At 42.8% G+C, this 72,089-nt stretch overlaps 1 long non-coding RNA gene across 1 annotated transcript; it reads left to right on the forward strand.

Moving 5' to 3' along the window:
• The first annotated feature begins 9,400 nt into the window (after window positions 1-9,400).
• On the forward strand, window positions 9,401-36,823 carry LOC149121718 (uncharacterized). The gene is made up of 2 exons (XR_016223088.1): window positions 9,401-9,739; window positions 36,417-36,823. It is a non-coding gene; the product is annotated as an uncharacterized LOC149121718 (long non-coding RNA).
• Window positions 36,824-72,089: the final 35,266 nt, after the last annotated feature.

The raw sequence follows: 72,089 nt of genomic DNA on the forward strand, positions 1-72,089 counted from the left end.
TCAAGTCGACCTCTACATCAGCACTGTGGGATGGCTGCCATTGAACATGGCACCTTGCCATTTACTCACTCATAATTCTAAGCAGATAAGCTGGCCGCGAGCAAGTGTGCAAGGACATCCACAGTGGATAGAATCTTAAGCAATAGGCAACTTTTAAGATGGGCTGGTGCATTTTTTAAAGATATTTATTTACTTATTTGAAAGGTAATGTTACAGAGAGGCAGAGGCAGAGAGAGAGATAGAGAGGTCTTCTATTTGCTGGTTCACTCCCCAGATAGCCATAATGGCCAGAGTTGCACCAATCCGAAGCCAGGAGCTTCCTCTAGGTCTCAAACGTGGGTGCAGGGGCCCAAGGATTTGGGCCATCCTCTACTGCTTTCCTAGGCCATAGCAGGGAGCTGGATTGAAAGTGGAGCAGCATGGGCCGGCGCCGTGGCTCACTTGGCTAATCCTACGCCTGCGGTGCCAGCATCCCATATGGGCACCGGGTTCTAGTCCTGGCTGCTCCTCTTCCAGTCCAGCTCTCTGCTGTGGCCCGGGAAAGCAGTGGAGGATGGCCCAGGTGACTGGGCACCTGCACCCGCGTGGGAGACCAGGAGGAAGCACCTGGCTCTTTCCTGGCTTCCAATCGGCGCAGCACCGGCTGTAGCGGCCATTTGGGGGGTGAACCAACAGAAGGAAGACCTTTCTCTCTGTCTCTCTCACTGTCTAATTCTACCTGTCAAATAAGTAAAATAAATAAATAAAAAATTTAAAAAACGAAAGAAAGTGGAGCAGCCAGGACTTGAACTGGCACCCATATGGGATGCCGGCACCTCTTGACCACAGCACCAATCAGGGCTAGTGCATTTTAAAAATAGATTAATGGCAGAATAGACTTGAGAGACTAAAGATTCTTGAAATAAGAAAGAGACATTGAGATGTATGTTCACTTTCTCATGGAACAGAGACAGGATGAGGAAAAATGCAGTGGTTTAATATTTCTGGGGCTAGCATTGTGGCATAGCAGGTTAAGCCACGGCCTGCAACACTGGTACCCTATATGGGGGTTTGTTTGAGTCCCAGCTGCTCTGCTTCTAATTGGCTCCCTGCTAATGGCCTGAGAAAGGAGTGGAAGATGGCCCAAGTGTTTGTGCCCCTGCCACCCACATGGGAGACCTGGAAGAAGCTCCTGGCTCCTGGCTTTGGTCTAGCCAAGCCCAGCCATTGTGGCCATCTAGAAAGTGAACCAGAGGATAGAAGATATCTCTCTCCTTTCTCTCTGCCCCCTTCTTTATCTGTCCCTATCTCTCTGGAACTCTGATTTTCAAATAAGTAAATCAATCTTTAAACAAGTAATATTTCTCATAGACATTTTTTAGGTGAAAGGACAGTGTGACAATAGAATCCTAGCAGTTGATAATGGCCAATCCCTGGTGCATGCGCTTCTTGTGCCTGCAGAATCTTACGAGATAAGGTTAGGGAAAAGAGTGGCTCAGGGCGAGAGTGGACAGTGGTTTTTCAAAAGCTGCAGACTGAGAAAGCTCTTGATGGGTTCTTGTTCAGGGATCACACGGTCACTGGTGACCTTAGCCAGAGTGGATCCTGTGAGATGATGGGGGCAAAATTTGGCTACAGGAAGGGGAAGAGTGGACAGGGACTTCCTTTTCCAACAATACTGGCAGAGTGAATATCCTGAAAATCTGTCCTACAGCAAAACACCTAAAAGTAGTTGATACAAAAAAGAAAGAAAAAACACATTTTAATGCCATCCCGCATTGGAAAACATCAGAGAAATCATGAGAGTCATCAGAGGCCAAGCATTCTGTGAAGAATCAATTGGAGGGTTGTGAGCATGGAAATCTTCTTAATTCCTGTGACTCAGAGCTTTAGTTTTGTTGCAGATAAACTCAGGTCTACACTGGGAGGAGACCTGGGTGCAAGATCTGTTGGGAATGACATCATCATTGAGATTGTGTTAGAAAAAGGTCACAATTTTAAAAAAAAAGATTTACTTATTTATTTATTTGAAAGTCAAGAGTTATATAGAGTCAGAAGGAGAGGCAGAGAGAGAGGTCTTCCATCTGCTGGTTCATTCCCCAGATGGCCTCAATGGCCAGAGCTGTGCCAATTCGAAGCCAGGAGCCAGGGGCTTCCTCTGGGTCTCCCATATGGGTGTAGGGGCCCAAGAACTTGGACCATCTTCTACTGCTTTCCCAGGCCATAGCAGAGAGCTGGATTGGAAGTGGAGCAGCTGGGACTTTAACCAGCACCCATATGGGATGTCAGCACTGCAGGCGACAGCTTGACCTACAGCACTGGCCCCAAAAGTTCACATTTTTAACAAAAGGATCTACTTTGAAGAAACGAAGTGTTGGCTTAGAAGACATAAAAGTCAGGACTCTTCCTCAAACAGCAATAATTTCAGGTCTGTGATAGTTAATTTTAGGTGTGAACTTGACTAAGGGATCCTCTTGTATGATTTGACTTTTTTTAAAAAAAGATTTATTTATTTATTTGAAAGGCCGAGTTGAGAGAGAGAGAGAGAGAGAGAGAGAGATCTTCCATCTGCTGGCTCACTTCCCAAATGGCTGTGACAGCCTTTGCTAGGCCAATCTGAAACGAGGAGCCAGGAGCTTCTTCTGCGTCTCCCACACAGGTGCAGGGGCCTAAGGACTTGGGCCATCTTCCACTGCTTTCCCAGGCCATAGCAGAGAGCTGGATTGGAAGTACAGCAACCAGGACTTGAACCAACGCCCATATGGGATGCCGGCACTGTAGGTGGCAGCTTTACCTGCTATGCCACAGCACCAGCCCCCTCATGTATATTTTCAAAGGTGATTCCAGAAGAGACATGCTGAGTAAGGAAGGTTTATCCTCAGCACAGGCAGAGACCATGGTGTGGGCTGAAGGATCCCATAGAACAAAACCACAGAAACAGAAAACGTCTCTTCTGAAGCCGCCACTCTCTTGCTCTGCCCTCGGACATCAGAACACCACAATCTCCAGCCTTGGACTTGGGATCATGCACCATACACTTGTGGGTTCTCTGAGTGTGAGTCACACCAAGTCTGTCTCCCAGAGTGTGGGTTAGCAGGAAGCTGGAATCCAGTTCTGAGACAGGACTCAACCCAGGCACTCCAACATGGGAGGCAGGTATCCAAAGACTGCCTCCTGCTAATGCATACCCTGGGAGGCAGCAGATGATGGCTCAAGTAGTTGGGTTCCTGCCACCCTCATGGGAGACCTGGATTGAGTTCTTGGCTCTTGGGGATTTCAGAGTGAACCAACAGATGGGAATTCCTCTCTCTCTCTCTCTCTCTCTCTCTCGCCCGCCCTCCCTCCCTCCCTCTCTCTCACCCTCCCTCTCCCTGCTCTATCTCCTTGCCTCTCAAAACAATCCAGAGAGATAAAAGACTACCTCCAAAGAAACATTCAGAGTGATTGCTGACTTCCAATGACAGCACTGGAAACCAGAAAACTACAAGATAATATTACACTGAGGACAAAAGCATTTATAGCCACGTACCTAAAACTGTAAAGAAGTGTAATGTCAACTTCCACATAAAAATCAAAGTTCCAATGAATACCTCCTTCCTATAGGAGCTTCTAAGATATGTACTTTAGGAGTATGGAGAATGATTTGAGAAAATGTATTGAGTTCAAGAAGAAAAGTGAGCAAATAAAGTATTTAATGTGAGCAACTCTGAACAAATGTTAATTCTGAGAAGCAATAATAACACAGTTGAACTTGAGAGTGTACTCGCTTTCAGTTACCATGTTACAGGTGTCTGCAAATGAGTGGCTTCATACAAGACATATTATCTCTTAGTTGATCCTACAGGATCCAAGTGTAGCTCACTGGGTTTTCTGATGTGAGGTGACTGTGCCATAAGCATGGTTTAAGCAGGTGCCACTGCGGAGGAATCCTCTGCCATGCTCCTTCAGGTTGCTAGCAGAACTCATTTCCTTGAATGTCTACAACTGGCCCAGACCGGCTTAGCTTCGAGGCTGCCTTTGCTTCCCACAGGCCACTCTATCCCATGGATCCTCTCCCAGTGTGGCACTGTCTCCTGCAAATCAGCAAGGACAGTCTCTACACTTGCTGTGTAATTCTCACCAGTCTCATAACCTAAATAATTCCCAGAATGACATTCCCTCACCTTCCCCCACCCCATAGGTTGAGCTAATCAAGGGAGGAACACCCCATTACCTTGCTATACTCCATCAGTTAGAAGCAAGGCCCAGATTCCACCCTCACTCACGTGGACAGAATTATGCAAGGGTGCTATGTGTGGGTCACTGGAGGGTGTGTTCATGACAGAGAGGTTGGAAAAACAAAAAACAAGATAGAATTAAAACAATAAGTCAGGAAGGATGCTGAAATTTAAAGTGTGCTGAAGTCCCATGGGAAGTGCAGATAGATACAGAGTAATTATTAACTGTGTTAAGCATGAAGGAAAAATACAAAAGATAGTAGACATAAATCAAAATATATCTGGGATCTCAAATGAAAAGGCACAAACATCTTGAAATAAAACACTTATCAAATAAAATAGACAGTAAGGTAAAAAGCATAACTTGGGGAGAGGACCATTATATAATGACAAAGTAACCAAAAGTATGCACTGAATTTAACAATTCAAAATTGTATTGAGTAAAAGTTAGCATGAGAGGTTGATAATTTATAGTGGGTAATGCTGAGACTTATTGCTTGGCAATTAACTGGTAAAATAGAAAAAAACAGGGGCTGGCGCTGTGGCGCACTAGGTTAATCCTTTGCTTGCAGTGCCAGCATCCCATAAGGGTGCCGGTTCTAATCCCGGTTGCTATTCTTCCAATCCAGCTCTCTGCTGTGGCCTGGGAATGCAGTAGAAGATAGCCCAAGTGCTTGGGCCCCTGCACCTGCATAGGAGACCAGGAAGAAGCATCTGGCTTCTGGCTTTGGATCAGCATAGCTTCAGTCAATGAGGCCATTCGGGGAATGAACCAACGGAAGGAAGACCTTTCTCCTTGTCTCTCTCTCTGTCTGTAACTCTACCTGCCAAATTAAAAAAAAAAAAAGAAAAAAGAAAAAAACAGGATAGAAAAGACTAAGAACTGAAGTGACATACATGAAGAAATTGTGGTATGGAGAATAGAGCAGGAAATAATTAGAGACAGCATGCTATTTTCAAACACACATGGCACATCAACTATATAACCATATACAAATAGCATAATAAGCTATAAAATTAGATTTAACAAACATGAAAAATTGATAAAATATGGGTCACATTTTCTGATCACATAAAGTTTGAAATCAGCACTAAAAAGATTACAAAAAGCTCAAATGTATATAAATTTGAAAACACACTTCTAAATAACACATTAAAGATTAAAATAGATGTTAGAAATCTTCTGACATAAAATATATAAAAGCTCTGAGTATCAAAACATGTAGAGGGGCCAGCGCTGTGGCGTAGTGGGTAAAGGCCCAGCCTGCAATGCCGGTATCCCATATGGGTGCCAGTTTGAGTGCTGGCTGTTCCATTTCTGATCCAGCTCTCTGCTATGGTCTGGGAAAGCAGTAGAAGATGGGCCAAGTCCTTGGGCCCCTGTACCCATGTGGGAGACCCAGAGAAGCTCCTGGCTCCTGGCTTTGGATCTGTGCAGCTCTGGCAGTTGCGGCCAGTTGGGGAGTGAACCAGCGGATGGAAGACCTCTCTCTCTGCCTCTCCTTCTCTCACTGTGTAACTCTTTCAAATAAATAAATAAATCTTAAAAAAAAAGTTAAAAAAAAAGTAGAATATAGATAAAATAGTTCACAAAAGTAGAAAAGCTGAAAATCCATAAATCAAGCATAATACCTCAATTTAGAAAAATATTGAAAAAACCCAGGAAGTATAAAAAGATTTAAAAAACAGAAATTAATAAAATAGACTATACAAATATAGTAAGGCGAACCAACAAAACCACGTCTCTTTGAAACAACAAATTGTATCCAGATATCTAGGATGAATTTGGTCAAGAAAAAAGGGGAAAGAGTCACAGTGTTGCCAAAGCAAAAGGGGATCGCTTCAAAAAAAAGCAAAGACTAGGGAGATAGCAGAATGTTATAGACTTTTCTTTAAGTTTTACTTGAGAAGACAAGAGACAGAAAGGAAGTGAGCTCTCCTACCCGCTGATTCATTCTCCCAATGCCTGCAACAGTCTTGGCTGGGCAGGGCTAACCCGAGCGCCAGGAACCCTATCTAGGCCTTCCCTGTAGGTGGCAGGAACTCAATTACTTGTGCCAACCCATAATCTGCATTGGTGGGAAGTGAGTCCAGATCCAGAGCCAGGAATCAAAACCTGAATGAGACACAGGTGTCTTCACCAGTAGTCTAAAATTCCACTCCCAAAATATTTATTTAAGAAAAAAAAACTTACTATTCAGGAAGCCTAGTTCTTGAAAGTGTGAGAAATAATTGTAAAATCTCGTAAAATTATCTCTTAGTTTTGCAGATGAAAGTCAATATTCATTCACATTCGACATAGCAAACTGAATAGAATGAAGAGAGGTGGTGAAAATAATTCACTTTAAAGAGAGGAGCGAAAGAAGGATGCTCACTACCATCACACAAAATCAACATAGAACTGTGGGTCACAGATAGCAGACGACAATGAGACAGAAAAACAGGCAAGGAAAACAATAGCATTCTTACTGTTTTAGAAGGTGTGGTTGTATTTATAGAAAACCCCAAAAAGCTACAAATTATTTCAAATGAATGAAAGAGCCTAGCGGGGCCGGCACTGTGGCGCAGTGGGTTAAAGCTCTGGCCTGGAGCACCAGCATCCCATATGGGTGCCGGTTCTAGTCCCAGCTGCTCCACTTCTGATCCAGCTCTCTGCTATGGCCTGGGAAAGCAGTAGAAGATGGGCCAAGTCCTTGGGCCCCTGCACCCACGTGAGAGACCCGGAAGAAGCTCCTGGCTCTTGGTTTCGGATGAGCACAGCTCTGGCCCCTGCGGTCATCTGGGGAGTGAACCAGTGGATAAAAGAGCTTGCTTTCTCTCTCTCTCTCTCTCTCTCTCTCTCTGTAACTCTGTCTTTCAACTAAATAAAATAAATCTTTAAAAAAAAAAAAAAGAGCCTGGCTAAGTGACTATACAAAATATACACAAAAATTAACAAACAGAAAATATAATTTGTAGAAACAAAATTAGATGCTTAGGAATCAATTTAACAAGAGATGATCAATTGTTTTACGGAGAAATTTATAGGTCTTGAAACCTTTTAAAAGATCTAAGTTTATATATATATATAATTCAGAAATAATAAGATGAACATTACAAATATCTTGGTTATCCTCAAATTGATAAAAGTCAATTAAATGTCTCACAATATCTGATCTGGGTTTTCTTTGAAATTTGAAAGACTGAAGATTTCAGTGGAAGAGGTAAAGAACAAGGAAATAAAAAATGAAATGTTGTAACCTACCTTATCAAATACCATGCTCTCTTTGGGAGCAGTAAAGGACTAACAGTGGAAGTGAACAGTTAGCCTAGAATCAGAACATTTCTTACACAGAAACTTGTCATTTAATAAACGCAGCATTGCAGATCTATGAGCATAGCATGGATTATCAAATAGGTGATGCTATGGGAATTTCATTTTTAAAAAATGAAAATGTCTACTTCTCATCATGCACAAAAATCAGTTCTAGATGAATTAAAGAATGAAATGCAAAAATTAAAATGTAAAACATTTTAGACAGCAAAATAGGAAAATATACCTACAACCAGAGTGAAGGAAAGAGTTCTTTAATGAGAAAAAGGAAAAGAAAATCCTAAATACAACCAATTGGTGAACCTCTTTGAACATCAACACTTCTTTTTCACCAAAGACAACATCAAGATTGAGGGAGGAAATGGAGGCCCAGGTGGAAAGATGCATTTGCAACCCACCTCACTGTAAAACAGTTGATGTTCAGAAATTTGTAAATGACTGTTACTGAAAAATTTTTAATAGGAAAAAAAAAGGCACAGTAGAAGAGAAACCACAAAAGAACAGTTAAAACCTGAAAAAAAGATACTTAACCTCAGCGCTACTCGGGAAAACAGAAACACATAATGAAATAAAATTTTCCATCTTCATCCAAGATTTGTAATCTCTTTTCAGAGGACTAAGCATACCTTATGTGTGGTTGACAATGTCTACCATAAGAGCATATGCTGAGGCGCCTTGGCTTACTTGGTTAATCCTCCGCCTGCAGTGCCACCATCCCATATGGGCACCTGGTTCTAGTCCTGGTTGCCCCTCTTCCAGTCCAGCTCTCTGCTGTGGCCCAAGTGCTTGGGGCCCTGCACCCGCATGGGAGACTGGCCCAAGTGCTTGGGGCCCTGCACCCGCATGGGAGACTGGGAGGAAGCACCTGGCTCCTAACTTCGGATCGGCTCAACTCCACTCCAACCGTAGTGGCCATTTGGGGAGTGAAACAGTGGATGGAAGACTTCTCTGTCTCTCTCACTGTCTGTAACTCTACCTGTCAAATAAATAAATAAATAAATAATAAAAGAGCATGTCTGCTTTGATGGGTGGGGGTAGCTATAGACCGAAACAATAACTTTGGAGATCAATCTGTGAACTACGAATTCCACTTCCAGCCTAAAGAAGTTTTCACATGTGGCACAAGGGGACATGTTCAAGGTTGTTGACAGCAGCATTGCTAAACTATAAGAAATTGCTGCCAAATATTTTTAACCTACAAACATTGTCATTTATGTTGTTCATTGTAATAATGGCAACGGATGGAAACAACAGCCCATTTAGAATAATGCTAATACATGATAAACCACAGCTACTCTGTTCATCAGTATTGCATAGCGAAAACTCACAAAGTTAATGTGAAGCAAAAACAGTAAACCAAACAAGCCTTAGAAAAAAACTGACAGTATGATAGGAATTATATAAAATCAAACTTGGGAAAGTAGACGCTACATTGTGTGGGTTTAAGTAAATTAAGAAACTGAAAGCAAGCAAAGATTGATGATAGCCTTTGTGGAGAGGGCAAGAGGCACACAAATTCATTCTGAAGGCGGAGCAGCGGGCATGTTTTGATCACCGTTTATATCTTACAGATATACTGTTTCACAATCAGCAGCTGATCAAGTGCAGGTGGAAGGTGACGCTGAGACAAAGGGCGCCCACTGCTCCCTCTGCAGATGCTAGGGTGCGAGAGGAAGAGAGAGGAGAGCAGTGACTGGAATAGAAGAGCACTGGAAAGGGAGCTTAGAGAGACTCTGGAGAGAGCTCATTCCGATTGCCGGATTGCCGGTGGAGCCCAGAGGCCTTCGACAAATCCCGAGACTCAAGAGGAAGTAGTGTGCCGGCGCACTTCCGGTGTGAGCTGCGCCTGGGTAAGGGCCGCCCTGGGAGCCGGCCAACTTCCCTTCCGGGTGTGTTCCCACCCAGGACTAGCAAGCCAATCAGCTGCGGGCATCAAGAAGCTCCGCCCCCCCTGTGGGCGGCATCCAATCCGGAGGCGGCCCCAGTAGACTCGGAAGGTGGGGGCGGGGCAAATTCCCTCCCTCCTCTTAAGAGAGGACTCTCCGTCCGCTTGCTCCTGCTGAAGTTCCTGGTTCCTGGGGCTCCAGGCCGCAGGGCTCGCCCTACCGCCTGGTTCCCTGGGGCTCAGGCAGGGGCCTAAGGGACTGGGACAGAATTTGCACTGCTGGTTTTCCGCATTCTCCAGCCTCGCTGGTGGCAGAGCAGGGGAGCTCCTGGCATCCACGACACTGTGAGTCAATTCCTATAATCTCCTTTTGGATACCTATATGATGCTCGTACTCAGAAATCCTATGAGATCATCCCACGTATTGCACCTGTGCATGCCGACCACGCGTTTCAGGGATAAGAGCCAGGGTCCAGGCTGAGCGGAGGTTTGCATTGTCCTCAGCCGGGGCTCCGACAGGCACACCTGGGTGCTAGTGGGTGATTTCGGGAGCCGTGTGCTTTAGGCATCCTCCGGTCAAGCAGAGAACACGGGAAAAGTGGATGGATTGAGAGGAACCTGTAGGCCTGCTGGTGGTCTCTATGTGGTCGCAGAACCTAGTGCTAAGAATAATAGGGAAGGCCCCGCTGGGAGCTTAAGAATCCCCAGCAGAAAACCCACGGGGGCCTGATGAAGCCCACGTGTGGCCCTGGTGTATGTGACGCAGGGAGGCCTGATGATGCCCGTGGCCCTGCACTAAGAGACGAGATCAGGGAACTGAGAAGCACCTGTGTCGGATGTTGGCCCCGGTCTGGAAATTGCGCAGGTGGATGGTATTGAAAAAGAGAATGTGGGTGCAGAGGTCCTGCGTGAGTGCAGAGGAGCGACCAGAGTGCAGGTTAACCCCACAGTCAGGACGGTGGAAGGGGGTAAGCCGACGGCAGGAGCCCCCAAGGATAGAGTTTGTATCTGAGGTTTTATGACTTGGGAGCTAAGTGAGGAGGCTGCAACAGTCTTCCATGGAGTGGGGCACACACGGGGCAGGAGAAGTTTGTGGAGAGATAGAATGCTAGGCTTAGGGTGTTTTCAAATATGATTAATGCAAGCCTCTACCTTCACTCTTATTTGCAACTTCAAACTTTTTTTTTTCTACCTATCCTTCCTACTCTCATTTCTCTTTAACCTTGCATGAGGCTCTCCTTGCAGCATCTAATGACAATGCATTCTGATCCTGGGAGGTATGGCTGTCATAGCACTAGAGTCCACTCTGCTTAGGGGCCAACGACACCCAGTATTGGCATTTCTGGCCCCAGCACCTGGCATAGTGACAAGAATAAGCAAGGCATCCATGTTTATTGAATAAATGGATGAAAGCAGTAGAGTGGATAGCTACAAGGGGAGAGGACTGTGAAAGCAATGGACTGTTAGGCGATCAGACTCTGTCACTGTTTTGAGGATCTGAGAAGGTGTTGGGCGAGGAATAGCATTTTAATCTGAAGTGCCAGGAAAAGTCATCAGAAAGAGCACTATGGAAGGGGGAAGAAGACAAATCACAATTACTTGGGGAGGGGGGAGACGCTGAAGGGAAGAATGTTAATATTCTTCCCCGCTGGTATATTCTGAAACAGAACTGTCTGTATACCTGCCGTGATGTTTTTCATTGAAAACGTTAACTTCCCACACTCCAAGAATTGCAGGTGACTGAGTCAACAAGGAAGTCTTGTTTCATAGTATTGGGAATTAGAGTTCTATGAAATCGAGCTTACCACTGAAAGTAGGCTTTAAGAAATTTGGAAGCATGGGTGCTACTAAAGGAAATTTGGAGCCGATGTTACCTCAAGTGGGGTCTTGGATAAAGTTTTATATGAAGCTGGTGAAAAAGGGTGATATCGTTGATATGTATATTTGACAAAATCTATATACCATCTAATCTGTGGTATTCAACTTTTTCTGGATCTCAAACAGCTAAACAATATTAAGTGGTGTTTGAATTTAAGTTTAATAGGTCCTTTGTTTAGAGAAACTATGACATGAGGTTTTGGAGGTAAAAATCTTGCTCTTCATTCAATGGAAGTATTTCTCATTCAACAGTTGGTTCCAGACCTTGTAAGTAGGTCTGCCTAGAAGGTGTTCCTAAGGAGATGATAGATGGCAGTCTAACAGTGTATGTGACGTGTGTGTGTAAACTGTAGGATGTCCTGAGAAAAATTAAAGACACATTAACAGTGAACAGAATACACCCTGTTCTCTTATCAAGGAAATTCATGACATTTTAGAAACAAATAGAACCTGGTATTTTGTCTCAATGTTCTCACGTTTTTCTATGAAAAAAAAAGGAATTTAAGGGAGATGACTGATCACTGACAGAGCTGGGACAGATCTGCCCTTCAGGCTTGTAGTTCCTGCCCTTCCTTGTCCTTTGCCTGATTCCAAAACCCTATCACTGATAGTAATATTTGATAGCTCCAGCAAATGATCTTTAAAAGTTCAGTCTAAGCTTTATGATAGAGGTATGGCGCTCAAGAGAACTCACATGTGAAAGATCGAGTGTCACCTGGAAAAAATGTAGAGTAACAGGACCCAGAGCCAGGAATCATACTAGCCTATAAAGCTAGGCAGACACTTGGTGTTCATGAAGTAAAATACACACTGATCCGCCCTTTCCCAAAAACAACTGCGAAGTTTGCATAGCAGAAGGTTGCATTGCAGTCCTATTCCAGTATTATAATCTGTTTAAGGGGTTGGACACCAAAACACTGGGCTCACGGTTGCACAGAATCAGAACAGTAGCTAGAGGGGCTGGGTTGAGTGGCTGGCTGTTTAAATGGTGCAAGCAGCTGTCTTGGTCTGACTTCCCCTCATAGCCACAGAAACCCCAAGATTGCTTTCTTTCTCTCCTCCCGACCCAAATGAAAGATTGGGAAGTAAAGTTGAAAGCAAAAGTTCAGAATGTCAGACCCACTGATTTTTGGGGTTTAGGAGTATTTCATCTTGGTAGGCAATCAAAAAGCTCTGACTGGGTATTTGGTTTTATTTGGGACTAACACTAGACTCCAAATCAGAACAAGGCATCAAGAAGTTTCACAGTTGCTCCAAATAAGTTTTGGCTTAAAGAGAAGTGTTTAAACCAGATATCAAAAAAAAGTGATTAAAACATGACACACAGTTATTTCTATTGCTGAATTTTGCAAAACTCAAAGTATCCAATTTTGATCTCTAGATATTATTTTTAGGGGCAGGAGTTGGGAGCAGTGGTTAAGCCAGTGTTTTGGGTGTTTGCATCTTAGAGTGTCTGGGTTTGAGTCTAGGTTCCAATCCTGACTTCAGCTTGCTGCCAGTGAACACCTGGAGAGGCAGCAGGTGATGAATTAAGTAATAGGGTCCCTGCTCCCCATATGTGAAAACTGGGCTGAGTCTGGATTCCCAGATTTGGCATGGCCCAGCCCTTGCTGATCCAGGCCAGTGGGGAATCAGCAATGAGATCTCTCACTTGCTCTGTCACTATATCTTTCAAACAAATAAAAATTTTAATAAAAATAATTTTTTCTCTGCCTATCTTCTTCCAAGAAAGAAGATGTGACATAGTCATTTCTTTGAGCCAAAGGAAATTTCCAGTTAAATCTTTTCCCCTCTTTGGGTCAAAGCTATATTCCCTCTTTTTCTCCTGCTTGAAAATAGTTTCACATAATTTGACTCTGAGAAATTTGCCTGCAGGCTCCCATCCAGTAAGTGTCACTAAGATATTTCTTATGCACTAGCTGCCCTAATTTTAGAGCAAAATGTGTATTATAGTTTTGGAACTATAAAAAGTATAAACTGATCTGGTGCTAGAACCATTTTCTAGGTGGTTTTACCTCAGTTCACTTATCAAACCTGTAAATAAAATGATTAGAAAACACTCAGAACATGTGTGATTGGGGGTTGAGTTCCTTGAGATGAGAAGTGTACCTCTCTGTTCCAGGAGTGCTAATCAGACACACAGCTGAGCTCAATGAGCAGCGTGAGGAAGGAGTGACGCTTTCCTTCTGGTATTACCTGTGGCATCATCTTGAGGTTGACTACAGATACTGGTCCTCAACTTAGAATGGGGCTATGTCCTCATAAACCTGTTCTAGGTTGAAAATACCCTGAGGTGAGTGTAGCTGCCATCACCTTGGGCTGCCATCCCTTCACTCAGGAGGAAGTGGAAGCCCACCGGGATTTTCCCTGGAGCTAGTCAGTTTTTACATTTTTGTTGTTTGCACAGAGGAGAGCCATTATCAGTGTGTATGTTTGCCTGTTGGTCATGAAAGATTCTTGGGCTGGCAGATGGAACAGGTATCTCAAATCCTGCCTTTACCACAGTCGGAGTTAAAAGCTCAATTGCCCAGCCACTTTTTCAGCTGCCAGGGGTTACGTAACAGGGTTCTGGCCAATGAGAGGCAAAGCTGACTGACAGCTCTTGATGCTTTCTGCTCCCTTGGTGCCTCCTGCCTGCCTGCAGCACTGAAGTAGAGCAGCCATCTTGCAAATACCAAGATTGAAACCATATGCTAAGGATGGCTGCATAGAAAGCCTAGGATGTTTACCACTGCACCTGCTTGGAGGCCCTTTCTGAACTTTTCTCCCTTCTAATTTTTTTTTATTGTGGTAGAAAAAACATGTAACATAAAATTCACCATCTTAACCAGTTTTCAGTGTACAATTCAGTGATGTAAGTACATTCCTATTGTGCAGCCAGCACCGCCATCTGTCTCCATAACTCCTCTGTTTGCAAAACTAAAACTTTATTTTATTTATTTATTTTTAATTTTTTTTTGACAGGCAGAGTGGACAGCGAGAGAGAGAGACAGAGAGAAAGGTCTTCCTTTGCCGTTGTTTCACCCTCCAATGGCCGCCATAGCCGGTGCGCTGCGGCCAGCGCACGGCGCTGATCCGATGGCAGGAGCCAGGTGCTTCTCCTGGTCTCCCATGGGGTGCAGGGCCCAAGCACCTGGGCCATCCTCCACTGCCCTCCCTGGCCACAGCAGAGAGCTGGCCTGGAAGAGGGACAACTGGGACAGAATCCGGCGCCCTGACCGGGACTAGAACCTGGTGTGCCAGTGCCGCAAGGTGGAGGATTAGCCTAGTGAGCCGCGGCGCCGGCTTAAAACTTTATTCTTTAAACAACAATTCCATAATCCTCCTCCCCCTTGGAATTTGTCGCTTTGATTTTGACTACTCTGGGTACCTCATATAAATGGAATCATAAGAGAATTTATCTTTTTGTGAATGGCTGATTTTTAGCATAAGCCCCTCATGGTTTATCCATGTTGCTGAATTTCCTTGCCCTATGAAGCCTAATATCACATTGTAATACACCACATTCTGTGTGTTCCTTCATCTACCCATGGGTGCTTGGATTGCTCCCACATTTTAGCTATTGTGATCTGCTACGAATGCAGATGTACAAATCTCTCTTACGGAGCCTGATTTCCCTTTTCAAGGGTATATACTCAGAAGTGGACTTGCTGGATCACATGGTAATTCTATCTTTAACTCGTTGAAGAACTCCCGTACTGTTTGTAGCATTTTACATCCTCGCCTATAGTGTGTGCAAGGGTTTCAGTTTCTCCACATCCTTGCCAACCCTTACTTTCTGTTTTTCGTGAGTGTGAGGTTAGCACTGTGGTTTGGGTTTGCATTTCCCTAATCATTAATGATGTTCAGCATCTTTTCATTTTCAGATTAACTGTTCATACATCTTTTGAGAAGCATCTATTCAGGTCTGTTCATACGTCTTTTAAGAAGCATCTATTCAGGTCCTTAGTCCATTGTTGAATGTTTTTTTTTATTGTTGAGTTTTAGGATCTCCGGATATTAATAACATATCAGATATGAAAATACTTTCTCCCATTCCACATGTGTAGTCTGAATGGTGGCCCTCCCAACATTCTTACGTTGATAATGAGAGCTCTTCATGAATAGGACTGAGGCCCTCTGATGAAAGTGCTGGAAGGAAATAGCTGGACCCTTTCCATTCTCCCCTCTCTGACCCACGAGGACTCCTTGAAACGGCTGTCTAGGCAGTACTGTCTCTCACCACACACCCTGGTCACAGACTCCAGCCTCTAGATCTGAGAGAAATAAATTGGCGTCATTTATAAACCACCCGGTCTCTGCTGTACAGCACCAGCAGACCCAGACACCATGCATTTGTTGCCTTTTCTCTCTGCCATCTCCTGCACAGAAGTTTTTAAAGTGCCCTGAAGCCCAATTTGTCTATTGATATCTTTTGCTGCCTGTGTGTTTGGTGTCTGGTACAAGAAGTCATCACCCAATCCAACGATTGGAAGATTTTTCCTGTGTGTTTTTTTTTTCCTCAGAGTTTTGTAGTTGAAGTCTTTATATGAAGGTCTTTAACCTATTCTGAATTAATATTTTTATCTGGTGTTAGGTAAAGGTTCAGTTTCATTCTTTGGCATGTGTATACTCAGTTCATTTTAAATCACCATTTATTGAAAAGACTGTCTTTCCCCCTTGAACAGTCTTGGAACTTGTTGAAAATAACTTGGCTATATAAGCATGGGATTATTTCTGGGCTCTTTATTCTATTCCACTGGTCTGAATGTCCATTTTCCAGCAACACATTCAACACATTGTTGTAATTACTATGGCTTTGTAGCAAATTTTGAAATCGGGATGGTTGAGTCCTACAAATTGGTTCTTTTTCACGAATTTTTTTTTCAAGATTTTATTTATTTGAAAGAGTTACAGAGAGAGGTAGAGACAGAGATATCTTCCATCTACTCATTCATTCCCCAAATGACCGCAATGGCCAGAGCTGGGCTGATCCAAAGCCAGGAGCTTCTTCTGGGTTTCCCACATGGGTGCAAGGGCCCAAGGACTTGGGCCATCCTCTGCTGCTTTCCCAGGCAAGTTAGCAGGGAGCTGGATTGGAAGTAGAGCAGCTGGGATTTGAGCTAGCATCCATATGGGATGCTGGCTCTGCAGGCCAGGGCTTTAACCTGCAGCGCCACAGTGCTGGCCCCAGTTTTTCAAGATTTTGTCTGAAGTTTTTCTTTACCTGTCAAATGAAAAAAAAAAGTTATAGACAGTGAGAGAGAGAGAGAAAGACAAACAAAGGTCTTCCTTCTGTTGGTTCACTCCCCACATGGCCACCACAGCCAGCACTGTGCCAGTCTGAAGCCAGGAGCCAGGAGCTTCCTCCTGGTATCCCATGCGAGTGCAGGGGCCCAAGGACTTGGGCCATCCTCCACTGCCCTCCTGGGCCACAGCAGAGAGCTGGACTGGAAGGGGAGCAGCCAGGACTAGGACCTGGCGCCCGTATGGGATGCAGGCACCGCAGGCAGAGGATTAACCAAGTGAGCCACGGCGCTGGCCCCTGAACTTTTTCTATTTTAAAAAATATCCCTTTCTATTTTAGTTTCTCATTATATGCTGCTGAACACAATTTTGCTACATTGGTTAATGTATTTTTGATACAAAGCTCAATAACATTAGAATGACTTCCAAGAAATAGTTAAAATTGAGTTCTTCCTCTTCAATATGTTAAGATAAAATTGTGAAGATTAAGATCATTTTGTAAGAAAAGGATGTTTTTCCTTTTTTTCAATGTAGCTATCAGAAAATTGACAATCCTTATTCATCTAGAACAATATCTCAGGGACTTCTACACTCAAGGCCTTATTGAGAATGGCTGAATTAGATTTTTATCTGCTTCTGTGCTCAATGTGTTATGATAAATTATTCAGTGAAAGTATATAAAGAATCTGTTTTATATGAATGGGTTTGGAAAAGAGGACTATTTTAATAACTTTTTTAAAAAGATTTTTTTTATTTATTTGAGAGGTAGAGTTACAGAGAGAGAGGTAAAGGTAGAGAGAGGGAAGGCGGCGGAGGGGGGAGAGGGAGAGAGAGAGGTCTTCCATACACTGGTTCACTCCCCAGATAGCCACAACGGCCGGAGCTGTGCCGATCCTAAGCCAGGAGCTAGGAGCTTCTTCTGGGTCTCCCACGTGGGTGCAGGGGCCCAAGGACTTGGGTCATCTTCCACTGCTATCCCAGGCCACAGCAGAGAGCTGGATCGGAAGAGGAGCAGCTGGGACTTGAACTGGCGCCAATATGGCTTGCCAGCGCTGCAGGCAGAGGCTTAGCCCACTACACTCAGTGCCGGCCCCTTAATAGCTTCTTAAAAAGCTACTAGTAATAATACTAAGAGAATATTTTCTTAAGTCAGTGCTGTGTGGAATATGAAGCAGTATTAGCGAACTCTTCATCTGTATCATGATGAAGCTGTTGATCTCCCTTCCACATTGAGTATACTTTTACCATTGAATGGCTTTGTACTGGCATGCCCTGGACATTAGAAAATACTGGCTTAGTAAATTATGCAGCTCTCCTAAATGCTGACCCATCCCATCCCATAATAGTAAAAGAATCATATCCAATAATATCAAAATTTGCTTCATTAGAAAACTCTTAAGTATTAGGAAACAGCTAACAATGATGAGTCCTGTTCAGATTTTGTGTGACAACAAAGGCACTTGCCAAAAAACGTCAGTCAGTGATCAGGTGATAAAAGCCATTGCTTTTTTGCCAGTCACCTTTTCAAATTAAAAACTGTGTTCAAGTAACACTGGTTTCCCCTGTGCTGAGAAAGTGACAATTCAGCTCACAGCTTGGTCACAGCTCAAGTGCATGTCCCTGGGACAGTCATCCTGCCTAACGCACTGCAGGTTTACATCCACTGTGTCACAGAACATTAGAAACATCCATAGTAATTCTTACTATTTCCTCAAGGACATTTTGGAATAAATTTAATTTTCAGAATTCTTAAGTTGTTTTTTTTTTTTACAACGAGTAGGTGATGGCAGAGTAGAGTGAAACTATCACTTTGATTCGTATTAAGGCATCTACAGTTTACTTCCTATGGCCTTTGCACTGTCATTGCAGATGTCAACACAACAAACAGGGCAATGAATCTCCAATCTAAATTGTGGAAGTACTTCAGAGTATAAGGCTCACCTGACATTTTGAGTAGCACAACAAAAGTGATTCCAAACGGGTGAAAAATTAAGCTCTGTAGATGCAATATAACAAGTAAAGCCAACACTTAAGAAATCGGAGTCATTCACAGAACCAGAGCTAAGGGTCCATATCTCCACATATGACTCAGTCTATCTGGTTATTTTGTCACTTAGAGCTGCAGTTTTCAACAGCACTGATGGTAAAATGATAACTGATGTATGAACCAGGAAGCCACACAAGCAACTACATAAGAAGTGAGCAGGACTGTGGACTGTGCTGGGACCAGTTAGGTCCCAGGACCCTTGGAGGAGAGTATCCTGACTGGTTCAGATTGGAAGAAGGGGAAGTGGCCAGATTTTAGAAGTCAAAGGTTGCCAAATGGACTGCTGCCCTCTGTAGAACTGAAATATATTTAGAAATACGTAGAATTTAGTGGTCTGGGGAGATGGGCTGACTTGACTACAAAACCCTAATGCAGGATAACAGGGAAAAATAGCATGCCCACTCTGCCATTCCCTGAAAAGACTGTTGTGGCTACAAGTTGTATAACCACTGTCTGGTGAATGACATCTATTTTCTAAATTTAAGCTAATGACAAACACATGAGAAAGGGGTCATCATTATCAGTCTTTCAGATTGATAGAGGAAGTCTAAATCCAGATAAGTAAAGCCATTTGCCTGCCATCACGACTTGTTCTACAAGTCATAGGCAGTAGTTCAGAGCCAGATCTGACCTTACACTTGTTGTGTGTCTAAGCGATGGGCCTCAACTTTGCATGTTAGAACCAGCTGCAGAGCTCTTAAAATTCTCAATGCCCTTGTCTCCATCCAGCACCTGAATTCCTGACCTAATTAATCTCAAATGGGACCTAACAGTTTGTAACTTTAAATGCTCCTCACCTCTCACCCCCAATTCTCAGGTGCATCTACATTTGGGGGAAAAATTGTTATGGACTATACTGTGTAGTCAGCCAAGGGCCTTGGCATTCAGTGGATGATTGTAGAAAATTTCTGCACTTGCCTTTATGAGAAATTGGGAAAGGCTGACTCTGAGAACCATAGGAATCATTAGAAATGAGACTCCTGGTGCTGTGTGTGTGTGTGTGTGTGTGTGTACACGTGTGTGCGTGCGTGCCTGCTTTGACCATAACTTCTGAAACATTCTAACATGCCCAAAATTAAAGAGGCAATAATTATTTTGTGGTCTAATGAACCCTGCCAAAATGGGACCACTGAGTTGTCAAGACTGGCTTTTTGGGAACTGATGATAGAGCTGCTGGATCCAAGGTCATGACCTCAAGGACATCTTTCAGGTGGTGTGCTGTCTGTCATTCACTTTTGAGTTTTGAGTATCCACACACCTGCATTGTAATGATTCAGGCCTGATTCACCCCATGGTGCTTTTACTCCAATGATAAAATTTGTTGAAGGTCTATTCACTTCATTGCCTATTTTGTTAAAAGATTTATTTTATTTGAAAGGCAGAGTGTGCGTGTGTGTGAGATTGATTGATTTATTGATCTTTGATCCATTGGTTCACTCCTCAAGTGGCCACAGTGGCTGAGGCTGGACCATACTAAGTCACGAGCTTCATCCAGGTCTCCCACATGGGTGGCAGGGACCCAAGCACTTGATCCATCATCCACTGCATTAGCAGGGAGCTGAAATGGAAGTGGAACAGCCAGGATTTGAACCAGTATACTCTGATATGGGATGCCACTGTTGCAAGCACTGGTACCTTTTTTTTTTTTTTAATAAGAATTCCTCCTCTTCTGTTACTCTAGTGAAGCAGTCATTCATGCCATCCAAGAATCACATTTAGATGAAGGACCACCTGCCACAGGCTGTTTAGAAATCCTCTGAGCATCTAAAACTGGGCCAGGGATAAGAAAACGCCCTCGGAACTGGTCTTGACACTTGGTGTGGCCAGTTCCCAGCAAGTACCTCTGTAGTAAGTCATGAATGCAGCTCAGTTTAAGGCCTGACAAAGGTTACGACCTTGCCTTTGTGTAAATGTGCAATGCCCGATGCTGTGTTTCATCCTCCTTGAACCCCAACTGCTTTGTGTGGCCGATTCTTCCAGCTGCCTTCCCACCTGCCTTAGGGACTCTCAAGGCTTTTGCCTTGATGACTTTTCAAGGAGGCCCGGTTTGCTGATTTCATGATGATGCTCTTGTGTGGCTGTGCTATTTCACTGGCAGGATACAAGATCGGTGCTGATTACATTTATGTGGACTTGGTAGGACATGATGCTGAATTTTTTTTAAAGGAATATACTCCCTAAGAGAGGGGTCCCTGGTGAGGAGCTAGGGTGGAAGGAGTGTGGTGGAATGAGAAGGCCATGCCAAGATGGCTGCTGGCAAGCGAGCATCAGTTACTCAGGAATGGCTTTGAAACCCACCTGGCAATGGAGCCTGCCTGGCAACAGGCTGTGATTGGTTAGGGCATAGACCGCCCCTTGACCAGATTGGCTGCCTTGGCTATATAAGCTGTTGTACCAACTGAAATAAACGAGTCTGCAGGCTGCTTGCCTCTGGCCTGCTCTCACCTGACTACCGGCATCTGTGTGGTGATTCCGTGCCTCTTGCCTCCACCACACTCCTCCTCTCAGAACAAATCCTCTCAGAAGAAATCAACCTCAATATCTGGCATGCCAAAGTGACTGAGAGAGACAGCGTGTCGGACTTGGCAAAGTCCCCCCTTAATTTTGGCAAGTAGGCCCCTTGGAGTTTTGTGTGCTGTTCGGTTCTGTGAGGGTGAGCACAGAACCCCCTCCTATGCCCCTTTCCTTGTCCTTGTCCTTGGTCTAAGCGACCCCAGGTTAGGCACACACCGCCCAGAAGCGTATGCCGCTTCTTGCTCCTTCTTTTACTTTTGGTTCGCCCAGCGAATTCACATAAGGGACTGATCATCCCAGAGTTCAGAACCAAGTCATCTTCCCTCGAGAGAGGTGACGCTCCGGAGACACTGTGTGGGCATACATCCTTGACCTAATGAATCAAGGAAGTCCCCCACTAAGCACAGGACATATTTACAATCTGATACACCACTGTCTGTCTGTCTAACGTAGGGAAACCCCTGCAGAATGCCATCAGCCGCTGAGGTGCTAGGAATTTTTGTTATGGCAGCAGTGCTGTGCGTGTCTTTTTTTTGGCTAGAGTTGGTATGGCGCACTGCTCTTAAGTGCTTAAACATGGGAAAGATACCCCCCCTTTCAGAAGCACACGCAGATTACAAAACATGGTGAATCTGTGAGTGATCAGAGCCTGACACTCCAGGTCCCTGTCTCACAAACAATAGTTGATGACTTAGGGAGAGAGAGCTCTGACAGTCAAAAAACAATGCAGCAAACAAGGTAGCAAAGTAGCAATGCCTAGTCAGCCACCCCCCACATACCCGTGGGATGAACTTAGAGGACCTCGAGATAGTAACTCATGCGAGAGCATCCCATCTGCACCCAGTGAGGATCCCCACATTTGTGGCAGTACTCAGGCACCCCTCGCTCTCAGGGCAGCTGCTAGACCTTATGCCACCCACATGTTTGCCGTTAATGTCGAATTGTATGCAAAATTCAGGCCCTGGATTCCAACACCTGTAAAAAGGCTTCTACTAACCAAGGGTCGAGGATATGCTTGTGTCTTTCCAGAGAATGCAGGACAGCCCATTTGAGTACCAGCCAGAAACATCAAGCCTGCAACTGACAGTCAATCAGAACTAGCTGAACACGACTGAGAGTCTGCCTTGTTAGCAGATGCACCTGCCCTATCATCCTACCCTGAGGAACTGCCCAAAGCCACATCCATTACTGTTTTGTACCCCACTAGCTCTGGTCAGCCACTCAAACAGCAAACAGCCTGTGTGTGGTCACGCCATTCCTGATTACCATTGTTCCTCATTCCTACCCCATCTGAGCAAGCACTCCTGTGGTCTCCCGTTTTGAGCGCTGGTTAGTCAATGACGGGTAAGATCCCCTGGGGGACAACCTAAGACAGGCACAGCTGCATACGGAGACCACATGGAAACGGGGTCAACAATGGTATGGCCAAGAATCATGCCTCCCATTGCTCAAAAATAAATGAAAAGGGAGAAATGTGGTGGAATGAGAAGGCCATGCCAAGATGGCTGCTGGCAAGTGAGTGTCAGTTACTCAGGAATGGCTTTGAAACCCACCTGGCAATGGAGCCTGCCTGGCAACAGGCTGTGATTGGATGGCTTTGGAAACCACATGACAAACGGAACCTGCCTGGCAAAAGGCTGTGATTGGATGGCTTCAGAGCCTGCCTGGCAACAGGCTGTGATTGGTTAGGGCATAGACCGCCCCTTGACCAGATTGGCTTCCTTGGCTATATAAGCTGTTGTACCAACTGAAATAAACGAGTCTGCGGGCTGCTCGCCTCTGGCCTGCTTTCACCCGACTCCCCGGGGTCTGAGTGGTGATTCCGTGCCTCTTGCCCCCACCACGCTCCTCCTCTCAGAACGAATCCTCTCAGAAGAAAGTAACCTCAACAAAGTCCTTCCTTGCCCTGCTGTCAGATGTTCAAATGAGCTAGAGTGATTGCACATGGTGGGAAACCCCCAAATCTCTTTGTCAACCTTTTATATGGAAGACAGCTGTTCTGGGACAGCAAGCCTCTTGCAGAGAACTGCGAGACAGAAAGGTGCTCAGAGGGGATCCTGTAGTAACTTAGTGTTCCCTGGTCCTGCTCAGTTGTGTTTGGCCCTGTTCTTGAAGGGCTTCCTGTGATTCATGAAAATTCTCTCTATCCAGCAATGAGGGGAAGTTGAGTGAATCCTAATACATGGGCAACCCACCCCCCAGGAACCTCAAGTTCCCTTTGCTGTTTATTCCTAGACTATCTGCTAGGCTATTGTGAACTAGTCACTCTTCTGTGCCACTGTGGAAAGCTAGAACTTACTCCATCTAACGGTTTTGGTACTGATTATCCAAGCTCCCTGTATCTGTCTCCCCACTACCCTTCCCAGGCTTTAGTAATCACCACTCTAATTCTCACGGACTGTTTGTTTTAGCTTTCACATTCGAGACAGAACATGCAGTATTTGTCTTACTTGTGCGTAGGATGAGGGTGCTGGTGGTCATGGTTCCCATCTTGTGCGTGTGGATGTCCAGTTCCTCCAGCACCGTTTATTGAAGAGGCTGTTCTTTCTCCAGTGTGTGTTTGTGGTCTTTTTCGAGCAACAGTTCACTACAAAGGCATGGATTCATCGCTGGGCTCTCTGTACTGTTCCACTTGCCCATGTGTTTGTTTTTATGCTACTACCATGTTGTTTTGGTTACAATAGCTCTGTAGTAGGTCTTGAAATCAGATACTGTGATGACTCAAACTCTATTCTTTTTTTTATTTATTTATTTTTTTTTGCTCATGGTTGATTTGGCTATTTGGAGGAGCTTTTGTGTTTCTATATAAGTTTTAGGATTTTTTTCTAGTTCTATGAAGGATGTCATGAGTATTTTGAGAATTGCAATGAATATGTAAACTGCATTGGGGGGCATGCATATTTTAGCAATAAGAATCTCTAATCCATGAACATGGGAAGCAACTCCATGTTTTAATTTGCTTTCCTCAGTGTTTATAATCAGTGTTTTATAATTTCCATTATAGGGGTCTTTCACTACTGTGAAATTTATTCCTAGATATTTTTGCCAGCTATTTGGAATGGGACTACTTCTTGACTTCTTTCTCAGTGAGTGACTTATTCTATAAAAATACTGGGGGTGGCCGGCGCCACAGCTCACTAGGCTAATCCTCCGCCTTGTGGCGCCGGCACACTGGGTTCTAGTCCCGGTCGGAATGCCGGATTCTGTCCCTGTTGCCCCTCTTCCAGGCCAGCTCTCTGCTGTGGCCAGGGAGTGCAGTGGAGGATGGCCCAAGTACTTGGGCCCTGCACCCCATGGGAGACCAGGAGAAGCACTTGGCTCCTGCCATCGGATCAGCGTGGTGCGCCGGCTGCAGCGCACCAGCCGCGGCGGCCATTGGAGGGTGAACCAAGGGCAAAGGAAGACCTTTCTCTCTGTCTCTCTCTCTGTCCACTCTGCCTGTCAAAAAAAAAAAAAATACTGGGGGCAGGAGTTGTGGCATGGTGGGTCTGCCACTCAGAATGCTCACAACCCATAATCAGAATGCCTAGGATCAAATCCCACCTCCATTTCTGATCCAGGTTTCTGCTAATGTGCTTGAGAGGCAGCAGATGATGGCCCCAAGTGCTTGGGTTCCTGCCACCCATATGGGAGACCTAGATGGAATTCTTGGTCTTGTTTTCAACCTGGCCCAGTCTTGACTGTTGCAGGCATTTGGGGAGTGAACCAGTGGATCAATATCTCTCCTCTTCTGTCTCTCCCTCTCTCTGTCACTCAGTCTTTCAAATAAATCATTCTTTTTCATGTGTCGATTCTGTGTCCTGCAACTGCTCTAATAGTCTCTGGGGGACTCTTTCAGTTTTTGTATATATTGAATCAGATGATCTGGGAACAAGAACAATTGGGTCTAGCTAAGACGTCTAGTCCCTCAGTGAATAAGAATGGAGAAAGAAAATTATTTTCTTGTTCAGATTTTACAGAAAGTACTTTTAGCTTTTCCCCACTCAGTATGACGTTGCCTGTGGGTTTGTCATATATGACCTTTATGTTGAGATATGATCCTTCTATACCTAATTTGTTCAATCTTTTAATCGTGAATGGATGTTGATTTTATTAAATGCATCTCTGCATCTACTGAGATGATCATATGGTTTTTATTCATTATATGATGTATTGGTTGATTTCGATATGTTGACTCATCCTTATCACTGGGATGAATCTTACTTAATCATAAGAAATGATATTTATTATTTATTTGAGAGATGACTGACAGAAGGACAGAGCTTCTACCCATTGGTTCACTCCCCAAATGCCTCAAATAGTTAGGGATACACTGGTCTGGAGCCGGGAGCCAGGAAAGCAATCCAGATCTCCCATATGTGTAGAAGGGACCCAAGAACGTGAGCCATTATCTGCTGCATCTCAGAGTGTGTGTTAACAGAAATAGGGAGTGGAGCCATGACTTGAACCCAACCACTCCAATTTGGGATTCAGGCATCCCAACAGACATCTTAACTGCTTGACCAAATGTCTGCCACCTGAATGATCTTTGTGATGTTACTGGGCTCGATTTGCCGGTCTTAAGAATTTTTGTTTCTATGTTTATCAGCAGGAATGGTCTGTAGTTTTATATATACTTGTCTAGTTCTGATATCAAGGTAATGCTGCCCTTATAAGGTGAGGTTGGAAGGGTCCTATCCCTTTCAATTATTTTAGAAGAGTTTGAAAAGAATTGGTGTCAGTTCCTCCTTCAAATTTTAATAGGACTTAGCAGTGTAGCCATCTGAACCTGAGCTGTTCTTTGTTGGGAGATTTATTATTGACTCCACCTCATTACTCATTGTTAGTCTTTTCAGATTTCCTACATCTTTATTTTTCAACTGTGGTTGGTTATATGTATCTCGGAATTTACTCCCAGATTTTCAGTTTGTTGGGATGTAGTTGTTCATAAGTTTCTTTTTTTTTTTTTTTTTTTTTGACAGAGTGGACACTGAGAGAGAGAGAGAGAGAGAGAAGGGTCTTCCTTTTTGCCGTTGATTCACCCTCCAATGGCCGCCGCGGCTGGCGCGCTGCGCACCGCGCTGATCCGAAGCCAAGAGCCAGGTGCTTCTCCTGGTCCCCCATGCGGGTGCAGGGCCCAAGGACTTGGGCCATCCTCCACTGCACTCCCTGGCCACAGCAGAGAGCTGGCCTGGAAGAAGGGCAACCGGGACAGAATCCGGCGCCTGGACCAGGACTAGAACCCGGTGTGCTGGCGCCGCTAGGTGGAGGATTAGCCTATTAAGCTGCGGCGCTGGCCCATAAGTTTCTAATGACTCTTTATTTTTGTGGTATTAGTTTTATGTCCTTTTTCAGTTCCAGTTTTATCTTTTTTTTTTTCTCTTGGTTAGTCTAGCCAGAGAATTATCAATTTTATGTCTTTTCAAAAAACCAACTCTTTGTATCATTGTTTTTCTTTTTTTGTTTTAATCTTTCATTCCTCCTGCTAATTTTGGCATATGACTTGTTCTTGCCTTTCTAGTTCCTTGAGATGTGTTACTAGATTTATTTGAAGTCTTCTTATTTTTTGTGCCACTTTTCCCTTATTCCATAAATTTTTATATCCTTCGATTTTTTTGTGACAAAATTTAAATTTCCCTGATTTTTCTCAGTGACTCATTATTCATTCAGAAGCATGTCATCCATGTATTTGTATCATTTTCAAAATGTATTTCTTTGGTTTCTAGTTTTAGTCTAATGTAGTACAAAAAGATACCTGATTTCTATTTTCAGTGTTTTGAGACTCATCTTGTGGCCTAAGGTGTGGTCTACCCTGGAGAATGTTCTGTGTGTCGATGAGAGGAATGTGTCCTGGAGTGGTTGAATGAAATGTTTCTGTAAATAACTGTTGGATCCATGTGGTCAGTTGTATAGCTCTGAGTCTTTATTGATTATTTTTTCTGGATAACCTGTCCATTGATGAAAGTATGGTGTTGAGTTTTCCCACTGTTATTCTGGAGCCTCTCTCTCCCTTTACATCTAACAATGTTTTATAAAAATGGGGTGCTCTAGTAGTAGGTACATATACACATACTACTATCTTCATGTAGAATTGATCCCTTTCTCAAAGTAGTGACCTTCTTTGTCTCTCTTTATAGTTTTTGTCTTTAAGTCAATTTTGTCTATAGATACTTGTGTACAATTGTTTTTTGTTTGTATGGAATATTTCTTCCCATCCTCTGACTTTCAGTGTACATGTGTCATTGTTGGTGAAATGAGTTCTTTGTAGATAATGTACAATTGGATCTTTGTTAAATCTGTTCTGCCAGTCTATATCTTTTTAAGGTTTTCCTTGTCTTGGAATATCTTTATTTCTCCCTGAGTTATGAAAAACAGCTTTGCTGGGTATAATCTTCTTGGTTGGCAATTATTTTCTTCTAGAAATTGGAATATATCATTCCATTCTCTCTTGGGCCTTAAGCTTTATGCCGAAAAATCTATTAGTGTAATTGGAGTTTCCTTAAATGTGACATTGTGCTTTCCTCTTGGTTTTTCAAGAATTTTTTCTAGTTGTAGCAATTTGAGTACCATAGGTTACAGTGAAGATATTTTCTGTCGTGTCTATTTGGGGTCCTATGGGTCTCCTGTATATGTCCACATAATTCCCATGGTTAAGGGAGTTTTCAACTATTTTTTCATTGAATAGGTCTTTATGCTTTTTCCTTTCCTTTTTTAATGATGCCCTAAAAGTCTCATTGGCTGTCTTCATTGTTTTCAATTTTTGTTTAATGTCTGAGGATTTTTCATCAAACATGTCTTTAAGTTCAGATATTCTTTCTTCTGCTTGATTTAGTCTGTTGTTGAGACAGACCAGTGATTTATTGAGTTTGTTTCTCTCTGCTGGATTTCTCATTCATGTCATGCGTTGTTTTCCTAATTTTGTTAAACTCTTTTTTTTACCTAGAAACCTTTCATTTAAGGTATGCAAACAAAGAATTTCCTATATGCAAATTTAGAAACATAGTGCTTCTTCCCACACTGCACTCCCTCCACTCACACTCTACCCGTCTTCCTCCTCCCTCTCCTACTCCCATTCTTATTTTTTCTAAGATCTATTTTTGATTAACTTTATGTACATAAGATAATCTTACACTAAATAGTTGAACAAATAATAATTTTAAAAAGTTCCTCAAAAGTCAAGACAAGAACTGTTCAAAGCTGTGGCATCTCAAAGTATCAATTTTACTTCTATAGCTTACCTTTTAGATACAATTAGTTACCATAGATCAGGGAGTACATATGGTATTTGTAATACCATGGTATTACATATGGTAACCTCATTGTTTCTATATAGTTTATCTTTTTTTAAAAACCATTTTTCCTTTTCATACTACCAATGTCCCCAGGATACTTGCATATCTGGTAGGTAGTTTGTCTATTGCTTTGAAATGGTGCCTGTATTGTTAAGAGTCTTTTTCCCCAAGATGTGCTTTCAGTCATTAGTTAGGAAGATTTCTTGGGCTTTAGTTATAGTTGGATGCCATTATGTCTGTGCCTTTTTTCTTTTTTGTCAGAATTAATGGCAGAGGCACATGGGGCCTGGGGAAAAAATGAGCCAGGTCTGAGAACATTTTAAATTTAAATAAAATAACTGTTTCCAAAATGGCTTGATAAGTGGGTCTCTCAATAAAGACTGTGTATATAATAATCGTTTTAAGGGGCCTCTCTAGTCATCCCTTTTTAGTTCTGCAGATGAGGAATTGTACCTCTTGTTTATGACACAGTTCCTTAGAAATTTATAGGTGCTAGATAATTGCTAGTTTATTATTTGATTCAACTATAGCCAGTATTGAGAGTCCTGATGCAGAAAGATTGTGTGGGTTACACCAAGTGGAGCCTTGTCTGTTGAACAGTTCATATGTGAATATCTGAGGAAGACACTGTCACAGTATTATGATTGCCGTAGCTGAAACTTTGAGACATTCCAAGAATTTTGATGAAACATGTTCAGTAGTACATGTGAAGTGTCTGAGCCACACCAAATCCATTTAAAAACCATTACTGTGATTTAAGGTCAGAAAAAAAAAAATTAGAGTAGTTTAGCAAAACCAGAAAATTTCATGGGAAGTAAAATCCAAAGTAGCCTTCTATTTCAATAACTTTGTCAAGTGAAAAACAAATCAATCTTATTTGCTGTAACTTATAAATTTTCTGATTCTTACTTTGAAAGTAAAACAACATCTATATTTAGGTGGTTGTAAGGACATGTATTAAAAGCTTCAGAGTTTATCTCTGATGTAATTATGGAGGACAATTACTGTCCATTTTTCTGGTGTTCTCTTTCCTAAAGAATGAGAAAATTAATCTGGGGAATTGGAAGGTGAAAAAATAAGACTTTATTTGCCTTTTAATAGATCTGTTAACTATAGATACTCCAAAAAGCTTTTCCTATTTTCAGGAATCACAATCTTCTGTCTGCATTCGGTGACTAGGGCAGGCAGGTATGATGCTGGCTCTTTTGTCAAATGTGAATTCCTATAGAGGACTTCTGTGTGGTCCCCAAGACAGTGTTGGGAACAGGACTGGAACCTGTAACAAGTCCATTCAAGACCCTCAAACTTGAAATTCATTGTCCCTGAAAACTAATGAGTGTAGAAAATAGGACATTTCCTCGGCCATTGTTTCTTTCCTTAATGCTCCCCAGTGCCCCATACTCCTCCAGGAAGCAGCTCCCCACTCCTTCCTCTTAATGAACATCAAAAGGCTTAGAAGCTGTTTGTACAGTCCCCATACATTCACTGTGAAGTCCCAAAGCAAATCTTGTTAAGGTTCATAGTGGGAATTCCAGAGGGAGTGGCAGGGCTACTCCAGGATGTGAAGGTGAAGGTTGTCGTATTTTCCAAACCCAGCAAAATCTAAGGAAGCCAGTCCACAAGAGATTGGTCTTTCACATTTAACTCCGTCATTTCCGGAGTAGAGTACATTATTTTTATGGTTTCCTCAGTGCCTTCACTCTATAGGTTGGTTGCCCTGACAATAAATTCTGAGTTCAATAACTTGGCAGGTTGGGGAAGTGGGGTGGAAACCAGCACTTACAGATGAAAATAACTTATTTAGGAAGTTTTACTTGAAATGCTACTGTTATTCTGGCCTGGGATTCCGGATTCATTCTGTACCATGGTATTGGCTCTTATCCCAATCTCATCTCCTTACTTTCTATAAATTGATAGCAAAAATAAATTTGGACATACAGACCTCAATGACAGTGCTGACACAAAAGCCTAGGATATGTGTCTTCGTGTCCTATAAACACAAATATTCAATTGACCTATGAGGGGAGTGAGAATAGGGTAGAAGGGTTCCTTCACAAGCCTACAGCTTAACTTCTCCCACCTGTTTTGACAAGTTTGTATTTTTGACACCTTAAGTAAATGTATATAATTTTCTATGTCTCCAATTTGATAATACAATAAGACAGGAAAGAAAATTTGGCTGAAATGTATAATAAAATAACTATATTCCTGGTCATTCTTTATGTGGGGACCATTTCACACCAAATCTTAGGGAGCTCTGTAAAAAAAAAAATTTGGCAAGTTTGATCTTGAAAGCAGATCTGGTTTAAAAAATTTCAATACTTTCACTCAACATAAATTTAGCAAGCTTATACTATTGTTTTCCAAAGTGTATTTCGTAAAGCACTACCTGAAAGACAGTGGCTAGTTTTTGTCAAATACAACCTCAGTTTTTCAGATGAGCAAATAATCACTTGAGAACATACTCCAGTAAGTGAAACATGAATCTAAGAATGATATGGAAACAAATAATGTTGATCAAGGAACCAGTAAAACTAATATGTCTAATCATTGAAGATGAGACCATGTAACAATGCTTGCATTAAGTAAGGAATCTTTAAGAGAAAAGATACACAGGAACTTATTTCAGTATGAGACATAATCACTTGTCTCTTTTTATAAAAAGAAATGCCAACCAAAATTCCCCAAGCATCCTTAGATTTAAGTATGGCAACAATTTCATGGGGCATCTCCCTTAGAACAAAAAATGAAGCCAAATTAGGAGGGCAGAGGTTGTGCTTAAGTCACAGTGCCATCATCTGTTAACTACAAAAATGCAAAACCATGTAGATTAACTTTGGGCAGTTTTTTTTTTTTTAAATAACCTCTATAATGACAAAGTTTCATTGCACCTGATTCACTACACCTGGGGCTCTGACTTTGTAGGGTGCAGAGTGTCTGTTCTTTCATTTTTAGGGGGAAGTACAAGTTTGAGATTGGAGAACTATTGCCATGGGTTTCCTAGACCATGCATCTCATAGAGGCAGTGAGTACCAAGGAGTAACAAGAACACATGTGTTGATTTTGGCTGCCTGAAAAATGAGTGCTCTGGTAGCTTAGCACCTGTCTTCATTCCCAGAGACACACAAACAACCCTATAGGAAATATAAGAGGTCTCCAAAAAGTTCATGGAAATGGAAAAACTATGCATGGATTTCAGTTCTTTGCATCAAAATAAACTACTTTCAATTCCATTTCTTTTTTTTAAATTTTTTTTATTTAGTAAATATAAATTTCCAAAGTACAGTTTATGGATTACAATGGCTCCCCCCCGATAATTTCCCTCCCACTCACACCCCTCCCATCTCCAACTCCCTCTCCCCTTCCATTCACATCAAGATTCATTTTCAATTATCTTTATATACAGAAGATCGATTTAGTATATATTAAGTAAAGATTTCATCAGTTTGCACCCACACAGAAACACAAAGTGTAAAATACTGTTTCAGTACTAGTTGTAGCATTACTTCACATTGGACAACACATTAAGGGCAGATCCCACTTGAGAAGTAAGTACACAGTGACTCCTGTTGTTGACTTAACAATTTGACACTCTTGTTCATGGTGTCAGTAATCTCCCTAGGCTCTAGTCATGAGTTGCCAAGGCTATGGAAGCCTTTTGAGTTCGCTGACTTCGATCTTATTCTGACAGGGTCATAGTCAAAGTGGAAGTTCTCTCCTCCATTCAGAGAAAGGTATCTCCTTCTTTGGCCCCATTCTTTCCACTGTGATCTCACTCACAGAGATCTTTCATTTAGGTTGTCTTCTCTTTTTTTTCCAGGGTGTCTTGGCTCTCCATGCCTAAAATACTCTCATGGGCTTTTCAGCCAGATCTGAATGCCTTCAGGGCTGATTCTGAGACCAGAGTGCTATTTAGGACATCTGCCATTCTATGAGTCTGCTGTGTATCCCATTTCCCATGATGGATCGTTCTCTCCCTTTTTGATTCTATCAGCTAGTATTAGCAGACACTAGTCTTGTTTGTGTGATCCGTTTGACTCTTAGACCTATCAGTGTGATCAACTGTGAACTGAAATTGATCACTTGGACTAGTGAGATGGCATTGGTACATGCCACCTTGATGGGATTGTATTGGAATCCCCTGGCACCTTTCTAACTCCACCATTTGGGGTAAGTCTGATTGAGCATGTCCCAAATTGTACATCTCCTCCCTCTCTTATTCCCACTCTTATATTTAACAGGGATCACTTTTCAGTTAAAATGTAAGAGACACAGAGAAGTCTCTCCTATTTCACTCTCCAAATGCTGACACTAGCTCAAGCTGGGCCAGGCCAAAGCTGCCAGCCAGGAAGTCATCCATGTCTCCCATGTAGGTGGCAGGAACCCAACTACTTGGGCCATTTCCTACTACCTCTCTGGGTTTACATCAGCAGGAATGCTGGAGTTAGGAGCCAGAGCTGGATACAAAAGGCTTTCTGATAAGGGATGCAGACATCTTAACCACTAGGCTAAGTGCCCGCTCCTGAACAATTTTTTTTAAATATTTGTTTATTTATTTGTAAGTCAGAGTTACACAGAGGAGAAGCAGAGAGAGAGAGAAGTCTTCCATCCACTGGTTCATTCCTCAATTGGCTGCAACAGCCAGAGCTGCGCCGATCTGAAGCCAGGATCCAGGAGCTTCTTCCAGGTTTCCCATGTGGGTGCAGGAGCCCAAGGACTTGTGCCATCCTCTACTGCTTTCCCAGGCCATAGCAGAGAGCTGGTTCGGAAGTGGAGCAGCCAGGACTTGAACTGGCGCTCATATGGGATGCCAGCACTGCAGGCGGCAGCTTTACCTGCTGTGCTACAGTGCCAGCTAACCTGCACAACTTTTTAGAAATGTTTTTCATCTATTTGAAAAGCATAATGAAAGCAACAGATATCTTTCATCTGCTGTTTCACTCCCCTGCCTGCAACAGCCAGGGCTGAGCCACTATGGAGCCAGGAGCCCAGAATTCCATCTAAGTCTCTCATGAGAGTGGCAGGAATCTAAGTACAGGGCCATCAGCCCCTGCCCCCTAGGTGCATTTACAGGAAACTGAGCCGAAGTGGAACAGCTGTAACCTGAGGCACCATTCTAATATGGGATGCAGGCGTCCCAGTGCCTTCCCCCTTCTGTGAACATTTTGAAGTCCCCCATGCAACATTTTTATCTATAGGTGGGGATGTCTCCTCTTTCCTTAAACTGCTCTGTAGTTTGCAAATTTCATTTTACGGTTATCTAGGTGAAAGTAATGCACTATTTGTCACATTAACAAGAAATCATGAAATACTTATATACTGTGAAAAATAGGATTTTTCTGCCAATACTTAAAGGGACCAAAAAGCTTTATCCTAGAAATATTTGAAGTGTGAATTGAAGGAACTTGCCTAATTTTCTAGGTGTAACTTTTATAAAACAGGCTTATTCATGGTGCTGACATTTTAAGGCCATCTAAGAAATGTGGTTTAAAAATGCAACTTTTTATGTGGCCTTCTATTGACCGTGATTAGGTTTTCATGTTTGGCCACCTCTCTCCCTAGCTTTGTAATTTAACAGAAGCTCAATCAGAGCTTTATTACTTGATGATCTCTCTGATGAAAGCTTCTAAATAACTGAAGATTTTCCATAATTTCAAATGTTCCCTTTTTCTTTCAAAAAATGTCCAAGGGCATCATCAGCGCCCTGAAATCCTTTTGATAGACACATGGTGAAAACAAAAGAAACCTTATTACACAATGCTGCTGGAGACTCGGATGGCACTGTCGCTGAATAAATAGGGTATTGTGATCTGCAATAAGCTTGGGGAAAGACAAGGAGCCAATCATGTACTCCCCACCCCACCCCACCCCCCAACCAGTCCTGGCAAGCATCTTCACACAGAGACATCCTCAGAGTTTAACAGAAGTTAACAGCCACAGAGGCAATTGTGAGGGCTGTTTCCATCTCACGTCTTTAGATGCCTTGCCATCTTGAATTTGAGTAAAGGGATAAGGATGCATTCTGTTTGAGAGACCATGTGTGCAGCCCTCGAACCTCAGTGGGATGTTCCTCTTCCATTCCTGTAGGAACTCAAGCTCTGGCAGGACCAGCTGTGTTTGCTTCCTTCCATTTCTTTGAAATTCAGGTTTCCACTCAGACCTCCATAACTTTATTCAAAACAGAAGGAGAAATCTTTTTCCTTGTCCAATTATTTATCCATCTGTCCAACCTAAGCCTGTCTTCTTTGTCTTCATTTTCCATCAACATGAGCATACATCAAACACCAGTGATATGTCAAGTGTTGGGGTAGGTGCTTATGCCACACACTTTGAGTTTTCTCTGTTAGGATCTTAAGTGCTCTGACTTTACCCTCTATGCCCAAGAGTTCTGTCTGTGCTTTCCTTGTCATCAGAAGACATCCTGTCCCTCATCAGGTTATAGACAGCTGCTAGAGTAAGGTGGCAGTGACACAGTCTGGCAGGAGGACATGCATGGACTCCATAGCAGAGACACTTAGGTCTAAGCCTTGACTCCTCGGTTGATGGCTTGTAAACCTCAATTTTCTCATCTCCAAATCAAGGATGCATTACTTTACAGAGGTGATGGAAGAATTCAATGGAAACTAACATAAGTGGCCTTGAATACTGCCCAGAACATGGGAAGCATACAGTAAATGGTAGCAGTTCTAATATCCTAGAGATGGTTCACAGCTCACTTGACATTGGCCTGCTCAGAATGGCCATGTGACTGCCCAGTGCCCTCTGGTATGCCACATGCATTACAGAGAGCCTAGTGCACAAATGCTGCATTAACATGTAAAGAACAGAAGTCCAGTCTGGTTCACTTAGTTTGTATAATCTTTATTAAAGTTCCTCTTTGGGAACTTAAGTTCATGGCAGTTCTGTGACAATGCCCATCAGTCCTTTGATCTTCCCTGCATTTTCCTAAATTGAGAAATACCTACCAAGTTAGACTGGCCCTAACCAAACCACAGTTTTCCTTCCTTTTGCCATTTCCTCCTTTCCATCTTCTTGTAATTTAAACTTTCCACCTCCTAAAATGAGAAATGTTGTGTTCCCAGTTTTTTCACGGTCTCTGATACTTGGGAGGGAAAAGATCTGAACAGTCTGCCTGAAGAGGTGAATGGCAGTGGTCTGCCCTTGTGTTCTGGAAGGTTTTTCTGTTTAGCTCTTCTCTCCTTCCCATGTCTTTGGTTTCAACTTTCAGTTTGATTGAGTTGACCCTGTGGTAGCAATGCTAGGTAGGAAGAGCTGCTTCCAGAATGATAGTGGAATGCTATTTTGCTGCTAAAATTAATTTTCCGTGACTCTTTTAATGAGTTCTTTAGCTCTTCCTTGCCTTGTTTGGTTTTGAAATGAACACTCCTATAGTAATTCTCTTTACTCCTTGTGGCACCCAGATGTGGAAAAGGCATAGATATAGATATATCCTTATTTTGCCTGGAAGTTCTTTCTATTCAGGTATATGATCAGTTTTAAAACAGGTCTCCCTGAAGTCTTACTTGAAAGTTTTTCTAGAAAAGTCAAAATCTGGGCATGGCATGTGTTTGTTCAAGTATTTAGACTTTAAAAAAAATCATATCAAGGACATGACTTGTGAGTTTCCCTGTATCTCAGAGAGAAAGTTGACCTTTTGTGCTAATTCCACTTCCTGGTGAGTCAGCCTTTTTCCTGGGTTTGCCGCTGCCTCCTGTGCCAAAACTTCTCACATTCCCTGGATTTGGCACCTGCCTCACCTTATCCATTCTCTTCCTCAAGCCTCATATTTGACCCAGTGACTTTGTTGTGGGCTAGTTACTTGATTTTCCAAAAACATTTTCCACATAAGAAAAAGTAAAACCATTGTCTATCATCCTACTAGGGCATTTTAAGGGAAAATAATGCAAACGAGGATTACTAGCAATGACCATGTTTGCCAGGAAGAAGGTAATGATGAAATAATGAGAATTAATTTTATCAAAATTCAGCTTACAGGCAGCCACAAATAAGGTAGCAGTTTTTTTTTTTTTCCAGGAATTTGACCTGAAATCTAGGATCATTTTTTTTCCTTCATGTTTTCTTGCAGCTCACATACAACAGATTGGAAAGGAATAGAAGCCAGCCTTTTCCAAGCTTACTTGAAGGGTTCTGAGTGGAGAGGGAAGAGCTGTGATGGTGACTGATTTAACCAAGCCTGAAGCAGTGCTGAATCGCTGTTGCCACCTCCTGTTTGATGTTCCCTCCTTGGCGGAAGCCAGCAGGCCCCATACAGAGCCCCTGTGTGTTTGGCGACCAGGAAACTCTCTCCTTGTGTCACTGGTTCCCAGTGTTAACTAAGCTGGGCCTTTTTGTGAATAGGAGTCAGCCTCTCCAGAGGAATGAGATTATGATTCCAGTAGGGGAAAGCAGTGCCTTCACAGGCTCCCAAGGTACATTTTTAATAAGCTTGCCTTTGAATGCACTTTCAGCATCAATGAAACCTAATTTTCCTCTTACTTCCATCTAGCTGAGTGTTCATTTTTTTAAATAATTATTTTCATGACTGTCAAATCTTTGAAACAAAACAGTGCATCAGGCTTTTACAAGTGCACACATCTCTACTAGCCCTCCTTATTTAAAATAGGAGTATATTTAGGATTACAGTTTTTTTTATGTATATATTTATTGGGCTTGGCGTTGTGATGTAGCAAGCTAATAAAGCCAGCCCGCAATGCCAGCACCTCACACTGGCTCCAGTTTGAGTCCCAGCTGCTCCGCTTCTGATCCAGCTCCCAGCTAATGGCCTGGGAAAGCCATGAAAAATGAACTAAGTGTTTGGACCCCAGCCACCCATGTAGGAGACCCAGGAGAAGCTCCTAGCTTCAGCCTAGCTCAGTGCTGGCTGTTGTAGCCATCTGGGGAGTGAACCAGTAGATGGAAGTACTCGCTGACTTGCTTGTTCTGTCTTCCTTTAAAAAAATATTTATTTTGAAAGGGAGAGAAGAGTTCTTTCATCCACGCATTCACTCCTCAAATGGCTATAATGGCTAGGGCTGGCCGAAGCCAGGAGCTTCATCCAGGTCTCCCACATGGGTGCAAGTACCCAAGCACTTAGACCATCTTCTGCTGTTTCTCCCAGGTGCATCAGCAGGGAGCTGGATCAGAAGTGGAGGAGCTGGGACTTGAACCAGTGCTCTAATATGGGATGCCAGTATCATAGGCAGTAGCGTACTTAACCTACTGCCCTACAAATGCTGACCCCAAAGGGATTAGAGTTTTTATAAGGTGTAATTAGAAAAATGTATCATTAGAGTTCCAACAAAAGAATGGCTCCATGAGATGAGATCTTTATTCTCATCTAAAACTCTCTATCCCTTAAAATTCAGTTTTACCCCAGCTGAGCACCGTTTCATTTTTGAACTAGTGTATTTCCAGCACTTAGTGTTTTACTGAACATGCTTGTATTTCACAGCACCTGTGAGTCCTATGTTTTAGATGTATTTATATTTGTCCCAAAGTTTAGCTTCATGGTACAATTGAAAACTTCAGTTTTTACAGTTGAAAATTAAAATTATTTGGAGAAAGTGGTATGTCTTCCTAGGAAAAGTTCTGGCTAGAGTTAGGAGATCTGAATTCATAGTTCTAGGTCTAGCCACTAACCAGCTGTGTGAACTTAGATAAATCATTCATTTCCTTATCTGAAAATAATAATGTTTTCAGTGCTAAAATTTGAAACAAAAATGAAGATAGGCAGTTTTCTTTCAGTTAAGCTAACCAACTATCTGAATTTTAATGCAAATTTTACAAGCACTTTGCAGTTCAAAATACTGTTTCTGTTTAACACGGGGGGAAAAATGGCTTGCGATTTCACTGTTTGGATGACTACCTGTAAGGAAGTGCAGAGTTTTTTAAATTGCAGGAAATGGATAAAATGAAAAGACACAGTCTTCATCTCCATCCCATTTCCCGAGAGATAAACATTGTTCATGTTTCACTGTGACTCCTTGACAAATTGCTGCCTGCTAGGAGATGGGGGTAGCTGGAGTATTTCCTGATCTGTGCAGCTCCCACTATATACCCACGTGCATATCATATCTTTAAAAGAGGAATCATTGTTTCAGAGAATATCCTGTAACATTAGGAAATGGTTTAAGAGGATCTTCTAAAATGCCCTTCAGATGCCCATGTAGGAATCTAAGTGCTATTTTCCCGTCCTATCCTCAGATGGTAAGCACAAGTACATTCTTGGGAGATAGGCTCATGGGTGTTCTTAAATAGACCTAAGAAGAACCCACAGGCTTGACTTTGTTAAGCAGTTGTTAATATGTTCAATTAATCTGATAAAATAATCAGGAAATGAATCTTTTTCTCCAGCAAGGTAATTACAAGTATTTTCCTTGAAGTTGAAGTAAAACACTTTAACAGTCCAAATAGCAAAAGCTTGGGCAAGGTAACAGGGGTGTCTGGTGATGGTTCAGAGAGTACTCCTGCAGAGGTCTCATGGGTTCTTTGAAAGAGCAGGAGAGTTTCCCAAGGCCCCTAAGGGGGACCTGGATGGTAACAGTGTCATCTGTTCCAGAACCCTGACTCTGAAAAGAACTAGACTCAGAACAATAGCACCATGCGTTCTTCTGTAGTTTGAGGTAGTCCACGTTGTGCATCGCAGCCGTGATAGAACCTGTTGGTTATATTTGCAATCCATGATGATCAGATGAACCCAATAGTTGATGCAACAGGAGTTCAATTCACTCATACTCATTCTCAGGGGAAAAAGTGAAACACATCTGATACTAGGGAGCACAGAGACAATACCAGTAAAGCATCAAGTGTGAGTCTCTTAGCCAAGCCAGCATCAGAAGGCAAGAAGAACTGTATCTTGCTCTCTACATCCAGCCTCCAAAACGCTTTAAAATCCGAAGCTTCTTCAGTGCCCGCATGATGCTACAAGTGGAATCACACCATGCAACCTTGATTCATGCATGAAGCTATTTAAAACATTACAACAAATTACCTTCAGACTGTGGGTATAAGGTGTGTCTGAAGCACAGGCAAATTTTGCATTTAGACTCAAGTTCCAGCCCCAAGAAAACTCAATACACAAATTTTCCAATACCTGAAAAATCCTGAAATCCCAAACATTTGTGGTCCCAACCATTTCAGATACAGGATGCTTCACTTGCAGGAGAAAAGTCATCATTAGATACAAAGAAAATTATCAATTTAAAGACATATACAGTAAGGCTGGTGCAACCTCATGCTCCTAAATGTACGGCATGATGTCCTGATCCTAGAATGCAGTGCTAGGCCTAGGCTTCCAGCGTTTGAATCTCAGCTCTGACCCTCACTGGGGGCTATGCGTGGGCAAATCTTTAGCCTCTGTCATCCTCATTTTCTTCATCTGAAAAATGGAGATGAACAGTCTGGGGCTCGTTTGGTGATGGGAATAAGGAAGAAGTTAACTTATACATGTGAAAGGTACTACTATTATTTTTGTTCCTATTTAGTACATTCTATACCAAGAACCAGGGAAATAATCAAATGAAGACTTTTTTAAAGATTTATTTATGTATTTGAAAGGCAGAGTTAGAGAGAGCCAGGGAGAGAAGGAGATCTTCTATCCACTGGTTTGTAGGACCCCAAAAGCGGTGTCCTCTTCTGACGACCCCAGAAACACAGACTCCAGACCAGACGATGCAATAGAACAGGAGGTAATTTTATTTCATTTGCGCAAATGGGCCCTCTACTGCTGCAAGCAGCGAGCAAGCGAGAGGAGCCCCGAGCAGCTATCTCACACAGCTTTTAAGGGGCAAAACCACAAAATTAACATACCATAGGGTGGTGTAAGTTTATTGGGTAACTACAATGGGAGGAGGTCGTCGAGGAGGAGGAGAAACGGGGGCTACGTGCCCTACGTGTCTAAGCTTGGACAAGGGGAGGTTGTCCTTGAAGAGCAGAAAGGGATGGCTACGTGCCCTACGTGCCTCACGGTTTCTTTGTTAAGCTTGAACAAGCACAGGGGAGGGGGCTTAGGTGCATACCAGGATGTTCTGTCGCCCTTATCTCTGGGTAGTAGCCCTTATCTCTGGGTAGTAGCTATCTGCTTTCTCTGTGAACTTAGTTTACTCCCCATTTCCCAGGACTGTTTTATTAAGGCCATTTTTTTTATGGCGGCTCTTGGCTCCCTTCAGGTTCACTCTCCAAATGGCCATAATAGCCAGGGCTGGGCCAGGCCAAAGCCAGGAGTTTCATCCAGGTCTCCCACATGGGTGCATGGGCCCAAGGACTTGGGCCAACTTCCATTGCTTTCCCAGGCACATTAGCAGGGAGCTGGATCAGAAGTGCAGAAGTGGAGCAGCCGGGACTCAAACCAGTGCGCATATGGGACACTGGTGTCACAGGTGGCAGCTTAACCTGTTATGCCACAACGCCAGCCCCAACAAAAAATATTTTTAAGCTGAACAATAACTTGCTGAAAAGCAAGGCTGTTGAGTTAATAAGCAAAAATAAAAATAAAAAAAACCCTACAGACTAGCATCTAGATCCTTAAAATGCATGTAAAAGCATGTTGCAAACCCTCCATTCCTAAACCCATTTTTGCATAGAAATTGTATGTATATAATTAGCAAGACTTAGGCTAGAAGGGAAATTGTTGAATTAATTAAAAAATAAATTTTATGGCTTTTCCTTAGAATCCCTTAATGAAAAGGCAGCGAGAAGATAATGAGGAAGGACCAAGCAGATGTTGGTTTCCTCTGAAATTTGCCAAACTTTTACAGCGTCATTATGATAGATTTCCATTTGCGTCTCTACAGTTTAAAAATAAGTGGGACATTTGGATCCAGAAGAGAGCAGAGATGATTAAAGGGCTGGAAACCAAGGCTTAAGAAGGGATCATGAAAATGATGCTGGTTGGCCAAGCGAGGGGAAGGCTGCAGCGACTTAATTACAGTCCCACTGTATGTGATGTGCCATATAAATGGGTTGGGGAACAGATGTTCCCCAAGGAAAACAGGGCAAGATGGAATGAAAGCTCTTAGGCTCCCACTGGAGAAATGTCTTTTGGTCTAATAGGAGTCGAACAAAGCTCAACCTTTGTTCACCCAGCCAGTATTCATTCAGTTCACCCTCTGTCTTGGGAACTGCCTTAATAGGTAACTCACTGACAGATATACTGAATGGAAGCTTCCCTTTTGCCCCAGAACTGTGCTTGCGTAGACTGGACAGCCTGCACTTAATGGAGGGAGGGAGAGAGGGAGGCAGCTGGGGAGAGTTTTCATTGCCACTGGAGCTGGACTTCAGGAAGCATGGGTTTTCCAAGACCATCAGAACAAACGTTTAGGCGGATGTTCACTTGTCGATAACCCACTCTGAAGGACTGCCCTGGGGCCAGGTGGGTTACACCAGCAGAGCCTGAAGGGGGGCGGGGTGGGGGTCATGAGGAGCCCAGAAGGGGGTTGAGGTTTGGCAGGGAGGGAGGCAGAGCGGATCTTCCATCTCTGTAGCTGTGCAATGGGCAAGCTCCTGCTGCAGGCCCTCCATCTCTCTGATGACCCATCCAGGGGGACTGTCTCCAACAAGAGCCCATGAGAACTAGTCACCATCTGATGCCTGCTTCCCAGAGAGGCAACTCTGAGATGGGAACTGACAGAGAAGCCTTGGAGAAAAGGCCCTGTAATATTTGGTCTTACTCTAAGCAGCGCTTCATTTCCCATAGCAAATCTGTGGGGTTGTTCCCTATGCCATTCACTTCTCAACACATACCAACTGAGCATCCTACAACTCAATTCCCTTCTGGCACTATCCACCTGAAGTTAGCATCGTCTCCCCGGCTGGAGATGCCAGTCCAGAACGTGGGTCCCCCATCCTTCAGCCCGACTAAGTTGATGGTTCTCACAACCCCCTCCTCTAGCTTGATAATTTGCAGTAATGGCTGGGGGAAACACGCACTGGTGTGAACTCATTTATCAGGAAGGATGTAACTAAGGAATGGTTACTTTGGAAAACAAGCATAGGGTAAGTTAGGGGGCAGTGGCCTGGAGGCTGTCCAAGCCCCATGGTTCAAAGTTTTATTTAAGAGTGACTTCAGGGGCCAACGCTGTGGCTCACTTGGTTAATCCTCCGCCTGCAGCGCCGGCATCCCATATGGGCGCTGGGTTCTAGTCCCAGTTGCTCCTCTTCCAGTCCAGCTCTCTGCTGTGGCCCGGGAAGGTAGTGGAGGATGGCCCAAGTGCTTGGGCCCCTGCACCTGCATGGGAGACCAGAAGGAAGCACCTGGCTTCTGGCTTGGGCGCTGGCCATGGCGGCCATTTGGGGAGTGAACCAACTGAAGGAGAAGATCTTTCTCTGTCTCTCTCTCTCTCTGTGTCTGTAATACTACCTGTCTGTGGGGAGCAGGGCCCGTCTCCCGCAACATGGCGGGGCGCCCGGGAGACAAATAAGTACTGAAACTACCAAGACTGGACTAGACCACTGAGATGATTAAAACTAACTCGATGCGCCTGATCTCCCACCATATGGCGCTGAGAGGGAGGAAACAAATCTTACACAGCTGTTTCGTTAATTAGCTGATTCCTGGCCCAACCCCTTAAAAGGGGGAGAGAGACAGCATGCGTGGCTGCGCCCCGCTGAGAGTCAGTCGGAGAGCTCGCCGGTGCCGCTCCTCTGCGAGTGGGGGAGCGACACCTGTCAAAGTCACTTTCTTATTTATCACTGGTGATTGGATCAATCTAGTTCCTCCCCTTTACAGAGGTGAGGGGGAGAATGGAGTTGAAAGTTTCACCCCTCTAGGCACAGGTGGTTCTGATATGGGCATAGGGATCCTAATCTTTAGGTTCTTGCTCCTGACAGAAATAAGGATTCAAAGAGAGCCTTACAAAAGGTACAAAGTTGAGAACCAGATTTGTTTAAAAGAGTGAACTTACATCCATGCATGAGTGTGGGCGATCATGGGGAAATACACATCCTGAGTGAGCCAGAGAGTTGCTTATGAAGAGAAAGAGGGAGAGAAGCGACCCCAGGCACAATCAGCCTCTTTGATGGGGGGGGTGGGGTGGGGGTGGTGGTGGTGGTACCTTAGCATGCACGAAGCATCCTGAGAGGTTTCTGGAAACTCTACGTGCTCTTTATGGAATCCTTCCTGGTCCTGGATGAGACACAGGTGCATCTGTGGAAGGTAGGCATATCAAGCTGTCCTGTGAAGGAGAAACTTTCGATGCAGGACTGGCAAAAATCCAAGCTTGCCCAGTTTCCCTGTATCGGTTCCTCTGGCCACCATCTGCTCTCCCAATACCTGCATCTATGAAATAATAGGATGACTCATCGTGGGGTGGGGGGAACTAATGTATAAAAGATACCTGGAAAAGTTACTCCTTTTATTATACAACAGGATGTAGAAATGCTTGTCAGAAGCATTTTTATTTTATTTGAAAAACTTCTCTTTGGAATACTGTCTGTTGCATTGTACCACCCATTGCTGTCTGTGAGAAATGTTCTGGCTTCAGTAACTCTAGGACAGTTTTCTGGAATGTCCTCCAGGCACATCTTCCCATGTAAAGATCACAAGATCACTCTAGTGTGTGATTTGGAAGCTGGGAATACTTTTAGATAAACGGAGGGGGGTTGGGTGTTGTATTCCCCCCACCCCCTCCACACATACACAAAAGCAGACTTTGAGACAATGATTTGAGCTCCTGTAATTTATTTGGTAAATTATCTTAGGAAGCTTTGATAGGGGAGTGAGACACAGAGGGAAGCTAGTCCCAGATCTGTTAATGAACAGGTGAGGGCTCAATACTCCTAGGTAGAACACCCCTCAAGAGTTGTTATCCTTTTTCACTCCTGAGGCAGCTGAAGTGGTTACCTACTAACCTTCTTCCGGGGCCTTTTATGCCAGAACTTCCAGCCTTCCACACCCAAGCATGGACCAAGTTTTCTCCTGCAGCTTAGAATGCTTGGGACGTGGAGAAGCTGTCTACCTGTAGGGGCTCCAGGAAATAGGAACTGGGCATGAGTTACAGGGCTTCCTTCAGAACTATGCCCTACCTTGCCTAAAAGTCTTTGAAAATGGGCCTCCAGTAGACTATTTTAAACCCTGCCCTTTTGGGAAAGGGGAGAGAAGGCAGTGATCTGATTTAATACCATGCTAAGACTCCAGGCCTCCAGAAAAATTCTGATGCCATTGAGAAAAATTTGCAAGCTCTCACTGGGTCACAAGAATTTGGACTCAGAACATGTTTTTAAAATGGAGATTTTTTGAGATCTGGATGGTTGAATGCATTTATTTAGAAACTCAATGTGAATGGATTTTTCCCCATTGTTTCTATAATTCAGTATGGCAGCTGGGGCTCTCTTACCACAGGAAATATGAGGTCCCTAATGTTCCTAGCTTTGAAGAGGCAAAGGTTTATCTCACAAAGGCATAGATGCTGTTTTCCAACTCTGATGCCTTCCTCTCAATATCAGTTGCAATACAGAGGGCCTAGAATGAGCCAGGGAATCTCCCCAGGAAGGAGCCTCTGGCTTGCCACAGGGCTGTCCTGGAGCTGAGGCAGGAACTGGGACTTGATTGGCCAAAGACCCAGCACTGCAGTGTGTAAAGCCCTTCCACTTGGATGGAGCCGTGCAGTTGAGAAAGTTCCGGTGCACAGTCCAGTGACTCACGTAACCCTCAAGATAGGCAGAGCATCAATGCTGACATCCCAGAGCGTGAGTGACAGAGCTGGAGCACGGTCTCAATCTTAGCTCTTCTCCCACAGGCCCTCCTTTCCTCTAGTCTTGGCTAGGAGATAGATGTTTGTGCACTTGCTCAGTAAGCACTGAATCTGAACTGTTGTACAGATCTTCCTTAAGGAAAAACTTGCCAAGTAGCCCGTTCTTATGACAAAGATGACTGAAATTTCTTTTGTCTCAACTTGAACACAGAACTTGCTTGTCCCCTATCTGCTTGAAACCCCAAACCAGATTAACACTGGAATGCCATCTGTTAAGTGTTTCATTTATTGCTTCCTCATGGATGAGCCCCCAGCTGAGAAGCTTAGAATCATCATCATGTTACTCACTCTGGGCCAAGGAGCAATTGGCAGGATGGCTCTGCCCCAGGTTCTCCCTAAGTGGCGGTCAACTGAGGCTCTCCCTTCCGGGCTTCCCCCAAGCAAGGGTCCAAGAGAGAGGTCCCAGGGTAGTTGCAGTCTTCTACTACCAAAACTCAGAAATGACGTATCATCTATTTGGCTGTAGGGTTTGATCATACAGACCAACTGTGGGAAAGGACGACAGAGGAGCAGGAATTCCTGGATGTGGGGAAGGGGATGTTGGAGACTGGCTGCCACACTGAGAAGCATGCAAAGCTAGGGCATGCTGCTGCTTCTCTTCATCCCCTCCTCTGCCTCTGAGAATCTTGCCTGGGAAAGTACATAATTCAATGGCATTGGTATTAGACCGAGCTGCACAAAAAGTAGCTACTAATACAGAATGGAAAAGACCCCAATCCATATACTCAAAAATTATCACATTTTCTCTCTTGGATTGAGCTTTTGGAAGCTCAGAAGTGTAAAAGGGATTCTAATAATGATGGAGAGCATTATACACTGAAGGAAGCACAAGCCACAGGACCTTGGAGAAGCTGGTCTGGGCCTATTGAAGCAAGCAAGCTTTCTAATAACAAGATTCTTAAAAACCAGTTGAATGTGCTTTGAGGTGGTGAACTTGATGCAAAGGGAGCAGGCTATGAAGCCTCCAGTAGCTGTTCACCCGGAGGACAGACTCGGCTTCCCATTGCCTGCAGTGGGTAACAGCAAGCCCCTTAGGCTGGTTTGAGACCCCCCAGGAGTCTTACCACCCCCTTCCTCTGTGCTCCAGCTAGATAAATAAATCTTAAAAAGCCTGCTTATTTCTCAGAAAGATGGAGAGAGAGGTCCTTCATCCACTGGTTCACTCCCCAATTGGCTGCACCATCCTCCACTGTTTCCCAGGACGTAGCAGAGAGCTGGAGTGGAAGTGGAGCAGCTGGGACTCGAACATGGGGTGCCAGCCCCACCCCTTCTGTTTCTTCTACAAAGAATATACCTCACGTCCTTCCTTTCCAAATTCAGTTCACAGGTCACTTTGTCAAGAAAGATTTCTCTAACACTCCTCTTCCCCATCACTGAGCGTAGCACTTGCTTTCATTGCTCTTATTTGCTTACTCTATACATCCTTCTTCCTTTATCAAGGAAAATGATACACAAAAATAGTAAATCTCAACAGCAGTGATGCCTTCAATGTAAATGAACTCATTTTCCCTAAGACTGATAAGATTTTGATGTCTGAGATAATCTCTCACTTTATGTCCTCAATGTCATTGCCTGTCACTCTGTCCTGGAAGGGCATCACTGCCCTTCCAGCACCTGGCACATAAATGACAATATTGGGCCAAAATTGTGGTATAACAAGTAAAACAACTGCCTGCAAGGCCAGCATCCCGTGAGGGTGCCACTTTGAGTTCCAGCAGCTCCAGTCCTGGTGGAGCTCTTTGCTAAATGGCCCAGGAACAGCAGATGATCCCCTGCCACCCACACACGTAGGAGACCTGGATGGAGGACATTCTCCCTTTTGTTGTAACTCTTCCTTTCAAATAAATCTTTTAAAGTAATAATCCACATGGTCAGTTGATCAACACAGACTGACAAATCCTTACAGACGTCATATCAATTAGGCACTGGGACAACTGTCCAAAATCATTCTAACATGCAACGGACAAGAATTTTTGTGAGAAGTTAATTCTGCATGAGGTTCATCTCTATTTGATGGAGTCGTTTTAATATTGGATCTGGCTGTACCTAAGCCCGTTCACAAGCACATGGAATTTCTGACAGTGAGACCATGTCTTTCCCCACGTATCTTCATTTTAGGGACAGTTTGCTTCCAGCCACTGTAATTCAATACATATTGTACAGAGCTTCCTTTAGCTCTGTCTCAGTGGGGCTATTTTGAAATTTCTCTGAAAACTAGTCGAGGTATTGGGTGACAGACTAGGGCAGGTGGAAGGAGGAGAGGACAGTCTCAAGATCAACAAAGGAGGTTTTGGCTGGTCACCATGTCAAGAGGATGAGGGCCTGGTTTACATAAAGTTTAAAGCCCAGTCGTAAGACCCAGTGTCTTTTACCATGTAGTGAGATAAGCCCCACCACACTGAGAAGTACGTCCTGGATATCCAAAAAGTGAAAAACTCCTTTGATCCTTCAGAATCTAGAAATAGAACCCTAAAGCAATAAAATGGACAGTCAATCCTGTATTTTTTTTTTAAATCTTGCTGCCTGGTCCAAGTGCTTTGATCCCTATGTAGTCTTTTCTACCCATCTCATAGGCATGAGCTTCTAAAATACTTCATCCAAAAGCTTTGATAAACAGGGTTAAGTGCTATAATAACCAGGCATTTGAATGGAGATTAATTCAGAGATCCAGATAATGGATTTTGTTCTGTCTTGTTGTTTTTAGCCAAAAGTTGAAAGAGAAAGCTTTGAAGAATGTGGAGAAACTTTAATAGCCTTGGGGCACAGAGACTTAACACAAAGAAATAACTGTCATTCATTCAAAGAGTATTCATTGCCTTGGTAGAGAGATTAATGCCAACATTCTGTGATTAATTACAGTTGTTGAAGAAGCTGGGGGGAGGGGGGAACAGAGAAAGGCACCATGAATTTTGGAACTAACCAAAGACAGCGATTTGAATAAACACTCCTACAGACAACAGTGGCCTTGGTCAAAATCTCATGAGTCCAACTGTTGCTTTGAATTATAACATTGCACCTTCATCTTCAGGGGGAAAATGTGTGAACATGATTGAATCCATAGAGAAGGTATTCATCATTTGGTTGCATAAAGGGACTCTAAATTTTCTAATATTTTGTGGGAGAGAGAAGGACTGAACATTGCAATGAGTAACTTTGCTATTTAAAAAATGAGTAAGATGTCAAAAATAGTGTAAAATGAGAAAATAAAGTGCCTATATGACCACTGAACTGATCAAGTGTCTTCTGCTTTCTCTAAACCAGAGCCTTTGACAGGGGTGGGCAGCTGAGGCCCCACATGGAACCCTGGCAGAGGGAAGGGGTGCCTGGCTGGCAGAGAGGGACAGAAAGAACTGTGACTTCCCCTCCCATTTCTAAAGAGACTTTTTGGAGAATAGAAAAATCACTTACTCATTAGGAGGCTTCCAGAGGTAGGCCACTTGTATTCAGTGGCTTGTTTGGGCTAGTTTTCCTGTCTTCAGCAGGCATCTGAGATTTCTAAATTGGGTCAAATTGGGAGTCAGAGACATAGTACTTGATCACTAAACATGAACGTGCCACCATTCTTGGAAAACAGCATATCAGTGGAGCTGATTATTTCATCTAAAGATAATTCATATTTTCCTGACATCTGTTGCCAAGAATATCTATCCTTCCTCATTCTTAAAGAATGGAAACCTCAGTGTTGTGAAGCTTGAACAGTAAAAACATAACTAAGATGTGGACACTATCCTAAGTCTCACTTTTCTAAGTAATTAGAATACATGGATGTATGTGTGTAGTCCTAAAAGCTGAGTAGAGACATACACAGTTCCAATCCAGTATAAAACAAACCATATGGCTAATGAAGTGTGTTTTCTATTGATCTCTCAAATAATTGCTGAGACTACACACATATTTTCGGCTAACCAGCAATGATGTGGGGATCACTCCAATCTGACGTTCTGCCTATTACAACTCTTTCTCACCTGTTGCTGAGTAGCCCTTTCTGACTGTAAGCTTTGATGTATAGACTTGAACTTCTTGCCCTTCTGTAGAATGTCATGATTTGGGAAACGGATCCTCAGAGTGCACTATTTCTCCTTGCTAGGTTGGGACAGACTGAAAACAAATTCAAGACCATGTTTCCTTCTGTACAAGCCTGTATGTGACCCCGTCACCATGTGCCACACTGCCAGTTACACCCTGTTCTTCCTCACATTCACTTCTTCCTTCCTTCATAAAATTCTAACCCTCCTCCCCTACTAAAATGGAGATGAACAATAGATACCCAACTTTGACCATCATTTCACAGATGCCAACTCCCCTCCTAGGAGACGGCAGGGGAAACGTGCCAAGGACAAGAGGCTGGCTTGGATCTGCTTAATTCAACACTCATATAATGGGAATTCCTGGGGAAACATGGGTAATTATTTCTACTTGTGATATGGGCATAAAATTACATAAGAAAAACCATAAATAAATGAACCAATTCACCTGTCAACAAAATATTGAACGTGAAAGGATATTTAAGCTGAAGTTTCATCTGAAGTTTCACAGGAGCCATAGCATGAGTGTAAGTCTAAGACCTGATTGGACTGCAGGCAAAGAAAGTGATATGTTGACTCTCACCACTTTCCCCATAACTCATGAATATTAACTTTTTCCAGAAGAAAATTTTCCCTTGGGAATTTGGGCTGCAGTTCTTGAACTCTATTGTTGTAAGTATTGTTTCTCATTTCATTAAAACAAGACCATGGGGACTATTTAAATCAACTCAGCACTTTTTTTTTAAATGCTAAGGAAAAACATTTCCAAGTTTTTCTGAACTCATGGCACACGTACAACAAGCGTTAAGTTTAAACAAACACCTACTTATAAAGGTTTCTAGGACATGGCATGCATTGCTTCTATTGGGTCTTCAAATCTCTTCCTAAGTGTGGCTCTCATTCATCTCTCTAATTTCACAGCTGGCACATGTTGAAAACTAACACCCCTTTGCCCAGTAAAAAGAATGGCGATTCCTCCCACGCTGAAGCTGGAAGTTAAGAGAAACAAAACAGGGACCCAAACGCCCCACAGCCGCGGCTGCATTAACGCTGCTCTCCTGGCAAGCAGACAGCTTCATCAGAGAAGTCAGCCAAGGAGGGTGTTTAAAGGGAAGTCATGCACACAAGGCGCAGATGCATTAAAAAGTTGCTGACGGGCACGGAGAGCTTTGATCTGAAGATGGAAAACTCCAAAGCAGGCAGGATCCGGGCCCTGCGAGTCTGATGGACTCCTGCGGTTTCTCAGCACAGCTCTTCCACGGGCTAAAAGCAGAAATGGCTTTGGAGCCCACAGCTGCCGACAGAACGGTGGTGAATTTCAATGAAAATCCAGTTGGATCCTGAAGTTCAGATCTTAAAAAAGCAAGCAGCTTAAGACAAGTAATATTTTCACTTGAAACTTCCAAGCATTAAAAAAAATTATGGTGATTTTTTTTTTTGTCTTACTCTCAGGAAAAATATTGAATTTCTAGTGCTGACAGCCAGGTAGTAGATGTTCTGAAGTTCCCTGAGAAAATTATGCAATTCCTTGTGTAATTTAAATGTTGGAAAATCTGATGGAAAGGAAGTTGAGATACGAGAAACTCAGAAGTACACATTTCTTACATTATTATCTTTACAAATTAGGTTTCTCACCTGATCAATGATAGAGTTCATTGCAATGATCAGTAGTCTGATGCCAGTACGATAGGTTTTTACTTTCATTACCACATGCCTAAAAATTTAAAAATACTTTTAGTATTTCTACTAGGAGCGATGAGGGGGCTACCGTGAAGTTAAATGAGGTCAGACAGATGATAGAATCTTAATTTTTAGCATAGTAAATGATGAAGAGATGCATTTTAAGCTAAGTCATAAGGACCGGAGTGGAACAAACCAATGATTAAGAACTCAACTTGGTGAATCTGAGTTCTGAACTCCAGCTCTGCAGAACTTACTAGATAGATGATGTTAGATCAGACACTTTAACTTCCTGAGCCTCAGTGAGATTTTAATAGAACTTTCTTGGTGGATGATATTATAAGAATTAGTTACCGTATGTAAAGTTCTTGCCATAGTACCTGGCACCTAATGAACAATAACTGTTGGCTATTACTAGTAGCAGTATGGGATGGTAAAAAGAATGGCACATTCAGAGTTGAGCATCTGGCTCTGGTTCTGCAGCTAGTTAAGTTCTCCAGACCCGATTCAGGCCATCTGTGAAATGAAAGGCTCGGGCTGCATCATCTCTACAAGCTCCTTCCAACTTTTAAACACATATGCAAAGCTTTCAAAGCAGAAGATGACATGGTCTTGGTAGGGTATTTTTTTTTTTTTTTGGACAGGGAGAGAGAGGTCTTCCTTCCGTTGGTTCACCCCCCAAATGGCCGCTGCACTGATCTGAAGCCAAGTGCCTCCTCCTGGTCTCCCATGTGGGTGCAGGGCCCAAGCACTTGGGCCATCCTCTACTGCCTTCCTGGGCCACAGCAGAGAGCTGGACTGGAAGAGGAGCAACCAGGACAGAATCCAGCGCTGTGGCACCAGCTGGTAGGGTATTTTTAAAGGCACTGAATCAGTTTCACGAAATTATGTTTTCATGGATTCTACTTCCACCCCCGTCAACTCCTGTTGAAACTTCCCTTTGCCACTATGCTCCTGAAGTGACTCTAGGCAATGTTACATCATTTCCATGTTGTCCAGTCCAGTGGTAGAACTGGACAGTATTTGATTTTATCCCTCTGTCTCCACTCACTAGCCAGATTGCTTTTTTAATAAGTAATTTCATTCTCCTAACCTAAATACTGAAATGGGAGGTGCTATTTGGTTTAGCTGTTAAGTCACCACTAGGGTCACCTCCATCCCATTTCGGAATGCTCCAGTTCAAGTCTTGGCTACACTTTTCTGAACAAACTTCTTGCTCATGCACACCCTGGGAGGCAGCTCAAGTACTTGTGTTCCTGCCGCACCCATGGGAGATGTTGATTGATTTGTGGGCTCCAGACTTTGACCTACCTCAGCCCTGGCTGTTACAGGCATTTGGGGGAATGAACAGTAGATGAAATGTCTGTCCATCTGTGTCTCTTTCAAACAAAAAATGCAAATTTTGAAAATGAGATCCTGAAATGCCTTTCCATGTAATTGCTAAGAAAATATCCACCCTTCCCGTTTCATATTCAGAGCCCTCTGTGAAGCAGACACATCTGACCTCCCTGTTCACCCTCCTCTTCCTATCCCAGCAGTCACGCTGGCCTCCTTTCTTTACTCAGAACCCCAAGCTTATTCCCATCTTGGCCAGGCTGATCCCTCTGCTTGAAATTCTTTCTCTACAGATTGTGGCCAGTCTTCCGCAAGAACAGGGATACTATCAGCTTAATGCAAACATTAGAAATACTTAAATACTTCTCAAATACAACTCAGTTTCTCTTGCATCATGCCCAAAGCAATCTGCCTTCTTGAAAATTTAATCACCCTAAAGAGACTGATTGATTTATTTGAAAGGCAGAATGACAGATCATCTTTCATCTGCTGGTTCACCACCAAATGGCCACAAAAGCCAGGAATGGTCCAGGCTACAGCCAGGAACTCCATCCTGGTTTCCCACATAAGTGGTCAGAGCCCAAGCACTTGGGCCGTCTTCCTCTGCTCTCCTAGGTACATTTGCAGGAAGCTGGAGCAGAAGTAGAGTAGCAGGGAATTGAACTGGTACTTGGAAATAGGATGCCAGCATCACAGATGGTAGCTTAACCCCCACTGTGCCATGCTGCTGGCCCCTTCAATCAACTTTACTGTTAGTCCTATTTCTTTGGTACTGATCATATGCCCTTCTATGTGATGCATTGTTTAAGGCAAGGTACTTGTGGAATGAAATCCCCATCAGACATTTCATGTGTCTCACATAACTTAATGGGGAATTGTTCACATATGTCACCACACAGTGGTTCAAAATTGTATCTTAATCTTAATTACCATGTCTAGCCAATAGAAGAAAACTTTATAGTTTACAGATTTTAACAAAAACATAACTAATGGTTCCCTATGGTCTAAAATGGATATATTTTGTTAAGCAGCTGTGAAAGAATGAAAGTTGGAATTAGTTTTTAAGTGATTACCAAAGTGGTTCTTTACAGATCAATTGTCCAATTTTTTTAATCTAAATCTTTAACAATGTACTCTCCAAAGAATGCCGCTTTGCTTGGTTATACTTTCTATATCTGTTCACATGGAAATCAGTGATCATTTTATATCTTCTGGGCTCAACTGTACTGGGATTCCCTACCACTGTATGCTCTGCAGTGGCTCAGTTTCCTGAACAAGACATACCAAAATTTCCACGATTAAGCCTTTGCTTGCACCTTGGTCTCACTTCTCTCTCTCCTCTTTAGTCCAGTGTACAATGTGCATTCATCTCTAGACACAACAGAGTGCCGATCTCCCACCGAACACCATGCTGCCCTCACTATGCTGACACCCTAGTAGTTAGCCAGAGTCCCCATCAGCTGTCACTGCCTGCAGGAGGCCCTGTCTACACCATGCTCCTGATTAGACAGTTAGGATTCTTGCATGGGCTGTCATAGCACCTGTGCTTACCTCCCCCACCAAGAGCATCTACTTCTACATCTTTGAAAATTGCAGGGGCCAGTGCTATGGCATAGTGGGTAAAGCCGCCACCTGCAGTGCCAGCATCCCACATTCAAATCCCAGCTGCTCTACTTCCAATCCAGCCCTCTGCTATGGCCTGGGAAAGTAGTGGAAGATGGTCCAAGTCCTTAGGTCCCCACACCCATGTGGGAGACCCAGAAGAAGCTCCAACCATTGCGGCCAATTGGGGAGTAAACCAGTGTATGGAAGACCTCTAACTCTTCTTTTTAAGATTCATTTAGTTGAAAAATTTCACACCCAAGAGCAAATAGACACTGTGAATATCTTAGTCCTTTGTTGAAATTAGTATTACCCTCTATGAATGGGAGGTTTTTAGCCCCCCAAACACCCAAAGGGAACGGTTCTAAGAGGCAGGCCCATTGAGGAAATGATTAGGTAATAAGGGCAGAGTCCTTATGGAATGGGGTCCATGCCCTGAGAAAAGCTCGAGGGAGCTTATTTGTCTCTTCTACCATAAAGGACAGGGCTAGAACTCCCCACCTGAAGAAGTGAGCCCTCAGCCGACACTGCAGCCTCTGGATTTTGGAATTCCCAGCCTCCAGAACTGTAAGAAATGACTGTCTGCTGTCTCTGAGTTATCTAGTCTAAGGAATTTTGATACTGCAGCCAGAATGCACTTTTTTTAGTGTGTTAATACCCAAATCAGACAAAGATAGTACAAAAAATAAAAGCTTTACACCAGTATCCTTTGTTAATTTCTACAGCTGTATATTATATAAACTATTAGCACATAGGATTCAGCAATCTAGAAGACTCTACTCCATGACCAAATGAGGCTTGTTCCAGGGATGCAAGACTGGTTTGATACTTAAAATCAATGAGTTTAATCAACTATATTAAAAGCCTAACTCATATGAGAGAATTCAATGCAGAAAATGCATTTGACACATTTAGGAATGTCCTAAAACTAATATTAGACTTAATGATGAAAACTGAATGCTTTCTCCTAAGGTCAGAAACAAAACAAGGAGGTTGTTCCTGCTTCTCTTATTCAACGTAGTGTGAGAGGTGCCGGTATGTGAAACACTGGAAATAACTTACATATAACTGAAACCTTTTAGGAAAAATACCAAGTTTGTGGAGTTAGGACTCAACTTTAGACTTGATGCTAAAGCATAATCAAAACCAGAAAATGAAAAAATACTTGATCTGTGAAAAACTATTAAAGATGATGAAAATCCAAGTCATAGCCTGATAGAAAATATTTTCAAATCACATTTTTTATAAGTGACTAGTACCTAGAATATATAAAGAGCTCTAAAAGAGTGAAATACATTAAAAATCCAGCTACTAAACAGACAAGAGCCATGGAGAGTTATTTCCCTGAAGGGGATATAAATATGGCAAACGTGCAATTGGGAAGATGCTTAACATCATTTGATGGCAGGGAAATGCAGATGAGTACTGCAGAGAGGAACTGAGGTCCCTAGCCCCACCCTGCAGCCTCATCTCTACCATCCAAGCCCCCGCCACCACTTCTGTGCAGAAGAGAGCAGCTTCCATGGTTTCACCACTTTCAACCAGTGCTGGCTCCATATATCCTATGTGGCTTCATTCCCATTATAATAAATCACCATGCCATGTTCCCACTCCAGTCAGGTACCTGATGATCGCCATGACACTTCTGAGATTTCCAAAAAGAGCAAGAAAGTGGGCAGCAGCCAAGCACCACTCAGATCCTGTAAGGTGACTCCCATACCCCGTGGAGTGCCACTCGTTCTTCAGCAAGCCCAAACTCCTTCCTGAGTGTGTACTTTGACTTTAAGTGTAACTAAAGCTTGCTTCTCTGTTGACCTTCACCCGCATCTCAGATTCTTTTCATGCACCAGAGAAAAGAGCCTGAACCCGGCCACCCCACAATCGTTACACACATATCAGAATGGTGAAAACCAAAACACAGTTGACTGTACCAAGTGCTAGCAGAGACATGGCAGAACTGGGTCACTCACCCATTGCTGGTGGTAAAGCAAAGCAACCCAGCCCTGAGAGAAAAGCTTGGCAGTTTTTTAATGTTAAGCATGGAGCCACTGTACAACCAGGCAGTTGCAAGCCTGGGCATTTAGCCCAGAGAAGTGAAAATTTATATTCACACAGAATCATTTACATAAATATTTATACCCACTTCATTCATAATAGTCTCAAACTGGAAATAACCCCCGTGTCCTTCAGTTAGTGAATAAGCTAACTATGGTGCATCCATACCTTGCAGTACTACAGAGTGATATGCGAACAAGCTACTTCTATGTGAAACACCTGGATGACTGTCCAGAGAGTACTCTCTGTGTCATTCCATTTGTATAACATTCTTTAAATGACAGAGATATAGAAGCGGAGAATGGTCTGTCAATTAGGTAAGGAGGGTGTGGAAGAAAAAGTAGATGGCTACTAAAGACGATGTGGAAGATGCCTGTGGCTATAGACTCATTCTACATCTTGACTCTAGGAATGTCACTGTCCAGACTGTGATATATAGTATCTTTCTAAGAGATAACCAGTGAATAAATTGAGGTAAAGAGTATATTTGGGGGAGGAGGGTTGCTGTGGTGTAGTGGGTAAAGCCGCTGCCTGCAGTGCCAGCATCCCATATGGGCACTGGTTCAAGGCCCGGCTGCTCCACTTCTGATCCAGCTTTCTGCTGTTGCCTGGGAAAGCAGTGGGAAATGGCCCAAGTCCCTGGGGCCCTGTACCCACATGGGAGACCTAGAAAAAGCTCCTGGTTCATGGCTTCTGATTGGCCCAGCTCCAGCCATCAAGGCCATGTGGTGAGTGACCCAGCACTCTCTGCCTCTCTGTAAATCTACCTTTCAAATAATTTTTTTCAAAAAAATATGTAGGATATCTATAGTATTTCTAATGCTTGCATGTGGATTCATATTAATAAAGTTAAATTTATTAAAAGTTTACAAAATAGATTTTTTAAAATTAGTCAAAATCTAGCTGTGCATTTTTCTGTTGGAAAGCTACCTATCCATGCCTTTTGTCCACTGAATGATCAGAAATGACTCACAGTCATAGAAAGCTAGTAGGTTAAGAAAGAGTAACATCTCAAATACAAGTTTCCTAACCAGAAATCATAGGTTAAGGTCACATGATCTGGAGAAAAAAAATAAAAGCATAATTTGATTATAATATGGTATAATAAACCACAGAATATTAAAATCTTTATGCACTTAAGCTATATTTCCTGGATTCAATGTACATATATTTTAATCCACTAGCAAACACTATGAATGCTATTAATTTCATAAGGAGAGAGTATGCTTTTTTCTTATGATGTGAACCACACACAGCTTGGATGAATATTAGCACCTACATGGCACCATTTTTCTTAGAAGAAATAGAGGTCTATGGGTTAAATGCTGCATTCAAGATGAACAGCACCCCAAGGCTCCTGTGCAAATTGGCTAATTCTGTTTCCCCAGGATCTGCTTAGAAGCCAGAAATCAATGGCCTTTTTACCAGAGTCACACAGTATAGCAATGAGACAATCATACTGTGTATCTTGTAAAGTCATCTTGGAGCCAGGGGGTGAAGCCTTTTGCTGCTGGCATGGGGAAAGTGGAGTGGCACAAGGGTTTGTATGTGATCTAACACAGACATGACATTATAGTTGACTCAAAACACTGGGTGTGGCTCCAGTTCATCAGACCTATGTATTAATTGGCTTGCCCTGGTTCTGCCCCTTTGTAAATCCTTGCTTTTACTGTTCCCTTTTGCATGTTTTTTTCAGACCAGTGTCAATTCTGATTTACCCATGGAGAATGAAATTTTTTTATTTACTCTTGTATTTAGTGGCCACTAATAACACCACCAAAACTTAAGGTATTTCAGAAGAGATACCATAATTACAGAATTCAAGGAAAATAAAACAAATCTGAAGACAGGTCCAATCAGGTGTTATTTTACTAGAGTAAAATAACAATTCCTCTAATCAATTCCTGTGCTTTTTAAGTCATGAGAGCTCTCCTGCACATTAGCAACAGCTTCTCTCTGATAATGACTCCCAATAGTTTTGCACAGTGACATCAACTGCAAAGTTTAGCAGCTTCCCCTAAAATGTCCTAGTGTCCCTCAATCTGTTAAGGTTATTTCCATACATTATAGTCATCTGCACATTTCAATACAGTCCTGTCTTGCCTAAGAAAGGGAATGTGGGAAAAATGGCTGATTAGGTAGTGGGAAGCTCCACAGGGCTAGGAAGAAACAGTGTGGAGAATAGTGTAGGAGGTACACATGTGGTAGAGAAGTGGAGAGAAAACCACCCAGGAAGCCCACAGGAGGAGGGGAAATGGCTTGAACCTGAGTGGTGAGTGCTACTGTGCACCTAGAGAACCACAGCTGCAGAGAGCCATAGCCAGCGGCATTTTTGAGACAGGGGGAGGTTGGTCTGCACCAATCCATGGAGACAGAGCCAGAGAGCGAGCATGGCATGGGTCTGGGCTGGAGCCCGAGGAGCTGGCACTTGCTGGCGGTCGCCTGTGGTCCTAGTAAAAGTAGAGGGGTATGGTCGATTCAAACCAATTTCTCCAAATTAGAACTCACAATCTGGCTGAGAGAGGGCAGGGCCATTTTAAAACAGAACTACAACTATGGAAGCCTGCAGGCACACACATAACAGCTCACTGAGACAGGACACCGGAAGGAAGCGCTGGCAGCAGCAACAGACACATGTTAGGTCTGTGACTCTAGTGTGTGCATGATCCAAAGCTATGAGCAAGGGAATGGTCCACAGCCCCCATTGCCTCAGAGCTTGGCAGGAAGGTGGGTGGGCAGATACGAGACAGAGGGGCACCTGTGCCAACAGCATCCTCTGGTCTTGGTGTCTGAGGGAGCCTTTTGTGCTGAGATCTTGGAACCTTGGTGGCTACATGAAAACTTATAGGGCATAACGGAGTTTGGAGTTCTATCACACTCGGGTGTTACCCTGGAAACTTGGCCAGCCCCCCAGAGTACTGATCAGAGGCCCCTGGCTATACCTACCATATGCTTCCTGGTATTCACTGAAAGGGTAGACATTCCATGAAGCCACAAAGCATAGCCCCAAAGATAAAAACCAACAGAAGAAAAAATAAAAAATTGACTCCACAAATGCTAAATATTAAAAGCCAAAATTCCACAACAAGAATAAGGAAGTCACCATGACTCCCCCCACCCCAAGAGGAATACAACATTTCAATACTAAAAATGTGAAGATGAAGAGATTAAGAATATGCCAGAAATGGAATTTAGAAAATTAATCATAAGAACACTCAAAAATCAGACGCAAATGCACAAACTAAAGAAAAACATACATGAAATGAATGAAAATTTTTCACAGGAAATTGAGAATATCAAGAGAAATCGAAATGAAATTTGAGAAATGAAAAATTCTATTGATCAAATATAAACTGTGGTGGGAAGCCTTAATGGCAGAGTTGATGAGGCAAAAGAAAGAATATCCAAACAAGAAAACAAATCTTTGAAATTCTTACAATTAGATTTAAAAAAATAAAAACACACCAAGAAGAAAATAGAAAACTTAAAAACAGGGTTGGGGATCTATAGGATATTATCAATGATCCAACATGTGGATCTGAAGAAGTAGAAAGAATGGATTAAAAGGCCATTTTAAATAATTATAGAAAACTTCCAATTTTGGAGAAAGAAAGGGATGTTCAAGTAAAGGAAGCACAGAGAACTCCTAACAGATATGAGCAGAAAAGATCTTCACCACCACACATTGTAGCCAAACTTTGTACAAAAAACAAAGATTCTACAATAGGCATCACAGAAATGCCAGATTATTTTCAGAGGATTGCCAATTAGACTCACAGCTGACTTCTCATCAGAAACGTTACAGATTAGAAGGGAATGGCAAGATATATTCCAAGTCTTAGAAGAAAAAAAACCTGTCAACCCAGAATACTATACCCCACAAGGCTTGTATTTATGAATGAAGGTGAAATAAAGACCTTCCATAAAAAAACAGAAATTGAAAGAATTTGTCACCACTCATGCAGCGTTAGAGAAGATGCTTACACTCAGAAACACAGAAAAATAGCCATCATTATGAAAGAATGAGAAGGCAGAAAAACCACTAGTGGAAATACAAAATAAATCCAAAGTAAATAATAGGAATTTTTATAGAAAAATGTCAGGGCTAAATCATGACTTTATCAGTAACCACCTTGAATGTAAATGGCCTCAATTCTCAAGCAAAAATAGTCAAACTAGATGATGGGGATTATGATGGCAGAGTAGGGAGGGAGTTTGCTGCTCCAGTCTAGGAGAAGTTCATTTTTAAAAAGTGGAAAGAGTGCAGTATCAGAGAAGAGTTAGGGAGAAAACAGAAGAGCAAACTCTACGCAAATCAGAGGGACACAGTGGACCTACATGGAGGGTGAGGACATGCACAACTTAGGACCCCAGCAACCAAGAGCCTCCACACCAGCATTGGAGGGTGAGGTAAGACCAGACTGCAGCAGCCCAAGGCACTGGTGAAAAAGCTGCACAAGAGCCAAGAGGGAATCTAACTTAGAGTGCTGTGGGGGATAGTGTACCTACCAAACTACAGGAGAAAAGATAAAGGAGGGGGAACATTTTCTCTCTCCCTGATCACCCTGCAGCTGTGTCCTGTACCAAGCTGATAGAAAGCAGACACCATTTTTGGACATATGTAACAGCTGCGCCAGCTCGTGTCTGCACCCAGCAACCAGCCAAGCAGAGACTCCTGAGTCTGGTGGGCAGAACAGACAGGGGACTGGGTGCTTGTGACTGTGGGATGCTTATATGCCAGGACTATGAAAACACTGAAACTTCGTGGGAGGACTCAGGGTGTGGCAGGGACTTTAGGCAGTACGGTGGGAGACTCCAAATGATTGGTTCCCTGGTTACCTGGTAAGGGGCATTGGTGGGGAATCTGAGCTTACACAGAGGAAGGCACAGATCCTTTGTGAACTTGTGGCACAGGGGATGAATAATATACCCACTGGGGCTAGCACTAAGGCACTGGTCTACTTTGAGGAGCTCAGCTGAGTCTATGCCAAAAGACAAGAACAAATCTTCCCTCTGATTTAAAAAAAAAATAGTAAATTTAGCACGCCAAACCTGGGTGTGTCACCTCATATATGCCTTTCACACTGGAACACTGAGCAGAGCTCCTTGGCCACACCCACCACATGCCTCCAAGTATACCCTAAAAGTAGACACTCCGCTAATCCACACATAGTCCAAAGATAAAAGCCACCACAGCAAGAAAACAAAGAAACCAATGAGTATCTCTACAAATGCTGAAAACACACCAATTCAAGAATCAAGAATAAGACAACATGATGCCCCCAAAAGAAAACAACACTTCAATACTAGATTGTGAAGATGATGAGATTGAAGAAATGCCAGAAATGGAATTCAAAAAAATTGATCATAGGATTACTTAGAAGTAATCAGAAACAAATGCAAAAACTAATGAAAACCATAAATGACTGAAATCTTGGGAATGAAGATTTTAATAGAAGAAATAAAAAATGCAGTGGAAAGCCTTAACAACAGAATCAGTGAAGCAGAAGAAAGAGTAACCAACTTAGAAGACAAAACACGGGAAATTATACAGTCAGACCAAACACAAGAAAAAGAAATTAGGAAACTAAAAACACTGTTGGGAATCTACAGGATATTATCAAAAGACCCAACATATGGGTTCTAGGAGTTCCTGAAGCATTAACATCCAGAACATATAAAGAGCTTCAAAAATTTAACAACAAAACAATCCAGTAAGGAAATGGGCACAGGACTTAAACAGGCATTTTTCAAGAAAGGAAATCCAAATGGCCAAACAACACTTGCAAAAATGCCCAGGATCACTAGCCATCAGGGAAATGCAAATCAAAGCCACAATGAGGTTTCTCCTCACTCCAGTCAGAACAGCTTGCCTACAGAAATCAACAAACAACAAATGCTGGCAAGGGTCCAGAGGCTGCTGATGGGAATGTAAACTGGTACAACCACTGTAGAATACAGTATGGAGATAGCTTAGAAATCTGAATATAGACCTAATATATGATCCAGCCATCCCACTTGGAATTTACACAAACCAAAAGTATATGAAAGAGTTATCTGTACCCCATGTTCACTGCAGTGCAATTCACAACAGCTAAGATATGGAATCAACCCATATGTCCATAAACTATTAACTGGATAAAGAAATTATGGTATATACACAATATGGATTACTACTCAACTGTAAAAAAAATCCCGTCTTTTGCAACAAGATGGTCACAACTGGAAATCTTTATACTTAGTGAAATAATCAGTCCCAAAAAGCCAAATATCATATGTTTTCCCTGATTTGATGCAAATAACAGAATACCTAAAATGTAATAAATTTGAACAAAATAGCCATTTGGAGAATGGATGATTGTTTACAGCCCTGTCTCTTCCATTTCTTTTCTTTTCTTTCTCTTCATGCTATTGGCTGAACTCCTTTACTTAGAGTAGGGTCAACTATATGATCACTAAGTATACTGATAATAGATCACCATAAAAATTAAGAATGGGAATCCAAGAGGAAGGGTAGGGAAGGGTTGCAATATGGGTGGAAGGGAGGGCAGGTCCCACTATGTTCCTAAATTTGTATATATAAAATACATGAAACTTGTGTAACTTAAATAAAATTGAAAAAAAGTATAGTAAATACATCTACCAGGAACATCCTCATTGTTATCAAGTGCTGGATACTTACTGTGCATAATTCTATGTGATGTACTTTTTTACAATGACAGTACAGTGGGTTTGCTTACATCAGCATGGGTAACACACACTGCACTTTGACATGACTATAGCTATGATGTCACTAGGTGGTAGCAATGTTTCAGGTCCATTCCAATCTTATGGGGCCACCATTGTATGTGTTGTCCACTGTTCATTGAAAAGGCATTATGTGGCACATGACTGTAAAATCTATTTTCAGTGATATTTATATTTTATCCTACTCGGTGGTCAGGTGAAATACCCCAGGCAAAGTAAGCCTTGCTACAGCAACACTGACATGATGTTTTTTCCACTCTAAGCAGATTTTTACTGAAAGAAAAAAAAGAATATCTAAATGGGCTTGTAAACTTGACTCTGTGAAGTATTAAAATGGTAGCATTTTATGGAACACGGATACTCACACTGTACTTTATATTTAAGCTAAATGTAAAGAGATTACAATTTACAGTGAGTTGTTGGAGTGTGACTTTAGAATTTTCCATACACTGAGGAATGTGTTAACACTTTGGTTCCACTATGGCCTGGAGTCCTTCGCTGCTGTCACTCAAGTTCATGATCCTCCTCTGTGCACTGTGGCAGCTTTGCTCGCACGTGGGTATGAATTCAGATTGAATATTCACATTCTAACATCCTGAATGTGAGCCCCTGTTGTATACAAAAGTTCTCTTTAAATCTGTTACTGAATATAATGCAGAATATGAAGGATCTTCAAAAAGTCCATGGAAAATGCTTCTTATGAAAACTATGCACGGATTTCAAAAGTTGATGCATCAAAATCAAATTATGGTTCAGTTCCATTTCCCATGAAGTTTTTGAAGTCCCCTCCTAAATGCCTACTGATTGTGAACAAGGTTTCATCTATGGACCTGTCTGAGCAACAGGATATGACAGGAGAAAGACACTTCAAAGAACCTTAAGAACAGAACAAGAGAACATGAAGCAAAAACATCTGACCATAAAGACAGAGATGATGAAGTCTTTCACAGGAGACTTGTAGATCAGAGAAAGCAGTGGGGCCAGGTACGGTGGAGCCTCCCCACCACCACTGCCATCCCATAATAACCCTTTCAACCTTCCTTTCCAGTAGTTCTTGTGACAAGGGCAGGCCAGTGCAGCTAATGGCCAGTCCTACTATGGAATTTCTCCTTGGAGAAATGTGGTCATGAAAAGTGAATGGAGTTTGTCTCCATCCCACCAAGGGAACGAATCTGATGAATCAACAGTGGGTGGAAGCGAGGGGCTGGGCTAACCTAGGCTAAGGGGGCCATCTTGTGAACTAAGTACAGTGAGTACACCAGGCAGGAGAGCAAGGGCAGCACACATCAGCACACCAAACCCTGGAGAGGGAGGTCCAGGAGAAAGCCTGGATGCCCTCCTCACCAAAGGCACAGGGGCAGGTGTTTGGCATAGGAGTTAAGTCGCCAGTCAGGATACCCATGTCCCATACCAAGTGCCTGGTTTGAGTCCCAACTCTGTCCCAAATTTCGGCTTCTTGTGCATCTGTCCCCTGGGAGACAGCAGGTGATAAAGTAGTTGGATACCTGACACCTATGTGGGACAGCTGGATTCAGTTCCTGGCTAAGCATTCAGGCAACGAAACAGTGGATGGGAGGGTGCGCTTTGGTCTGCCTCTCATGTGCTCTTTACAAGGCACAGAACCTAAGCCTTCACTCCCAAGTTCACTGAAGCACTACTCACAATAGCAAAGACCTGGAGTCAACCTGTGTGCCAAGCAATGGATAAGAAAGAAAGAAAATGTGGTACATATACAGAATATTCTTGGCCATACACACACACACACACACACACACACACAAAGGTGGAATCCATGGCCAGCACTGTGACATAGCAGGTCAAGCCACCACATGTGACACCAGCATCCCATATAGGAGTCATCCCATATTTGAGTGTCATCCCATATTTGAGTCCCAGCTGTTCCACTTCCTATCAGCTCTCTGCTAATGTGCCTGGGAATGCAGCTGAAGATGCCCCAAGTGTTTGGGCCCTTGCCATCCAAGGGGGAGACCTGGTTAGATTTCCTGGCTCCTGCCTTCACCTGGTTCAGCCCTGGCCATTACAGGCATCTGGGGACTAAACCAGCAGATGGACGATCGCCCCCTCCCTGTCTCTGTCATTCTGTCTTTCAAATAAATAAGTATATCTTTATTAAAAAAAAAAAGCAAATGGGATGACATCCTGTTATTTGCAAGTCTGGATGAACCTGGTGCACATGACATTAAATGAAATAAGCCAGACAGAAAAAAGCAAATGCTCCATGACCCTCTAAGGAAGCTGGTCCAATAGAAATTGAGAGCAGAATAATGGTTACCAGAGAGCCGTTGGGGAGGGGAGAAGAAGGCTGGTGCATGGGTCCAAAGCTACAGTTAGGGAGACACAAAAGTGGCTATGGCTAACAATATTTTAGTGAATACTCTAAAGTAGTGAGAGGAGAGGAGTTTTAATGCTCTCATCACAAAAACTGACAAATATATGAGGTGATGGATATGCTAAATACCTTGATTTGACTATTACACAGTGGACAAGTCTATATACATCAAAATATCACACTCAATATGAACAGTTACTATTGATTAAAAACAAAAATTGCCTCGCTAGTGGAAAACACTTCAGATATTCCATGTGGAGCCATCCCCTCTCCTCCATTTAAACTTGATTATTATATATTGAGAAGGGAAAGTGACACAGAGGGAGAGACAGAGATTTTTTTCATCCACTGGTTTACTCCCCAAGTGCCTGCAATGGCTAGAGAGGGCCAGGTGGAAGCCAGATGCCAAGAACCTCCATGAGCGTCTCCCACATGAGTAGCAGTGGCCCAACTATTTGAGCCATCACCTGCTGTTTCTCAGAGTGCCAGTCAGCAGAGGCTGGGTCAGAAGCAGAGGCAGGACTTGAACTCAGGCACCCTGCTATGGGATGTAGGCCTCCCAATTCACATTTTAACCTGTTGCACCCCAACACCCACCCCTCCTCTGTTCTTTTATGCTCTCACAACCCTGTCCTCTCCTGCCATTCGGGGTTCTGTTGAGCGACTGCTTTTCTCTGCACTTTGAAGCATGCCTAGTTGATGTCCAAGGTAAAAAAAAAAATTATAATAATGAACAAACAAAACTCCTGATTTTCAGACAAAACTTGAACTCCTTAAAGTTCTATATTTACAAAAGATGTGAGGGTGAATAAAACAAAATATTTATCTGATCACTATTTTTGAATGAGTTCAAAATGACTTGGCTAAAAGATGTGTTCAATTAATTCTTACGAAATTTAAGTGTGAAGTATTTATTACCTTAGCCAGTACAGTATAAATTTCATGTGGGGCATGATGTTCAAAAACTGATCACATTGAAGTAATTATTGACCTAATCTTTTATAAACAATAAAATGAAAATAACATTGTCTTTCAAAAATTCAGTAAACTCTTCCATAAGAATTCTTCACTTGACTCTCCCAACAATATCACCAGGAAAGTTTTTTTATTCTTACCCACATTTTCTACCTGGGGAAACTATATGATCTGAGTTAAAAGATTTTGGAAAATTTCTTTGTAAGGCTAGACTTGATGCTTGCACTTAGAGCATTCAGGAGGCTGTTGGTGAAACTGAACCCAGGACTTGAACTCATACTATTCGGGTTGGAAATCGGACTATTTACCAGCTACAAACAGTATGAAGAATAGTTAGTGACAAGCTTGACATTTTAATAAATACCATCCCCTCTTGTCTTTCAATCTCCAGTTCTTATAGTTGAATATTTCTGATTTCTTTGATGTCTCTGTCTTCAAAATACTGAAGATTCTGCAAAGGAAAATTTAGAATGGCATTTCCTCAGAAATTAAGACAACTTATAAGAGAAGACCGCATTTATTCTTTCTGTATTTTCTGCTTAGACAGCCATTCCGGTAACTTGATTTCTTATCTCAAGACTAGGAAGAACATTGCCTGGCAAGTCTACACTGCATTGATTTCTTAAGAAAATCAGCATGTGTAAGGGTTGGGCTGACTAATGACATTTAAACCTTTCCCAGCCATCTCTGCCTTTTGGGCATGGAAATACATTCTCCTTCCCTTAGAGCCTAACAGTGACATGAAATGAAGTACATGTGTCTGCTTTTCCTGTTTGCTTTGAAATCTGTGGCTTTGAGAGAGACAGTGTGGTCCAACCACTGCACACTGATCTGGGTGGACAATGCCAGCAATTTCCATGTGGCCTTTGACCTTAATAACTAAGCTCCCTCAACCCCTATCAGAAGAAGAATTCCTGCTTCTCCACAATCAAGCATTCAGACATTCAAAAGAGGCTGAAGCGCCACTGTCCTGGATGCTCAGATTCCAGATCGACCTCTGTAATGTGGCCCAAGGAGCTTGCTAAGGCCCAGAACACACGGATTGAGTGTTTGTTGTCTTGACACACAGTACTGCTCTCACCCGCATCCTATCATTGTCAAGGACTGCAAACACACTCAGCATTTGAACAGCTAAAGAGGTGCTACTGTTTAGCAGATTGCTTCATAGCTTCCAAGACTGTGGACCAATAGGTTTGAATTCAGCCATGAACTGAGAGTCTTAGCCAATCTTAAACTCTTGCATAGTGGTATGCAATTTTTTATTGTCTATAAAATGATCAACTAAATAGTTTTACAAAAACTTTATTATGAGTGGGTATTCAGCCTAAGAGTAAGGATGGCCATGTCCTTCGTCAGAGGGCCTGGGCTCATTTTTTTGGATCCAGCTGCTGACTCCATTCCTGTAGATGCAGACCCTGGCTCAGATAGTGGGACTGCCAGTCCTATGGGAGCCCTGCACTGAGTTCCTGGGTCTGGCTCCAGCCCTGAACATTGAGGCAGTGGGAGCAGACAGCATCTCTATCAAATTAAAGGAGGACATATTTTAGGAAGGGGTTCAGTGATAGAATTTAGAGTGCTTTTAAAAGCAGAAAACCAAAGAAAGTCATAAGCAAAAATGGGTTCCAAGTGCACATGTAAACTGAAAAAAGTACCCGAAATAGGAATAGAATTATCAGCTAGGGACTGTCAATAAATTTATCTAAGACAAGTGGACTTTGATAAAGATGAGGAAGTATTAAATTAATTGGGAGAAGTCTAAATACCCCATGTCCCTACCTTTTAGAATAAGCTTTTTCCATTCCTTTTAGTTAAGTCATGCACAGCTTACAAAATTAAATTAAAGGAGACACTTGGGTATATTTAAGGATCATAAAATAATATTTGTAATGCTTCTAAAATAACCATGATTTTTATGCTATATAAAATGACAAAGAAACAAACTCCAGAAATAGAAGCATGAAATCCATTTGGAGGATCCAAATCAGGAAATTTTATTAGAAACTTGAAATGTACTAAGCCATTTTGTCAAGCACATATTCTCCTTATTTTCTGAGTTGGATACTTGGAGGAAGATGGAATTCATATGTTTTTCATTCTCTCACGCTTAAGGTATGAAAATTGGGCTCAAGCGAAGTATTCATATACTGTGAGCCAGTTATTCCTGTCAGAATATCCCTTCTCTTGATTAAAAAAAAATTCACACTGAATTACAATCCAAAGTTGTCAATTTGTGTTGTCAGCTCCTCCTGTAAAACCACATATTCTCTCGACATCAGAGTTTATTCTAAATTATATTAACAACTATAAGGCACATTAAAAGATCAAGCTCTCTTGCCTTTTCTGTCACTATTAATGACCACTGTAAATCAACAGAACTGTGTCCTGACAATAACTTCTACTTAGCTCCAAGTTTTACTGTTCAGTGCATTTCACTGTATCTATCCTGGGAGATTTTAGACTAAGAAGTTCTTCATTTAGGTTTCCTATTCAGTTTTTATGAAATTATTTTTTATTATTTTCATTTTCATCAAAACACAGGGAATATGACCATAGATCCTAAAAAGCAAATAAAATATGAAACATGATATAAAGGCACAGAGCTCTATTTTCTTATAAATAGAAGATGTCATTGAACACACTATGTTATTCCCCTTGGTTTCCAGATCAGTTCGTTTTGTCCATTAATTGACTGCCATTTGCAATGGTTTATGTCATTCCACACCCACCCCACCCCCCTTAACAGATTCCTCATGGCCACTTTTTGGGAAGGGAAAAAAGCAAAAAGGAAAGAAACAAGGTCACACAGCAGTGCAAGAAGCCAGATGTTGCAGGCTTCAGTGTCACAAGGCAGGGCTCTCGGGGACACAGTTGGAACATTGTCTGAAAGGAGGGAAAGATGCAAAGGGCTCCTTAATCCTAGGAGCAGGATCCCCTGCTGTCACTGATCTGGGGGTAGCTTTAGCACTTCCTGCACAGCATCAAATGCCACCGTGGGGGAGGGCGGTAGCCCACTGGCCTTGACACTTGTTTTTGTATGCCACAGTTCAAAGTACCACACTACGAAATAGCTCCAGAATGTGCCTTATAACATTCAGCTACAATAAGGGCATTTACATTCATCACAGATCTTCTTTTTAAAAAAAAATTGTGGATGCATGCTCTTAAGTGAGATGCAAAATTGCAGATGGCTCAAGACACAAGGAGATTTCAAAACATTCGTGGAAAAAAATGGAACTTTGCACTTTTTGCCTTTTTCTTTTCTTTTTTTTTTTTTTTTTTTTTTTTTTTTTTTTGACAGGCAGAGTGGACAGTGAGAGAGAGACAGAGAGAAAGGTCTTCCTTTGCCATTGCCTTTTATTTCTCAATATAATCTCCACCAAGGTTTATATGCTTTTGTAAGTGACACCAGCCATTTAGTTAATTCTTGAAGAACTAAGGGTCCTATGAATTTTACCATGTTGATGCTGTCTTTTTTACATGATTAAAAATATCTTTAAAGGGCATCTATTGTTCTTTATTTAAAGATGTATTTATTTGAAACAGAGTTACAGGGAGGGAGAGGGGGAGGGGGAGAGGATCTTCCATCTGCTGGTTCACTCCCCAGTTGGCCTTGAGAGTCAGGACTGAGCCAGGCCAAAGTTAGGAGTTTAGAGATTCATCCAGGTCTCCCACATGAGTGGCAGGGGCCCAAACATGTGGGCCATCTTCTGCTGCTTTTCCTAGGCCATTAGCAGGAAGCTGGATTGAAAGTGGAGCAGCCAGGAATCAGTGCCCATATGGGATGCTGGCATCACAGCCTACAGCTTTACCTGTTACACAACACTGACCCCACAAGACTTTTTTTGGAAGATTAGGAAACAGAGATCAGAAAGAGCCAAATCAGAACTGTAAGGTGGGTATCTAGTGATTTCCTGTTGAGCTCTTCCAAACTTGCCCTTGTTTGATGAGAAGAATGAACAGGGACATAGTCCTTGTAGAGAATGGCACTTGCCTGGGCATTTTTCTACTAAAACTTTGTTGACATATTTTGTACATTCTCCTAAAGGCAGCTTATTGCCCTTTGGCCTTCCAAAAAAAAAGTCAATAGGCAAAATGTCTTGAGCATCCCAAATACTTTGTGCTGTGTCCTTCACTTTTGACAAGGTCACTTCTGCCCTGATGGAGCCGCTTCTACCTCCGAGTTACTCATTGCTTTGTTTGTGCTTTGCCTTCAGGATCCTAGTAAAGCCGTGTTTCCTCTGCTATTCCAATTCCTGGGATAAATGCCCCAGTGAAACCTCTGCTCTTGTCTATAGCTAATCAGGGCACCCATCAAGTGGAAAGTTTGCTCCATTTTAATTTTCCCATCAGCATTGTATACGCAGAACCAATTAGGATGTAGACACTATTAGCTGCTAATTGTGGGTCCTCTTCAATTAGGATAGGGATATGAGTAACTTCTGTCCTGGCAAAATTGATACAGGTATCTGCCACTGCATGGTGTATCTTCACTATAATCTCGTTCTTAAAATGAACTAGCGATTTGCAAGCTGTGATTTCTGGAAGCATTGTCCCCATAAATGTTTTATAAAGCATCAGTGATTTTACCATTGTTTTACCCAAGCTTTTCCAGAAATTTGATGCTTTTTCCTCCTTCAATTTTAGCAGAATTCATGTTTATATGATAGGAGCTCCTTTTTTTTTTTTTTTTTTTTTTTTTTTTTTTTTTTGACAGGCAGAGTGGATAGTGAGAGAGAGACAGAGAGAAAGGTCTTCCTTTTGCCGTTGGTTCACCCTCCAATGGCCGCCACGGCTGGCGCGCTGCGGCCGGCGCACCACACTGATCCGAAGGCAGGAGCCAGGTGCTTCTCCCGGTCTCCCATGGGGTGCAGGACTCAAGGACTTGGGCCATCCTCCACTGCCTTTCCTGGCCACAGCAGAGAGCTGGACTGGAAGAGGGGCAACCAGGACAGAATCCGGCACCCCGACCGGGACTAGAACCTGGTGTGCTGGCGCTGCAAGGTGGGGATTAGCCTATTGAGCTGCGGCGCCGGCCCAAAGGGATGTCTTATCCTTCCTATTTCTCAAATTAAATCCTACTCAGACATATTAGAGCAAGTAAGTACAAGTTTATTTACTGGGAAAAATTCTCAGGGCTAGCATCATGGCACAGCAGGTTATGCCACCACCTGCAACACCATTATCCTATATGAGCTTTGGTTCAATTCCTGGCTGCTCCACTTCCAATCCATATCCCTAATAATGTACCTGGGAAAGCAGTGGAAGATGGCTAAGTACCTGGGCCCCTGCCACTCACATAGGAGACCTAGATAGGAGACCTAGATGGTGTTACAGGCCCCTGGCTTTGTCCTGGTCCAGCTGTTGTGGCTTTTTGGGGAGTAAACCAGCAGATGGAACCTCTATTTCTATCTCCCTCTTCCTCTCCTTCCCTCCCTCTCTTCCTCTCTCCCTCTTTCCTTCTATCTCTCTTTCCCTCTATCTCCATCTCTTCCTTTGTCTTTGTAACTCTGGCTTTCAAATAAAATACATACTAAAAATAACCCTGAAATACATACATAGTTTTTCCATGAACTTTTCAAAACCCTTCCTTGTACTTGGTTCTTAGGATAGAAAATATTTTGTTTGTAGTCTTTGAGTACAAGTGAGTTCAATTAAGATCATTGCATTTTGAGCTGTTTTTTAAAGCCCACTGCCTTTTCCCTTAACTATGCACTCAATAAGGAGAATACGATTACAAGACCAAATTTTCTTGGTCTATTATTGAAAGTGACAAAGGCATATATTAACACGAATAATCAGGAAAATAAATTACCATTATGTTTTGGATTGAGTTGACTTTTCAGTTGAAAAGATGTTTTCAAGTCCTGAGCCCTGGTACCAGTGAATGTAACTTGATCTGCAAGCAGGCTCTCTGCAAATGTAATCCAGTTAAAAAGACTACACTGCATTAGTGTGGCCTTAATCCCACGTGACTGGTGTCTCTGTCGGAGGAGGAAAATGGGGACATGGACACAGAGAAACCAAGGGAGAAGGCCATGTGACCATGGGGACAGAAACTGCAACTACACTGCCACAAGCCAGGGACACCTGAGCCAGCAGAGCTGGAAACAGCAGGGAAGGCTTCCCTCTAGGGACCTGGGCCCGCCCAGCAGCATGGCTTTGGACTTCTACCCTTCAGAACTGTGAGAGAACAAACTCCTCTGTTTTCACTCACCCTTTGCGTGGTACTCTGTAGTGTCCAA

This window comes from Oryctolagus cuniculus, chromosome 16, assembly GCF_051225735.1.
Source record: "Oryctolagus cuniculus isolate XC-2025 breed Fujian yellow rabbit chromosome 16, ASM5122573v1, whole genome shotgun sequence".
NCBI classification, from domain to species: Eukaryota; Metazoa; Chordata; class Mammalia; order Lagomorpha; family Leporidae; genus Oryctolagus; species Oryctolagus cuniculus.